The sequence below is a fragment of the Numenius arquata genome, chromosome 2 (genome assembly GCF_964106895.1).
Source record: "Numenius arquata chromosome 2, bNumArq3.hap1.1, whole genome shotgun sequence".
NCBI lineage: Eukaryota > Metazoa > Chordata > Aves > Charadriiformes > Scolopacidae > Numenius > Numenius arquata.
Window position 1 is genome coordinate 47,646,706 of NC_133577.1, and position 60,948 is coordinate 47,707,653.

The window sequence follows — 60,948 nt, forward strand, 5'->3', positions numbered from 1 at the left end:
AACGTAAGGTCTCCTTTTGTGTGTTGCTTTTATTACAGGCCCCCCCAGAGTGCCAGGTGTTGTAATCCTCGAATAGCCGTTACGTAATGGCAAAACAACAATACTTTCCAGCTAGAGAACAGGCTCCCAACAGCAACTGACGTTTCTTTCCAGATCAAAAACCTGTGGAAGGAAATTCCTTGCCAGATAGAGTCCCAAACATCACTTGTAGTGTGCCCACCACCTCCCAATAACCTGTTAGCCACGGCAGACAGCCTGTTCTTGCTAATCTTCTCTGTTCAAAAAGAGGGCAGTAGCAATCTTTGCTGGTTGAACCTTATCACTGGGGTGTGAAATGGCACGTTCAGGTCAGTGGGTATTCATTTTGAGCCCCCCTCACGATGTTTTGCATGCAGAATGTCATTATCTCACTGTTGATCACTTTAACAGAATAATCCAGTCCCCAGGCTTCAGTGGTCATGTCAGGAAGGGGCTGGTGCTGATTAGGACTCCCAAATCCCACAAAAGTAAGTAAGAGTATCCAATACAACCGGTTTGATGAAAATAATACTTATTTAGAGGCAAGTAATTTAATGCACTACAAAATATCTAGTAATTTTGACCTTTTTAAGAGTCACCTAGGAGTCAGGAGAAAAATCCTTCAGGAGAAACTGGAAAGTCCTGAAGATCTGAAGAAAGTATCTCTAAGCACAAGTGAAAGAAACAAGATGTCAGCTGTAGCAACACATTCATTGCAAAAGGATCCAAGTTTTTAATTAATTTTCTTTTTTGAAAGAGCTTGTTTTCCTCAACTTGTAAAATATATTAGAGGGAAAACATCTGTTTTGAAAGAAATGTCCTTTTTTCTTGACCCCAGTGAAACATTGCAAGATCTTGCCTCCTAATGCCTCACAGGAGTGAGTTTGATGATGCCTTCTGACACCCTAAAGCTCCAAGACTCTACAAAGAGGTAGCGAAGGGATTAAATAAATTACTCGGTCACTGTGAAAAATCACAGCCAGGGAGTCAGAGCGCCAGGAGCCTGCGGTTTCTGTGGATATTGTGTGAGACAGACAGCTTCATCTTGTCACCTCTGTAGGATTGCAGTACTATTTTCTTTTCTTCTTTGAACAACCTGGCTCGTGGGCAATGATTTACCCGTCTCGCTTGCTAGAAGTGTGGAAGCCACTCAGTTGCCGCAAAGCCTCAAAGGTAGGCAAAAGCTTTGCAGAAAGTCTCAGCTGTCCCTATTTAGAACAGAGGCTGCTCAATAGCTAAAGAACCGAGCTCTTAGTTATCAAGGGATATAATAAAGTCTTCCATAATCTGCAGACTATTAGAGGACAATTAAAGGCTCTGGCTGGGAAGTTACTGAATGTTCAAGGATTTCCAGTATCCTGTTTCCTCAGTGCCATTAAAAACCCACAACCTTAAATTCTGCAGCAACTCGGCTTCCCCTGTGATACCATTACGTATACATGGCTGGACACAAAAAATGTGCCAGCTCTTACCTGAAAACAAATTGCTACATGCTGTGGCACGTAAATCCATCCCCGTCTGTTGACACGAGTCACCCTTCTTCAGCATCACTTTATTTAAACAACCATACGGTGTTTACCATATGATTTCCTCATGGATGAAACATCCCTGTCTGGGAGCTGGGTGCAGAGACACGGCCGAGCCCTTCCTGCAGCGTGTGCGTTTCCCTCCCAGCGGCTGTGTCCGATGCCAAATTGTTCCTCGTGTTGCTTTAATTGTTCTGTCACCTTTGGTAATGGCCATCCATTTCCTCGCAGAGTGGTGAGCTCACCGCCGCTTCAAACCTGTGTCAGAGAAGTTGTTCGAGCCGCCTCATCTGGTTGTGGAAAACTGAACTGGAATGGCTCACTGGTAAGTATCAGCTCACCAGGCAGCAGGCCCAAGGATGGGAAGGGAAGGGGAGAAGGAAAAGGAAGGGGGAAAGCAGAACGGGAGCAGCCAGGCTCCCCCTTCGTGCTCTGCCACTCGCTGGCTTTTGCACAACTGCGAGCAGGGCGCTCAACCTTGTCATGTTTTAGTAGAACAGACACAGCCCTGGAAAATGTATCATAGAATCATAGAATCGTAGAATCATCCAGGTTGGAAGAGACCCTTGGGATCATCGAGTCCAACCATCTACCCTACACTACAAAGTTCTCCCCTATATCATATCCCCCAACACCACATCTAAACGTCTCTTAAACACATCCAGGGATGGTGACTCAACCACCTCCCTGGGCAGCCTATTCCAAAGCCCGACCACTCTTTCTGTGAAAAATTCTTTCCTAATGTTCAATCTAAACCTACCCAGTTGGAGCTTGAAGCCATTCCCTCTCGTTCTGTCATTAGTTACCTGTGCGAAGAGACCAGCACCAACCTCTCTACAGTGGGAGATCACTCCCACTCAAGGGCCAATCACTCCCACTATCAAGGGCCAATCACTCCCACTATCAAGGGCTTCAACAGAAGGAATTCCACAGAGTGAAAGACGGAGATTAGTCCTAAATGTTCTTTGCTCTTTATAATGTTATGTTATTTTAGAAAAGAATCAGCTTTACTGCAGCATCCGCAGTTTCAGTGCTGTCCTTAGAGACCCAGCTGACACCCCATCTCCAGTGGTACGCAGTCCTAGCACAACTCCACAGTCACTCTCTTCTCTCTGTTCACTCTAGATTAATAGATCATGTTTTCTTAAACAGCCCTGCTTTTAGGGGAACTCTGAACCTGGTTAGTGTGTTTGCAAATATACGTGGCCACATGCAGTTAAGGACAAAAGCAGGTTTCGTATGTTGGGTAATATATTGCTGGACTTAGCCATGCCGTACAGACGAGCTCAGTTTATAACTGTACGTGAACAACATCCAGTGAAACTTCCCAAAGGCAAGGTTTGCTGCTCCTGTCACTATGTAGGGATCGCTAATAGCACACAGTCAAGCGCCAGGTAAAAGTCAGGCTACACTGCAAAGCCAGATAAAATTACCTGTTAAAAAATGGTGTAAAATTACACAGTTTGGCTAACCTTGAATTCCTCCTGGTTTCTGGGGAATTTTATGTCCCAAATTCCTTGAACTATATAATGATTGCTATCTTATTTTATTTTGGTTGTGTGCACGTGAAATAGGGCGGACTGGTAATACACCAGAGACTGTGCAGAGCAGCAGCTGTTACACTTTCAAAGAGCATTACCGAGCTTTTTTTAGTTGGCTGCAGTTGACATCACAGCTAAATAGAGTCTCGCTCTAAAATATATTCCACCCGGCCTATGCAACCTTAAAGCCACGCATTGCTGGGAGGAGAGAGGGTCACAGGAAGCAGTGCGATGCCAGCATGGAAGTAAAAGCCTGGGGATGTGTTTTCTTCTTTTTCACCCCACACCCATTAGGAGAAATGCTCTTGAAAGACTTTCCCAGGAAGAGCAGCTGCCTCTGGAGAAGAACAACAGGGTGAAACCCCTCCTCTTGGGACCCAGCATTCAAACCTGGCCCAGATAAGCAGTGACTGTAGTGGCCCAGCGAGTAGGTAGCTCTCTTAGTGCCTCACAGATGACTGTCCAGACCAAAAGAGGCTAAAATCACAGCTGCTGCTCTTACACTCTTAACCACTGGTGCCACCATGAAGCTGGGTAGAAGTAGCTGTGCAGTAAAAAACAGTGGTGAGGAGCAACACACACCCAAGCCCCTTTATGGACCAGACCAGCAGCTTCCAGAGCTTTCAGGAGAGCGCTTTCCACCACACTCACTATTAAGAAAATAACAAAGCTGGGTTTGGGGAAAGCTTATCCAGAACTCGAGGGTACTGGGGATAATGATCCCCGAGGATGACATCTGCTGCAGCACAGACCTCCTGAATGAAACCTCTGCATTGCCTTAAATCCTCGCAGCCTGGCACACTGCTGCCCTGAGGAGTACAACTTGGGAACAAGTCCCATAAACCTGAAGATGGGGACTCGCCACACAGATTCAGAGCAACTCCTGCCTGTGCTCTGTGATCTCTGTAACCAACACAAGGGGACTGGCAACTAAGGGAAGCAGTTGGGCCAGTACGGCCCTCCATGCTGCAGTGCTCCAGGAACTCACCTGGGCACCTAAAAAGCCACATTCTTCCCCCTCCTGCTGGAGAGATACAGGATGAGCTACATGATGTGCTTCTTCCCTATGCCTGCCTGGCATTTCTGTCCCGCTAGCAATGATGCCAGCCCATGGAGCTGAAATCACACATACTAATCAAGTATTTTCCCCCAAAGTATCCAAATTGTTGCTCGGATTCCTTCCAGGCTCCCTTTTCTCTTTCCATCATCACATCTGTTGGCTGACAACAGATGTCATGCTACAAGAATAGGAGCAGCTGCTGTGACTGCTGTATGTAACTGGTTCTCTTCCACGTGGGATATTCGGAAGACAATTTTGGTTCAATTTCTTTCAAGGGCGCTGCTCAGGGGGCTGCCCATGTGATACGATACAAGGCATGCAAACTAGGATACAGTAAAATAGTGGAGGCTGGAATACTGCCGAATAAAAGTTTAGTGCAGTGATTTCCCCAGTGCTGACTGTAGGATCTCTAGCCCCTAAAACTTCTAAATCCACCCCATATTTGTGTGTGTCTGAATATCTATACCACCGTATTGCTGGACATACTCCATGTTGCCCAGAGAAGTTGAAGTTGTGGCTGCCCCATCCCTGGAGGTGTTCAAGACCAGGTTGGACGGGGCTTTGAGCAACCTGGTCTGGTGGCAGGTGCCCCTGCCCATGGCAGGGGGGTTAGAACTGGATGATCTTTAAGGTCCCTTCCAACCCGAACCATTCTGTGATTCTATGAAAGGCCTGGGGTTCCTGAGGTACCTTTCACAGCTTACCACGCACTGCACCTCCCCTCCGAGTCTGTGACTGAAGATCGTTTGGTTTTCAGCTGTGGTTTCTTCTGAGATCCTAAAAGGCCTCACAGAAAAATACGGATATCTTAGTCTTTCCCTGACCTGCTCTGTTTCATTTTGCAGGGACCCAGCATCCTGGCAAGAAGTCCACTTACAAGGCCGAGCCAGGGATGTCTAGCCTACCTTCACCAGAAGAGGCTGTGAAACATGAGGAGATGGTGCATCATCACAGTCTGAGAGCCTTCCCCAGGCGCTGGTTAGATGGCATGCCAAAAATGTTGTGGGTAAGGAGTTACTGGTACAGCCCCTTTCACAATCTGCCACTGTTTACTGTCCCAAGAGTGTGATGACACAATTTGACCTTAAAACTGCATGGACACGAGCCTCTTCTAGGCTGGAAAACGCATCGTCCTTGTAAGCCAAGTGCATCGGCATGTACCCAGGAATGATCAGCGCTGCCTTGCCCCGTCCAAAATGTCAACTGAATTTCTCCTTCAACATGTGACACCAGCAACCACGCGAGTCTTCTCCAGCCTCACCCTGAGGCTGTTGCTGCCCTCTTTATGCTGTGCTCCCACCTGGCAGGACACGAAGGGACCAGTGGAGAGAGTCACACCATCTCCTCACCAAGGCACACGTAGCTCCTGTACTTCGTGCAGGGCAACCGAGAGCAATGGCCTCCAACGTCCTCACAACATTACCCAGTGCTCCCCCTCCGTTCCTCTTCTGTGCTGCAATAAAAACACAGTTCTAACAGCAAAATCTCTGTTTTAACAAGTACTGCTTATTTTCTTCAGGAAGGACGTGGAAAATAACACTTTGCTACCTAACAAAAGCCACACTGTGAGTGTTTTGGTAATAGAGTCCACCCATAAATAGGCCTGATGGAGGCATTTCCTCACCAAAAAAAGCGCCAGCCAAAGCAGGTACATCCCTGGCTTATTTCTGCTGAGCCTACCAGAGGCACTGCTGGCAAAGGTATTTTCTGCTTAGCTTTCCCCTTCCTATTTATACTGTGCTCAAGGGTCAAGTCCCAAACGGCCTAAACTTCACTCAGAAAAAAAAAAAAAATTGCAAATATCTAAACGACGGCTATTCTGCAAGTGCTCCAAGAGAACTTTATGACTCATTTTTTTCATTATTCATGATTTCTACAGGCCTACATGGAGCAAACCAATAACCTGGATCCACGGAAAGTGGAGGAGTTGCTCTCCTTTTGTTGTGAAGAAAAAAATTAATACGTCTTTCCTACTGTGTGATGTGGTCCACGGTTTCTGCACCTGCTGAAAACACCGGCAAGAGTTTGAGAACTGATGCTAGGAAATGTGGACAGAGAAAAGAGGTCAGGCAGACCTGTGATAACCTGGTCTTCTGCAGCTTTTTGTGAGTACCTACACATTTTAGGTGGTCCTAAGGAAAATTCCCCATCTGAAACCAGCTTTTCCACTTTGGACAGCCCAGACCTGGCTATGCACTGTGGCAACTTGCTGCCGTAGAAAGCTGAAATGCGAAGACCTGTGTGAGATGAAGGAGGTCAGTGCTCACACACATGTTCTGTACACTTTGTTGGGATGAGGAAAGAGCACAACATCCAAGGATTTGCTTGTGTGGGCACCTGTGTGGCTCTTCGTCTCTCACAGCTAGAAATTATCCTGGTTCCTCAAGCAGGAGCCAGTGGAAAGATCACCATCTGTCTGAAGAGATGCAAAATCAAGCTCCCTGGGCAGGGAGGATCTGTCTTTGGTCTGTCAGGATTTTCAGTGTCAGCAGGTTCCCTCTTTCTCCTGGACTCCTCTGTACCTGCCAGGACTCCCGCTGCCTTATCTGCTCAGAAATACAAAACATGGAGGAAGAAAAGTTCAACCAAGAGAGATTAATCAAAGGACACTCTTTATCTTCTCACTTCTCCCCTTTGAAGACCCCAACTTTTTCTATCCTGCCAAGATTTAAGAGAAATACAGCCTTTTTGAAACACTAGAAAATCACAAATAGTGCTATGCTGGCACTGACGGAGACACACATGATGTAAAACGCCCAGGTGATGCTGTGACTGACGTGATATCGTGTCCGGTTTTGCAATTTCCAGCTACTGTCATAAAGACTTTGTCTACAGCCACGCTTCAGGCGGTGACAGTGAGGGTGGAGACAAAAGAGGATAGCAGCAGTGGAACCGGACATAGAAATCCATACTATGATGCTGTTGTATCCCTTTTTTGATCACTCAGCCTTGCAGCAAACTCTCCTCACTCCCTTATACCTTCTCTTACCTCAAAGCCCTTCAGACAGCCCCCCAGATGTGAAGATGCAACAGCAAAAGAGGAGAAATATGGTCTCCTGAAGATATGGGGGATGGCCAAGGTGGCAGTAGAGATCACTGCCACCTGGAGTCACTCTCCAACTGGGATTGCAGTTGTCTCGTTTGGAGTAATAGATGTATTTGCTCTTTGGCGTGTGCCCAGTGGCACAGAGAAACTTCCAGGGGGCGGGGAAAAAAAGCTGTCAAGGAGAGAAGTCTTAAATCCACCCCCCCCAAGTAATCTGTGTAAGACAAGCTTGGTCAAACACTAAAGAGAGGGGAAAGAATCGGGGGGATTAAAAGATAATGGAGAAAGAGATAAAAGTACCAATAAAAGGAAAGAGAGGAAGACTTTTAGACAACAAAGGAGAGATTAGACTAAGGAGGCGACAAGGACGTGCCCCTGACAAACAGGGTCCAAAGTCAAATAGAAAAAGAACCCTGCCAGAAATAAAAGCAGAGAAGCTGAGCTTGAATAACAGGGGAAGGAAAAACAGCTGCCTTATAAAACAGGGATGGGAGAACAAGAGGCATTTTGAAGGTGTGGGGCAAGAGATGCTCAAGGAGGGTAGCCGGGGGAGGGGGCAGGGGGCAGCGGTCCCGAGTGGAGGGCAGGGACGTGTTTGGAGAGAGGAGCAGGAGCGAGGTGACCGTGACCGGCTTATCTGGGATGGTGGAGGCAGGAGGAGGAGTGCTTTTCTATGCAAATGCCTCTGTGTGAGTCAGACACCAGAAAATCGTGCCGTGGGCTTACAAAAATCAGGATAACCCACAGGAATAATGCCTCCTGGGTTTCCTTGCATGGTATTTTTCTTTTTCTTTTCTTCAGTGTGGTCTTAAATAGCAAAGAAAAATGAGTCAATTCCTGCATGGAAGAGAATTACTTCATCAAATGGCATAGTAACCGCTGCGCTCCCCAGCTACGACCACCAGAAAATGCTGATTTAATGATCAGCTGCAAATCCCCAGCTCAGGTGGGAACTTCCCAGCTTCCATCTACACGTTAAAGCTGAAAATCTTCCAAACTATACAGAAGCCTGAATAGCTTTGAAATGAAGGAACTCAGAGAAAAAAACACTAGGGAAAAAAAAACAAAATGGTTTTGTTGCAAATGCCACGATACACGAGAAACCGACAGTCCCTTGTCTCCAAAAGTAACCAGAAAAGAAGATGGGAAACATCTAGTATAAAGGATAAGACTGAAGCCAGAGCATCGGCCTCGGCACATGCCTGAGCAGCAGCAGGGGAGTGCAGGGAAGCCAGTTCCAGTCAACACCAGTCAGAGAGGGAAGATTTGTGGGGTTTAATGGCAGCAGAGCAGCCAGAGGAAGAGAGTGGATCCATGTTCCTATTGTAACAGGCATCCAACCTTACCGGGAAAGTTCTGGTTCTATGCATTGCCTTCTGGTTTTGAACCACTGAAGCAAAATGTCCTTCATGTTTGGATCCTTTCCTCAATAATCTTTAACACATAATCTTTAACACAAAAAAAAAAAAAAAAAAAAAGAAGAAAAAAGTGAAATTCTCATTAAAATCCATTAATTTTTCAGCATCTCACAGATTTCAGCATGAGACAGATATGAAACAAGACAGAAACAGTCTCGTGACTGCCATCGGCTAAGTCGGGGTAGAAGGAAGACCTCACCATGGGCAGGGTTTAGGAGTCTGCCAAGAAAAGGTACAAACAGCGCCTTAACACTGCTTGCTAAGGCCAAGGAGCCTGAAAAAAGGCAGAGAGGGGACTGTTCCGAGCTTTACCTTGTTATTTGGTGCTATTAAAAGAGGATGTGGCCTCTCTGCTATATATCACCCTGCCTTCCCAGGCCAGCCCTGCTGTCTGTGCCTATTTGGGCTCCCTCTCCTAAGTGCTATACGAAAAGGAGAGGAGGTAAACAAGGTCCTGTGTTTTTCCTCAGCTCTTCCATTCTTACCTTCTTCTTTCTTTGGGTTTTTTTTGGCTTTTTTTTTTTTTTGTTCACCTGCAGAGATAGAGGTTTTTTCCTTTGCTTGTACAGTGGATTAATTAAACATTACTGGGAGTTCAGATAACCCAGGAGTTTTATATATACAGCCAGATGCTTATATATAACATATATCACCAGATGCTTATTTATAACAACAGTTGCTGTAAAATTCTTCATTAAGGAAAATATCTCTAAGGATGGGGTATCACCTTGTTCAGAGCATATGAGTAAGCAAAGCAACATGACGAGCTCTATTAAATAGTGGCTTTAGGTTCTCTGGCAGTACCGCAAGCTATGAAATCAGAGAGGGCACAGAGATAAATTGCAAGGAGGAATGGTTTAAGCCCAGGGCTCGCTGCCACAGCAATCGTCGTGGGACTGCCTACACTCTGCAGGAGCCACAGCGAGAGCCAGGTACACGCATCCTGCCATCCTCAGGGGATCTCCAAACTCAAAGGCAGGCTGAGGTTTAACAGTCTCTAAATCTGACCCTAAATATCCCCTGCCCTTTCAACCAGCCTCTCCTGTCTCCAGGCAGCTTCCTCCCCGTTGCCTTTTCCGTTCCCTCTTCCCACCCCCACCGTTTGCTCTTATCTCCCTCCCACTCCCAAATCCTTGATCTCCCTCTCCCTCCCAAGGTAGGGAGCCAGCTGCTGGCCATCAGACTTGCTCTGCTTTTGCCCCTTTGCAACCGCTTGGTCCCCTCTGAGCCTGGGCATCTCTCCACAAATCTGCTCCTGTTGGGATTTAGCAAATGCAGCCCCTTGATCTTTTCATATGCATTTGCGAGGTTCTTACGCCTCCCCCTTCAAGGCTTTCTGTGCTGTCTGAAGCTCTTATCAACTCCTCCGAGAGGAATACACGAATGGCACCACCAGGTCTTGAAGTCCTGTCTCACACCTCTCAGGAAATGGCTTGTCCCGACCAGCTCACATCCCCCTCCTAAGCACAGGGCTGAAGTCACAAGACACTATGAGTTCCTTGTTGCCAAAAACAAAGGGAGACAGCAGTTCAGTTTCCAGATGAAAACAGATCATGCATATATGAATGTAATCAGATCCTTGCCAAGCGAGACCGTCATCCTTCAGAGAGAACACAACTGCACGTCACATCGCCTTTATTTTAACCCCATGGAAGTTCTGTGCACAGAGCTGTGGGGCAGGACTGGCCCTTTACTTTGTGACCTGGTCCTTTACTTTGTGAGCTGGAAGAACCAGTGGCACCGTGGCTGGGCTGGGCTGCACAAGCAGCGTCCTGCGTGGAATGGATGTCATCAGGCTTTGACATCATTACGGTTCTCCAGTGCCATGGGTTCCATCACATATTTCTTACCCTTAGGTACAAAAGCCCTGGAAGGGGTTCAGCCTAGCCCCTTGGTCACAGGTCACACCATTCGGGACACTGTAGAGTGCTGGTCCCTGTCTTCAGGGAGGCTGGGATCTGCTCCGGGACTCCCCTAGGAGCAGAGGGTGATGTGCAGGGTGAGGGAGCGAGGACCTCCTCAGCATCCTGCCAGGGCTCTGGCCAGGAGCTCTCATGTCTCGGGGACACGGCTGAACATCCAAGACGGAGAGGCAGCTCGGGTCTCTCAAGAATACACTTCAAGACACCTGTGAACTATGCCAAAGCAAGCACTACCCGCAGCTCACTTTCTCAAGCTCTTCCTTGTTCTAACCATGAGGGCTAAAAACGCAAACACTATGAAATGGCAACTTCAAATTAAAAACATGACATCACCGTGAGATCGCAGAAGCCACCTAAAAGCCTGGATGCGCCTCAATATATAGATCTCGGTGTAGGTACCTGGAAAGACCTGATAAACCTCTAAAAGCGTTGGGAAGCTGTAAAGAGCTTTGTCACAGCAACTAGAAGCAATCGATGGGAAATTAAGCATTCATTTAAAGATTTCCTCTCAGGCAGAATGAAAATAAAAAAACCCTCAAAACCTAAGCCTAGAGAGCATTAATGGCTTTTGCTATCAGGGCCCTGCTGGAGAAGCTGGAAATTATACAGCATTTTCAATCCAGCAGCAGCTCTGGAGCAAGTGTAGTTCCATTAACATGGATCTGGTCCACAATTAATTTTATTTATCAGATAGTTATACAGGCATCGCTTCTTCTATAGAGCTTAAACCTAAACTAAGTCTAAACAGGAAAAATACGGGTTTGGGTTTATATTTTCTTAAACTTAGTCTCTAAGTTAATGAAAATAGGTTTGAGTGACCACTGTTCCTTTTTTGGTCAGACTCCAAAGGTTTTGGACATGTTGGCCAGTTTCAATTAAAACTGATGAACAAATTGAGATCTGCAAGATACCAAGTCTTTGCGAGTTTAGTCGGGAAGAGAAGAGACCACTAAATTTGCACTACTAAAAGCTTCAGTCGTGGGTTTAGACACCAGAGAATCCACGCTAAATCACCAAAAAGAAAAAAAGTAATAATCTTTGCTGGAATGAAAAAATACTGAGAAAAAAAATACAAGAGCTGCCTCCCTGCGGAGTCCTGGAAGGAGGGAAGCGACGTGACAAGCCAGAGGAGTGTGGACCCAGCAAAGGCTGTAGTAGTGGTGACAAATCACTGCACGGCAAAACCCGTCGTGTCTCATCCCCGGTTTCCCAAGCCTCAGCTTCTTAAGTGACGTAAAGCAGGATCTCTATCCACGCCTTTAAAAGATGCTTCTGAAGTGGGGTGTCACCTCTGTTAGCTACACGAGGAGCCTGCTCTTTCCTTAGTTATCTCCGTTTTAGCCATCTTAATTTCAAAAAGCAAGCGGCTTCTGGGCTTCTGTCAGAGTTTCTGCGCCTTGAGGGAAGAATCAAAATCCCCTTTGTGCTGAGACAGGGAACGTCTGCTCAAAAATCGCCTGCCGAGGGGCAATTCCCATGACTGAGCGTGAACCCTGTTCCCCGGAGCCCGTGGGTGCAATTCCGGGCTGCGTTAAGGGCGCCCACACGATTCAGCCACAGCAGCACAGGTGAACCCGGCCTTTTACAGGGCTGCAAAACACAGGCTTCCTCTTCCGCACGGCAGAACGAGGGTCAAACTGCACCCAAATACAACATCTATCACAATTAAGTTTGGTTTTTCTTCCACTGTAACAAAGCGGACTTTTTTTTTCTTTTTAATGGTCTATAAATGTTCTATCTGTGTCTCTTAATGAAAGCTTTCAGGCCTGGGAACGTCTCCGTTCATTTCCTCTCCAGGGGAAGCACGCGGGCAGCTGTTACGGCATAGCTACCGGAACACCTCCAGCACCGTAAACGCAAGGGAACTGAGAAGAGTTTTGGCCCGAAGGATGTCACAGCCACCGGAGATCAAAGAGTCAGCCCATCTCCAGATTTATGAGTTGGGAATAGGTCTATTAGCCCCCAGTACCGGCTCTTTCCTGAGTAGGTATTCAATACGCATTGATAAAGTCGTCGTCCTACCAGGAAGTCTGACACCGAGAACCACTGCGCTCCTGGGCAGCATGTCCCAGGTTTGTCCTCTTCTGGCTCAGCACCAGACGCAGCCCTGAAAGCACCCCCCGATGGGATCTCCTCATCTCCCTCCTGCTCCAGCCGGCAGCACCCTCGCTCGTAGGGCCGTCCCAGGGGCTGCTGCTGACCCACGGGTGGGGAATCCCAGAGCTGGATGAAAAAAACAAAGCAAAACAAACTGCTGTTACTGTACAGTTAATTTAACTCGGATGAGTTCCCCGATCACACCGTGCGGACCCACATAGGGCTCAGCAACTCACCCAGCTGAAGGGAAAGCGGCAGGAGGGGGGTGAACAGCAGGGGGGCTGCGGTGCCAGCAGCTACTCGAGCCCGGGTGGCTGCTGCTGAAAGAAAAACACATATAAGGGTGTGAAAAACACACATTTCCCTGAAAAAGCTGCTCTCTCTGTCTGGTGTACTTAATCCACCCCAGCTACATCCTCGAAACTAAAGTCAGAACCCCTACAAGGGCGTAATTCAAAGCAGGATTAAATCCTTTGGGAACCTAAAGGATGTCACGTCTCTGTTCTGCCTTACGGAGGAAAGAAACCTCTGCTTACGTTTTTCAGCAAACGTTATTTGATGGAAAACAGAGTAAAATATTCATCATGTAAATGTAATACAGAATAATTTCCTTTTGGTGCCACCTGTGGCATCTTCTGAATCTGCAGAGTAAATTCAACCCTCCCCAAGTCTTCTGTTAAAAACCTAAAATAATGCTGGCACCCACCCGTGCCCTTTCTCACCCCCGTGCCCCCTCGTTACACCGCTAATTGAGAACGCTGTACAAGTCTCATGTTTCTGACAGCCGTCTGCAGACCACAGGCCATGATTTCGGGAACAATCGACCTAGAAACTTTATTAACGAAAGCACCCGGATCGCCACACGTGTAAAAAGCACAAAGGTACAAATACTTCAGGAACAAAACTTTAAAAAAATTGTTTAAAAACTGGTGACAATCAAAGTGCTATTTTTTTGTACAAAGTCCCTATTCACAGATGGTGCTTTAAAGCGAAATGAGGACAAACCCTTTCTAAATCGCCGTGGTGATGACCAGGCAGGGCCTGTCGGAGCGTCGGGGCATGGTGTTGGTGCGAGACCTCTCCAGCTGGGAAAGCGTTCTCGCGGAAGCGCCTGGGCTGGTGTGAGCGGGAGCACGGAGCCATTAGCAACCGGGTGGGAAAGGTGGGGACAGCAGCGCCTGTCTCTGCCCCGTCGGGGCTCTCCGGGTGCGTTTGACCGGCACCTGAAAAAGAAAAGAGATGTTTTTCTCAGCAGTGGGCAAGGCAGGAGGCCGCACGCCGGCAAAGCCCTGCTAACGGAGCAGCCATGGATGAGGGAAGGGATAAATTTTGTTTATTTTGGGTCTCGTACCGTGCAAGATCCAGATCCCTGCCTCGCCAAAGCTGCTGGAAAACACCCACCTCCGCACCAGTAACCACATCAGCCCAGATGTTGTATCAGAATAACCCAGCTGCGGGACTGGGGTGCCAACCTCCCAGTGCCAAGTCCTTCCGCCCGCCGAAGGCGGATGCAAACCCCGCTCCGCTCCCCCCCCCGCCTCCGCTGCCGGCGTTTCCTGGTCGAGGGCCACCGGCCATCACCCACCCGGCCGGAGGTGATGGGGGGGGGACTGCGGTGCCCGGGCCGCCACCGAGGCCGCCGGGCCGGGGACAACCCACCAGCGAACCGGGGCTGCGGGGCACGGCGGGGGGCCCGGACCTCCTCGCCCACCTTCCCCATGGGACCGTGCCGCTCCCCCCACCCCCCAACCCCCGCCCCCGCCGAGCCCCCTCCCCGGCTATAAAGGGCGGCGGGGTGGCCCGGGCCCCCTCCTGGCCCGCTGCCATGTCCGCGCTGCGCTTCGGGGAGCCCCCGGCGGAGCCGCTCGCCTTCCCCGCGGGACGGTGGGCAGGGGGCGGCGAGCCCGGCCCGGCCTCCCCCGGCCTCAGGGTGCTTCCCCCGACGGGTCGGGCCGGGGGGGCGGCGGAGCCGTCGGAGGGGGCGCCGGCGGCAGCGGCTTCGCAGCGTCGGAAACGGACCAGCTTCACGGCAGCGCAGCTGGAGACGCTGGAGCTGGTCTTCCAGGACACCATGTACCCCGACATCTACCTGCGGGAGAAGCTGGCCGACGCCACGCAGATCCCCGAGTCCCGCATCCAGGTGAGGGGCGCCGGGGGAAGCACCGCACCGCACCCCCCGGGGCCGCCCCCGCACGCCCGCCCTCACGGCCGCCCTTCTCTCCCCAGGTCTGGTTCCAGAACCGACGCGCCAAGTCCCGCCGCCAGCGGGGACCCCCCCGCACCGGCCCCGCCGTCCCGCCGCCGCCGGGCTACCCGCGGCCGCCCCGCTTCGCCGCCCCGCGCCCCCCGGAGCGGCCCCGCTGCGCCCTCTCCGGCCTGGCCCCCATCGTCCCCGTTAAGGAGGAGGGCTCGGCCCCCTGCGAGTGGCCGCCGGCCGCCGCCTCCTTCCCCCCCGGCCCCGGCTTCGAGGGCTTCCCGCCGGGCCCGGCCGAAGCCCCCTCCTTGTCGGGGCCGCCCCCTTACCCGCCCGCCCTCGCCTTCTGCGGGCAGTACTCGCCCGTCTCGGACGCCGAGGACACCAGCGGCTACTCGGAGTCGGGCTCGGAGTGGGAGGAGAACGCCCTGGGAGCCTTCCGAGCCCTCTGAGCGCCGCCGGGACCGGGACCCGGACCCGTTCCCCTCCGGGGGCTCCGCGGCTCGGGGCGGGGGGGGCAGTCCCGTACCCGCCACCTCACCCTTTGCTCCGCCGCTGTTGCACTTTATCCGGTAGTAACTGATTTTTACCTATTTATTTAAGAAAAGATACGGGCCAGCTCCATCAGCTGAGGGCATCTTTTTACACTGTATTTAAAGATTTCCATTAGCGCGTTTTTGTATTTCTATTTAACCTCCTTTGGCCAAAAAGTTAACCGAGTCCACTGTGTTTTGGGGGATGGGGGATGGTCTTGAAAAGTAAAAGAGGGGGGCTGGTCTGTCGGGACTTTTTGAGAGGAAAAAAAAATAAAAATAAAGGTTTACGGGTTTTTTTTTGCTCTATTTTGTGTGTGTGCCTGGTGCAGGGACGGGGTTTCTTACCTTAGCTGAAGTGGGGGAGAGCACAGCGGTGGGAGATATCCCAGTGGTTCCTCTTCCCAGGGCCTGGAGAGCCACGGCTGCGGTTTGGGTGCGAGTCAGAGACCTGAAGGACACAAAAACTGCCTTAAACCCCTCTCGGTCTGTACTTGCTTTCAGTCTGCTCTAAACAACCACCCCATATCCCTGAACGAAAACTGCAAATTTATGGCCTAAGAAATAAAACCCCAAACCCTCAAATCGTCGTCTTGCTTAGACCAAAGCCTCAAATCTGCCACTTAAACCAAGGTTAATGTTAAACTACAGAAAATTAGTAATATTTTGTGAACGCTGTAAAGGCACTTTAGCTTTCAATTTGAATAGCAGGGACTACACAGAGGCTGGTTACGTGATGGGTAATGGGCTGAACGGCTCTGCACCGAGAACACCAAAATCAGTAATAACAGAAGCCTCTCCTGTAATGGAGTTTATTAAGGGAGGATATATTATTATATATGTATTTTGAGGATAAGGCCAGTTCTTCCTGCCTACAAAGCTGCACTTCAGAGCAAGCTGTAAGACTGTTAGGGAAGAACACCTGAATGCCATGAGGCTCTGAGGACTCGGCAGCACAGAAGAAAGTGACCCGTGTCCTGGTGGCAGAAATACCCCCTGTGGGGAAATCACGCCCCCAATCCCTCAGTGTCACCCCATAACATACCTGCGCTTGCAGGGTCTGGGACAGCTGAGCCATGGTTGAGCTGCAAGCTCGTAAGGGGAAGAGGCATCACACAGGATTGCTGATCGATATCCTCCCTCCAAAAAACAGCTGTCCTTGGAAAAAAAAACACATGAAGGAAAAACCCAACGAACCGACCAAAATTAGGTACCTCTGCCCAGGTGGAGTGGGTGTCCGAGGGGCTGTTATGTCAGGGGTCAGGAAGGCCCCCCAAGAGAAGGACTTACGGCAGGAGACAGAAAATGAGACAATAATTTCTTGGGGGTGCAGGGTGAATTCAAGTTTAGCGACCACAAGAAACCAAACCGACTTGTTCTGTTCCTGCAGACCAAAGTTACGGTAGTTGTGGTGGCGAGTTCTGCATTAACTCTGACCCAACACACCCCTAATCGAGGGGAAACGCAGCCTCTTGAGAAGCAGCGCGTATATTCCCGTTGCCTACATGCGTTGGCCAAGTGACAAGTCAAAGCACGTGGATACTTTTATCACAAATTACGTACCTTCCTCTTACGTTACGTCACCCCGCCGCAATCAAAAACCCCGCTCCAACACAAAGTGTGTTGGAAAGAGCACGTTTAAGAATCCACAAGGACAGGGGTGAGAGCAAGTATCAAGAAAGTTCCTTTCTCCTGAGTTCACCGTGGATGGTGTTCGTTACTGTCACACCAAACCCCTGAGTCAGGCCTTGGCACCTCCCTCTGCTTAAATTAAAAGGGTGGTGGGAGAGGACCTTTCTGTCTTCTTTAAAATGGATGGTAACACCACAAAATAACGGGTGACGTAATTACAAAAGCAATTGCAGGGACCGCTACAACGTTCTGTGGCGTTACCAGGTGTACGTTTCCCTGGGTAACTCGGCGAAGTCAGTGTTTTGCATCATTTTGTAATATCCCATGTAAAGTTCCTAAATGCATTTTAAAACAGCTACTCACCTCGTCCTCATAACATTGCGTTTTCAGCAATTAAATTAACTTCTGGTAAAAAAACCAATGACCTGAGACCATCTGCAAAAAAGTTTGCGTTTTTGTGAAATATATCAACTCTCATAGGTCAATTTATTCAGAGTTACAAATTTCATTGAGAATAAAAGATTTATGCATTTCTCTTAATTAACAGAACAAGTTTAGCTAAATATAAACTCTGCACTAAAGTTTTGCAGTGGCACAATACCAACACAGAATACAGAAGCATCTTTAAACTATACAAAATTTTAAAATTGAAAATAATCCTGTTTACATATTCTTTATACATTAACATATAAAAGGCCTCATTTAATGAGGCATCTAAAAGAATCAAAAACATCTCTACAGCTATCTCTGAAAATCCGTATCTGGAAACAATCCGTTACACAGAAGCTTTACAAGACTATTTAAACAAACCAATACACACTTTTTACAAGATTAAACATTCCCAAAGGTACTCATAGGCAGGTTGTCACTCTTTATTCTTGCTGTTTACCTCACTGGTTACCTTTAATTATAAAAATCTTCATATTTATATACGTTGGGTATTGTGGGATAACCAGTAATCTAATTCAAAAGTTGTGCAAAACAAACAAAAAATTTGGAAAAACAATACGTTTAATCAGTCATTTATATAAAATACCAACTAAAGCACTTCTTTTGCCCCGCGTGAAGGGAAAAAGCCATAACCAATCTCTCTCTGGAAAGTCACCAGTTACGGTTTTCTATTCCTTCATTAGACTCCTTCTATAAGTTACGATAAATTAAAAGTTCCAACCAGGCATTGACTGATGGATGGACCTGCCCAACATCCTCCAGTTTCCAGCTTCTGTTTGCTGTCCGTATCCTGCTGCCGCTGCTTCAGACGAGAAAGGCTCCGCCTGCGTTGCCACCGCTGCTGTGGGAGGCTGAAAGGGCACCTCTCCATACCCACCCAGTAGCCCGCCTTGACCCAACAAAGACTTGCCCACGTGGCTACTGGGGCACTTCCTCTTCAAATCACTGCTAACGTACCCGCAGAGATGACAGCAGGAGGTGTGCAGAACTCGTCTGAACTTTTAAAAACTAAAGTTCAAATTATACGAAGCTATGTTTTCAAGTTAATTATAATAAATGCAATTACTAAGAGATTACCAGTTAGCAAAACTACTGTGTGTGAATAACAAACAGAGAAATCTAATGTCACGCTGGCCAGTAATGCTGGTTTTCTTAAGAAGCAGATAGAATATATTCTAAGAGGGTCCTTTCTGAGAGGTTTCCTTGTCTTTCGGCAGTTAGGATATTTGGTGAAGCCTATAGAAAGGAAGAGGATTTTCTGGAACTACTTGCTGTACGCTTGGAAGAAAACGTTCAGTCTCTGTTGGTGTTATTGGCTGCAAACGCATGTAAATTCCCCATCTGGCTCAGGCCACTCTGAATATGTGCAACGTGGATCTCGACGTTATTCTGAAAACAGCTACAGGAAAAAAACAAGAAAAAGGAGAAAGCATTAAACACCATATTTAAGAGTCACGCTGGAATGTTTCTTCAGCGAAAGTCAAAGTATGAACATGGCCAATACAGAAATTCAGAGAGTGACACACACCAATGCAATTTGATTATGTGAAAATAGCACTTGCATAAAGAGCTGCAAGAAATCAAGAGTTACTGACTCGGGTACTTTGACATTACCAGAGTTAATGAAATAAAAACATTATGAAGAGATGCGAAAATGCTCAAAATAAGTACAGTGAAATGGAAACACCATCGCCTTCTTTGCAGTGTACATTGACCTTTAGTTGAATCCCTTCCAACATGGAATTTGCAGTATTGATTATAGAGAAGTTTCACTAATGTTTGGGTTTTAATTTTTGTTTCTACAAATGAAAAATAATTATTTTTAAATCAAAAGGCCATCCTACTATCTTTGAAAAATAAAAAGTGTGCAGCCTCCCATTATTATGTAGCAATACGAATATGGAGAGTATAAGGAAATATTAAGCATTTTGGTATATTTTCTAAATGATGCAATTTACCAGCATTATAATTATAAAAAAAAATATCCTGGTCACAAATTGTCAGAAGCTGCAGTGTACTCCAGGCAAATATCACTGTGTTCTCGCCATCACCACATTCTTGCTATTTTTGTAAAGCTTCCTGGGGCACCTGCTGGTGACAACTGTTGAAAAATGGCTCATCTAGATGAGATGGGCCTTTGATCTGGCAAAATGTGGCCGTTCTTCTGGTTCTTGGTTTAAAATATCACCGATGGAAGCTGGTCAGAAGCTGTAATTGTCTCCTATGCCAGCTTTTGATATTTACAGACAAGAGGTTGAGTAACTACACCAAAAAATACTGAAATTGTACTGTTCTGTGGTGTAAAGAACTTATAGTACATTTACTAGTGGGATTTCAAAGTCTGAAAATGCTCTAAAATAACTTACTGGTTGTCATGAATGACTGAAGAGCAAGAAAGTCTAGTTGTTGCTGCCTCAATTTAACACTTCTTTTTTTCCTTTTTAAAAATCAGGTTACTTCATTGATAGGTTCAAACAGAAAACTGCTAATTTCACACTCCCTTTAAGAAGCCCCCTTGTTAAATGGGACCATTCCTATAAGTTACCAGATTAAAACCCATACCCATAAGATATGGTAATACCATAAGAATTGCCTGCTGGCACAAAATGTGTAATTAAGAATTAAATATTCAAAACGTAATACCTGATATTTGAGGAGTCTATTGAATTCTTAATGTCATTTAATGAATCTGTTAGTGATTTAAATTCAAAGGAATTCAGGTCACCTCCTTCCGCTAGACACTGTAGGGGAAGAAAACAAAAAGTGTTCTCAGAGTTTGGCACAAAGGAACTGATGGAACCTTAATACGATGTATTTTATGAGAGAAGCTGTATTTTTGTGAACGTTTTACCTTGATCTGCAGTAATATTGCTGTAAGCCTGGCAATAAGAGTAGTTAAATTTTCACTTTCAACGCAAACCTGTCCTGTTGTTGAGGAATTTGCTTGCCTGACGATCTCCTGAGCCTCCTCCTCACACCGGCGCCTCAGATCTGTGGGTTGATCTGCGGGCTGGAGGCCTTGGTCAGGAGCAAGCTGCAGAGATATCAATACAAGAAATGAAGACCAAAGATCTCCTTTACGTTTGGTGTATGTGTGAAAAGACAAATGATTTCATAGCACATGGGGTTTTTTCTTCATTTATGGACCTGCATAAGTTACTGAATGGTTTAATGATGTTTTTTGTCAGCGTTGGGTTGATGGTTGGACTAGATGATCTGAAAGATCCCTTCCAACCCAGGCAATTCTATGATTCTGTAAATACTTCAAAACCGGTAAAAGAACCAGAGACAGACAGAGGCAGGGACAGAGAAAGAGAGAGAGAGAGAAGGAACCCAATACAGCTGCCACTAGTTTAATTTCAAAGTGACCCCCACCCTATGCCCTATTCCCAGGAACTTCTATATTTTTTTGTCTTTAGGTTAAGCAAAACCAACAAGTACATAGAGATTCCAGCAAAATCTTACCTCGTAACAATATTGTTGAACTTTATGCAAAACTTTATTTAAGTCTTTGTTTAGTTGTTCTAGATCTAGAACAATAGTTGCGTATCTCCTCTGAAACTCAATGCCTATTGGCATGGAATAGGATTTCTGTGGAAAAGACAAAGCACATTAAAGTTAATGCAATGCTGTAACTATATATCTTTTGAACTCAGCAAGAGGAATTTTCACTTGAAAATAACACTGGGATATTTGAAATCCCAGCGTTTAATAAAAAAAATTACAACATGCAAAATGTCAAAACCTACTATTGCTGTTTAAAGCTGACAACCGTGTAGTAACTACCGTGCTTTTATCCTCTTCCTAAAGCCTTAGGATAGTCTGGGGTGGTGAATGCTACAGAAGACAAGAGTAGTCTGACCTGCTTATTCTCTAGTAGCTGGGGATGGCTTCTCTCTACTGTGTGGACAGGTAACTGTCCTGTCAGTTGGAGGACAGTAGGGGACAATATGGCCACGACCACCTTGGCTGCAGAACGGGAGGCACAGCTCTCTAGTAAGTTAGTGGTCACCCGAGGATGACTCAGGGCTATGTCCTTCTGTTACAGCTAACAGTTCTGCCAAAAAACACGGTTACTAAAGCTTATGTTTGGTAATACAAGTATTTAGGGTAAGCACAGTCTCCCACAAAAGAATAAATAACAGAGTACTGTACTTTTTTTCTGTTTTCAGACTGTGTCTTGACACTGTTTGGGTGGCATTTATGACACTGAAACAAAACATACAATATATTGTAAAATATAAAAAATTGTAATTATGAAAAAAAATGAGGCTGAGGGGAGACCTTCTTGCTTTCTACAACATGAGAGGTTGTAGTGAGATGGGGGTCGGTCTCTTCTCCCAAGTAACAGGCAATAGGACAAGAGGAAATGGCCTCAAGTTGCACCAGGGGAGGTTTAGGATGGATATTAGGAAAAATTTCTTCACTGAAAGGGTTGTCAAGCCTTGGAACAGGCTGCCCAGGGAAGTGGTTGAGTCGCCATCCCTGGAGGGATTTAAAAGACGTGTAGACGTGGTGCTGAGGGACATGGTTTAGTGGTAACTTGGCATTGCCAGCTTAATGGTTGGACTTGATGATCTTAAAGGTCTCTTCCAACCAAAATGATTCTGTGACTCTAAACAGCCTCTTGCAAGGTAAGCAAGATATATTTCCACTGCTTCTCAGCCACAAGTTTGAGATACAGGTACCTCATACAATCAAACCTGTAGCCACAGATGTCACACCAAAAGATGAAGCAAATTGCAATGGCAAGAGCCTTCATCAGGAGGATCCAGGTCAAAATCTCAAAATTGAGGTTTCAGTTATCAGTTCAGTTGCAAGTTCCCCATTAAACAATCACTGAAATGATTTCTAGGGATTTACAGGTCTGAATACCAAATTAATAGGGCTTTTAACTAACATCATCAGAGAGGAAAGGCTAAGGGCATTCTATGTCAGTGATGATGAAAGAAATATTTCTCAGCACCAGCACTATTTCTGACCCAGGAGCAACCTGAGATCTGGTAACGCTGTACAAAGAGCTGAACCGGCAGACAAAAGATGGATGGCTTTTAGTAGATGGAAGGAGGTAAACATCTCTGTCCTTGAACATCTACATGTTTCTCTGGATTGATCAGCACCACCTTTACCTTGTCTTTATCACAGGTCAAGTGAAAAAAGGAACTAGTCACCCTTTTTATTGAGATTTGTTTATCCAAATGGGTATCAGAAAAGCTTCACTGTTTTACATACACAATAACTTGCTTATAGCCTGTAACCAAGATTAGTAGTGATGTCAAGATGCTTAACTATTAATAAGCTGTCCTTTCAGAAAAATGAAATAGAAAATATGCAGTTGCATGTATTAATAGCTCCTCTGAAGGAATCCCCTGCCTCACATAATTTTATTATTATTGCCAGATAATAATGGACTACATTCAGTACCAGTTCTGATTTGGGTCAGTTCCATTTATTTCTATATTGGATCAGTCATTAAAAAAAGTCTCCATAAAAGGATTGCTTTAAACCAAAGAGTGGTGTTACTCTAACTATTACCAAATCACAATTCTATGAATCATTATCAAGTCTGACAATTAAGCTATACTTGAATGAACTCAAAGGATTCTATTTCATTCACGTTGAGGTATGTTACTGATATTCAACTGGATTGGTGCCGGAAAGAGATTCTTGTTCAAAGAAAATACATTTAAAGGAGAAACAATATATACTCAGCAGCACAAATGTGGATGGGACAGCGAGGATTAGGAGACAAGGGTAAGAATGAGGCCCAAGAGAAAGATATCATGTCCTCTATTTATATCAGGACAGCCCTGAACAGTAATGGAGGTTGCTCTACAATTGCTGCTTTACAAAGGAAACCGCGCAAGGGAAGAATTTCAAAAGTATCTCAAAGTCCTTATCTAGGCTTAACAACTGAGCTAAAATAGATGAAACAACATTTATTTCTACAGCCTCTTCTGCCCTGTTGCTTTTTCAATTTTATTTTCCTCAATATTATTATTCCACAATACAGTTAATTTATGACTTAGTAGCTGAGTACCATCTTAATATCTGTACTCTTGTCAGAGGAAGGCTACTTTCACTCCTAAGGATTTCCTTATTTATGCAAAAGTACTAATATCTCAGTAAAACCAAGAAGTTTTAGTTTGTTTTAAGAATAGTTGGCAGTTTTTCAATATCAGAGTTACAGGTTGCAGTGGTATTTTTTTTTAATCTTGCTTCTTTTGGCATCTATTTTAATTTTTAATATGCAAAATTAAAAGACAAAACATTTGATACACGGGAAAAAATAATGTAGCAACTGAAATGATAACAAGGTGTACAAGAGCAGCATCTCTTACAGAGACATAGGGGTGGGGAAGTAGGAAGCAGAATAACAGAACATATATGTGCACATCATCACTGAAGGGACAAGGAGGGAAATCTTCCCACAATAAATCAAATCCTTCAACATTCAAATACTTTACATGAAAAAAAAAAATAGTATTTTTAGTTTCAAGAAATAAAAAGGATGACTCTTTCTCTCCACAAACCTCTAGTCCTCTGTCTGAGTGGATGTTAGCAGAAGGTTGAGACTGAGAGCTTTCCACTTTCAAGTTGATTGATAGCAATGGGTGGTAGAAGAGACATTCTTATCATTTTGATTTACTGACTGCTGATTAGATAAAGTCTATCAAGAAAAACTATTCTGCTGCTGCTAATTATGCTGTAGCTGCTCTGGTATTGTAATTTTAAATGCTGGTCAAGAGCACTCAGACCTTTATATAGAAAATCTCTGAACTGAGCTACTGTTTCAGACAGAAAGCTAAAGAAATAAGCACCTACCATCCTCAAAATAAAATGATGATGAATGTCTTACCATATAAACTTGTACTCAAGATTCCCAAAGTACATAGTACTTCCTTACTTTACGTGTCAACTGACATACGCTGTTCCGATGTTAACGTTAATCAGTTTCCAAAGCATAATGCTTTCAAAGGAAAATCATATTTGAAACAACTGACCTGACTTGTCTTTAAAAAAATAAAATTTCGCATTATAGAAAGTGATAAAATATAGATTTTATCTAGACTCTAGTTTTAATTGTGTCTATTTGCATTAGCTGTTAAAGCATATCCTGCTTTAAGAACTGAAAAGAGAACATTCTCACCAGCTTTTCTGCTTCTGTATTCATCTCTCTCAATTGTTTGATGTGTTCCTTCTTGATCATAAGGATTTTTGATAACCTGGTCTAAAACAAAAGAACTATTTTTAGAACGAATGGGTCCTTAAGCAGTTTTGAAACGCCACAGAAATTAGAGATAATAAAATGTGTATTTATTTCATAATTTTAAAATACATTTCTCAGTTGTTCATCAAGTTAAGATGCAGAAATAAAAATTAATTAAATGATGGATTTTCCAGAGATTTTTAAAGCATTTTCAACTGCCCTAGATTGGACAACACTAAAAATCCATCAGCCGAAAATCCCTATAGAAAGACTAATATAATTTATGGCCAGCTACAGCCTGAAGAATCAAGAATCTTCCTTTTTCTGCAGCCTGAAGGAAAACCAAGGGTATCATCATGTACTACAATTAATATCACTCACCTTCCAATACCTTTTTTTCACACAGTTTTCAGCCATGCCCTCGACTGAGCACCAGCCCTTTGTGTACACTCCTGCAGTAAAACCTGGTACAGAGATTGGATCTATTTTATACAGAACAACTCTAGGCTTTCCATTTCCCTCGTTTATAACAGGAATACCCTGTTCCTGCTGCTCTCGGGACCTGGCAGGTTGAAGTGGAAATCACTGGGAGTGCTCTCAACACACACATCACTCCTAAAACTATTCATGCCCTATAGGGCCCCGAGAGAAATCCTGGCTCTGCTACAACCAGCAACAGTTTTATTACTGAGGGAAACAGCACCAAGATTTCAGGTTTTATAAATTGCAAAGGGCTTAACTGCATCCTAGTTGTGGAACACAGGACTGGGAGAAATCCCAGGCCAACATACATCTGCGTATATATAATCCCCTTTGTTGATTTTTCAAGTTCAGCCTTAACACAGCCAGGTTTCTTGCCCTCACAAAACCTAATGGAAAATTGTTCAGCTAATTATGAATCTTCTTGCAATTTCCATGTTAAATGCATTCTTGTTCACTTCATAGTAATTTGTTCTGCTAAAGCTGTTTTTCAGCTCAATATCATAGAGTCATAGAATGGTTAGAGTTGGAAGGGACCTTAAAGATGATCTGGTTCCAACCCCCCTTGCCATGGGCAGGGACACCTCCACTAGAGCAGGTTGCTCAAAGCCTCATCCAGCCTGGCCTTGAACATCTCCAGGGATGGGGCATCCACAACTTCCCTGGGCAACCTGTTCCAGTGCCTCACCACCCTCATAGTAAAGAATTTCTTCCTAATATCTAATCTAAATCTCCCCTCTTCCAATTTAAAACCATTACCCCTTGTCCTGTCACTACATTTCCTGACAAAGAATATAGGCTCTCCCTCCTCATATTTATCCCTGTTTATTCAGAGACAGTAAAAACATCTCTTCCCCACTGCTCTTTCACTAGACCCAAGCCTTTCCACTCTCCTCTCTCATAAAAGCCTCTCCACCTCCTACACTTTTGTGGCCCTTTCTGTATCTTTATTCCATTCGCTGTCATCTCTCCTGACCACAAGCAAAGGGAAGCCTGTACCAGTATTTCAAATGACAGACTTGTAAATTAGACCCATAAAACGGCGTCAAGACTTCTCTCTTTCTATCACAAATACTTTGCCAGATGCATCTTACGAGTGTCCAAGTCCTCCTTCATGAAGCTGGTAAGTCCCCAACTTAATGCAGAATATATTATTTGGCCCCCAGACTCGCAAGGTATTTGGTCCTTAACCTCTACTTCGACATCCAAACATATTCAGGGATGCAGGGCCCTCATTCTCCAGTTCATGAGCTTGGATATTATATTATATTATATTATATTCATCCCATTTCCAGATATACTCCAATGGTCAAGATGATCTGATTCCTTCTACAAGAAACTCTGACCTTTCACTGTATCTGTGATATCAACCAATTTTCTCTCACTGGTACATTTTATTAAATAGACTTCCATTTTAATTTGGCATTTGGATTCTGGCATTTTAATTTGCCAGAATCATCAGTGAATGCTTTAACTTGGTTCACCCCTATTTTCCTTGAGAAATTCTTGCCTAACAGCTCTGTTTTCAGCATAGCTCATCCTATTTACTGTTACAATTTATAGTTCTCATTAAACTGGAAATGAGGTTTTAGCACAATGCTTTTCCACATTAAAAGAGATGAAGGAACAACCCAACCAGTATCTTTAGATTTGTACTTTAGATTTCATTTTTCAGTCAAAAGAATATTTATAAGAACACAAACATTTCAAAGTAAAGTATGAAATAACTTATTACGGAATATTTTCAAAATTTTCATAAGCAGGAAATAGTCAGAAAAATAGTATTAATTTTCATATCTTTTCCTCTGCATTTAAGCTGAGAAGATAATTCCTTCTTCCACAGCAACCAGGAAGACATCAATTCCCTTTTCGGGACATGCTGCATGAACATACTCCCTCCACTGGCCATGGAGCGATCCTGCAAACAAGCTGGTTTGTCCTACATTGTCTCCTTCCCAATCTAATTTTTTTCCCCAAAACATGAAGGGGGGTGGCGGGACCTGTAGCTGAGTGCTTGGAAAAACATCCTCCAAATTTTAATACTGACTAGTATGTAATCTATCAATTTTGACGTGCAGTATAGCCTAGGAAATATTTAAGGGTACATTACATATTGCATGTAAGCATGAAAGACTTTTTTTTTTTTAATTTATTACTTGTTTATTGTTGACTTTATTCTTACTATCATAACATTAATTTTTGAGTCGTTCTTCTCCTAATACGCATGTTTGTCCACAGTAAAAACCAGAAAGCAGTCTCTGATGCCAAAATGTAGACACATAGAAATTAATATAAAGATTTAGAAAAACTAAGACTCACCAGTGTAGAACTATGATTAAAATAGTTGTTACTAGTCCCAATGTTTGCTTACAACTGTAAGTTACAGGTAAAGAGAATATCCCTAACATTTAGTTGTCAGTGTCTGCAGGTGATTCTGGCTGCACTTCCTTTTGCTCCAAATTAATTTCAGGACCCATAAAAGAGAACTAAAGGGTTGGACTGAAACCTTATTGAAGGTCTGCTGCGTTTTTTCTGTTTTATCCAAAATAAAGTTTTTCACCTGAAATTGTTTATTCACAGTATCACAAACAATTGCTAGGTAATAGTTCTCCAGAGAGTTTTCTCTGAATCCAACATTTTCTGATCATTTACTTCCTGAATCACCTTTAAATCAGAGTGAGGGCTTTGACCTTTTTATTGTATCAGTGTGTAAGAAAGGCTAGAACATCTTTAATGGTCACTTATAAAAATACATCTGGACTGGTGAACAACGTGCAATCAATTATTAGTATTCACCAGCCTCACACATTTCACACCACCAAATTTCATTACCATCCTTAAACTTCTAATAAAAAAGTTGATGCCTAAGATGCTAGGCTTAAAAAAAATGCACAGTAGGCCTTCAATAAATGTTTTTTAAGCCCTGCAATTCTTGCTCACATAAACAAATGGCAAAAATCCATGGCTTGATTTTGTTCAGAATCTTTTGTCAATCTTCAAGCAAAAAATACGTATTAATGTGGTATCTTTGTAAAATGCCACCATTTGTAATACAAGCAAGAGGCCTCTACTTTTAAAACTCAAGATTTCCTTATAACAGGTAATAATATATCACCAAACGTGACTGAAAAAAACCCACACATTTTCAGATTTAAAATACAGAAACAGTATCACAAATGGATCAACTTGACGCATTGAATAATTGTAAAGCTCAATGCACCTTAGCTATCTCGTTTCATTGAAGACACTCGGTGACTCAGGCAGGAGGAGAGCTGCAGGTAGAGTTTAGCAGCATAAACAAAGACCATATCTTTTGTGTATTTCAATTTTTAACACAATTAATCTTCTAGCAACTACCTCTATTTTAAATTTTCTGAGCCATCTTTTGAAAAATTAGCTTCATACAGTAAGTTTCCCCTAAAAAACTGAATAGATCTTTCTGTCAAATAAAATTTATTATGTTGAGTAGCCAAAATATTAGTGTCTCGTATGAGCTACTTGATTCTTTTGACCAATTACATACACTTTAAAATTTGAGAAGTGTTTAGCAATATCATTTCTCAGTTCTTAGTATTTTAAACACAGATAATTCCAATCTTCTTTAGCATGTTCAAAACAGCTTTCATTGTTAAACAATTAAATTACAGATCTTAAGGTAATTCAACAGGAGCAATTACAGTCTTCCATCATCCTGAAGAGTAACTTGCTTCGATGAGTTTTGATATTCACTGAATCTCAGCTTTCTACCATTACTTGTCTGTGCTCTTCTGAATTGGTGTACAAAAATCACTGAGGAATTATTTCATAAAGATGAAGAAAAAAAAAAGAGTTTTCTTATGTATACCATGTATGTTTGCTTCCCGGGGAAAAGTGTTTTTTTTCTTCTGTGTACAGTGTATGTAGGATATCATAGAAGATAAAATACAGTATTATACAATATATGATAATGCACATGGGCAAATGTTATCTGTATAATGCAAGTATATTTAAAATTAAAAAAAAAAAGTGTTAACACAGTACAAAGTTTGCAGGTAGAAATAATATCTTTTTTTTTTTTTTGACCAACTGGTAGAGCTGGGAAAAATAAGGCACCCTTTTGGAGACCTAAGTCCCTCCTGCTGTCTGAGGAGCAGCATGTTTCAAAGCTTATGAACAAGTCAGAATATTAAGAAGGCGTGTGGGGGAATAAAAACAAAGATTATTAACGTCTTTTCAAAAGTTATTTTGGATATCACCAGATCTGTCATAAGTCAACAGAAGGTCATTTAACTGCAGAAGGACTGGCAGAATAAACACAAAAGGATAATTCACAACAAAATTAAGAGTTGTAGTTAACACTTACCACTTGAATGAGGAATTCTACTGGAAAGCCTCCTAGTGTTTCAGTATCTGTGCCTGAAATTTTGCTTTTCCATGAAGATTGTCCTAATAAAGGATCACTGTCCTGTACAAGAAAGAATATTTAATTTAATACCTTATTTTTAGAGGGATTTGCTAAATTTTTTATCTTGCTGAATAACCTCAGAAAATTAATCTCAAAAACTGTTTAAGGTAACAGCTTCAACATGTACCAGAAAATATTTCAATTATGAATATTACATGAAAAAAAGTAACTTACTGTAATTGGAGACTGCAGTGAAGGTGTGTAGTGCAATCGGGGAGGGGTCATAAAGAACCTTGAAGGCCGTTGTTTCTGTCCAAAGGCAGCAATTGGCATGGTTTCATGAGGCTCGTTACTCTGCAAGACAGGAAAAGGAAGGATACACTGAGCTGTCAGATTAATTAATTTTACACACCTTTTGGAATACATAATTTATTTCTGGAATCTGGACTAGCCATGGTACAAAAAGGCCAGGAGCTAGGAAATAACCCCAAATTGTTTGACCAAAGCAACATCCCCACAAGTAGCTTCGTTACCGTAAGAAGTTTCAAAATGTGGTTAAACAACCCATAATACTTGCTTGCAACTACCCCAGGCTGTTCCAGACTTTGGCAGATTACAAAGGGCCAGGTTTTCTTGAAAATTTTCTGCAAATCCTGACCGGATCCCATAGCAGAACTGTCTTTGGGATCTTACACTACTCATTATCTTTCTTCACATTAAACTCAGGCTATTATAACAACCTATAATAGTAGGTGTAGTAAATTATTCCAGCCTGAGCTATTATGTTTTTATATAGAGGGTTATCCTGTTCTACAAAACCATGAACAGTAGAAGCTCATTCCCCTGGAATTTCCCATGCATCTGTTATGCTCGTTTCTATTTTATGACAATACCACCTGGATGTAGTATTTTGAATTTTCTTTTTTTTGATTAAAGCATACAATTGCAGATTTTTTTAAATTTAATTTTAAGAATGTGTCATTGATACTTACAAGAACTTCATAATCTGGGACTGTGTGTGTTCCAAGACCTGCCCTGTCAAAAGTCACTCTGTATGTAGCATTAAGGGTGTCTACAGCGTCTATTTGTCCAGTGAATAGTCCATCATGGACACCTCGTAAACGTGCTTTAAAAAAAAAAAAACAACCAAAAAAAAGAAAAAAAAAAGAACAACAAACCAAACATTATAACGTTCTGATACCATTCAGAAAAATAGATTTGATACATCTTTTGCAAGCAACCCCCTATATGTATATTTTAAACCCACAGATTAAATGAAAAAAAAAAAAAAAAAGTTAACCCAGGAAAAGAATTGTATGCAATAGAAATACTACCCAAATTTTTGTCTTTTTGTCAAACTTATCTTTGTGAGTCAAGTATTTCCCAAATCTAATCCTTAACTCTACACTTATGCCTAAATAAAACAGTCTTTAATACCCAATACCTCCAGACTGACACAGTTTGCAAGCAAAAGCCAATTTCTGGCTGATTTTGCATACCCTTTTCTCTTTGATCCCTTCCACTGATGATTGCTTATTTAGCAAAAGATAACGAGGAACGCAGCTCGAGGAGAGGCAGCGTCGTGCACGCCTGCTCTTCAGCAAGAATTAAGGGCAGTGTTGCTGAAGAACACAAAAAGCAACGAACAGCAGTGGCTTGAGTGGGACATACCACACTTAAGTGAATGGAGGAGGAATTCTGGGCTGGAGGAATTCAAGTTTTTACAAAATTAGACAAAACTTGTGGAATATTGTTTTTAACAATATTCCTTTGTCGGTTACGAGTAAGTTTTTTCAGTAATGTAATGTCATGTTTAGTACACACATCCAACTTCACTGCAATATCAATTGTGTCTCTCTTTCAAAACAGACGGTTTTATATTTATGGAATAAAAATAAAGCTCAAGTTTTATATTACGTTAGAATTTAAATTTTCAGACAGCACTCCATTCTTTGCATTTAAGCATCTCTCTCTCCCCCCCAAGATTTATTAGGTATACTAGACATTAAAAATTTTAAAATTCTACAATTTGAACAGCAGAAATAATAAAACATACTAAGTTTGTACCTCAAAACCACATCACTGTTTTATAAATACTAGCTAATCCTCAAAAGCACCTTCTCAATAAGCTAAAAATATAGAGGTTTTGATATTTTACATTTATTTTAACTATGTGCACTAAGTATATTATGGTTTACTAAAATCTTTGCAAAACACTTGGCTGGTTTTTCGTTTGTTTGCTCTTCAGAAGTTACCTGTAACTTTTGTTCCTATTACAAGCGGTAATGGAATTTCTTCTGGAAGATCTTTGAACTGTGAAATATCTGCAACTTTCCGCTGCTGCAAAAGTCTTATTTTCTGCCGTTTCTGTTTTAATGCTGATCTCTCTTCCTCAAAGAATGCAGAGGAACACCTATAATATAATTACGTAAAACTATACTTAAATTCAGCACTGAAAACATACATATGAGAAGACGCATCAAATAAATAGACATAGTTTACAAATCAGCAAGGGAAAATGAAACAGCTTGAGGCGAAGTGTTCAAGAGAAAAGGATTTCATTGAACGGATTTAGACAGTCTTACTCCCCAGAATTATCAATCCTGAAATAACAGTTTATTTAAAAATAACACTCAGGAATGCTAGCTGTGGCATTAGTATATCAGAAGAGTACAACTTTGTTGGTCGTCTTCTGCTTATAGGGATCCACCCGGTGTCACAGCAAAGCTAAAGCAGGTCCCATAACCAGTCTGCTCCGAATACCAGTTTAATCCATGTAAAGAGGTCCCTGGCTGCCATCACTTACTGGTACAAAGTAAATCCCTTTCACATGTGCTCATTAGCTCAATTAAACTAACTTAGGATGAAAGGGCACCAGACTCAGAATATAAAAGGGCACTCCTCTGTCTCATCTCCTCACACCTGTGCGGAGTACAACTCAGCCACAAAATCTCTATTATGCACATGAATTGTTCTGAGATTGATCACAGTAAAAGGACAAATTTGTTTGAACTTGGGCTATTGTGTAAAATCAGATAAACTCCAGCAGTTCCCTTCCGCGTTTTGGTGTGGTGTCTTAAAAGGTAGGGGGGTGGGGGTGTCTTAAAAGGTAACATAAAAGACGGGAGACTTACTCCTAAGGCCATTACTTGGTTTGGTTCATTTTCACTTTTAACCCACTGAATAGGTACGATGCGTGAGGGAGATACTGAAAGCACAAAGACACTAAGGACTCAATCCTATCTCTCTTTGCTTATTAAAAAAACTTTTATCATTCTTATGTCAATGAAAGAAGTCGTTTAAAAAAGGAGTATGGATGCCACTGTAGGTCTGCTTAATTGCAAAAGCAGTTATTTATCAAATAATTTACTACCTTTGTTAATTGCTTTACTGCAGTCAAATGTAATTTAAACATTTTCTGTGGAACTCGTGCAGTTATATATTGATCAGTGATCAATAAAAAGTCCTATTTCACGAGGTTATTTTAGAAGACACTGACAACTCTGCTGCTTCCTCCTTCTACACTGCAAATTATTTTCTGTTTAAAATCCTTCAAGACCTTCCTCAGTACTGAGCAGCCAGCTCCTGTTTCTGAGTCTGCTCCTACTACTCTCTCATTATATGCCAAAATAAACATTCTTATGTTTTTTTCTGGATACCCCTCACTTCGAGCGTTCCACAAAGTCATTTCGCTATTCTCCAAAATTTCTCTTCTTTGCAATGTGCATGAGAGGATGATAAGAACTGAGCTGTCAGGATGCTGGGACCACTTTCTTTCCTATCAACCAGCAGTTCCACACTCGTTTGTACGCATATATCATTTGCCTTTTATCTTATACATGGTTCCTAAATTATATGGGGCATAGACCAGTGTGTATAAGATCTTAGTCCTAAGCAAGACATTCTTAAAAAAAACCAACAATGAACAGGAAGCAATGGTAGTTGTGAGACTTATGCAAAGCTTATTTGGGCAGCCTCATTTAAAGATCCTATTTGCTTCATATTTACTACTGGGGAGGAACACATTTGAAATAATGCTTGCCATGGGCTGGGAATATGAAGTAGCAAAATGCAAGTCAGGGTTTTTCCCTTCCATTGAGGAGAACAGAGTGACAAGACAAAAAAAAAGGCAATACAGACTTTAATATTAGTCCTTCTAATCATGTCATGTCCAGGGCCTTGCATCAGGAACTTCAGATACCATCTGATAGTCTTTGAACCGTGCTCTTAGAAATAGAAATCCAAATGCCGATACACTAATCACTGACCTTGGAGGGCCCTACAACAGCAACTACTGTTTTACTGCTAGCTCAGTTGTTCTTACAAAGTCTCTGTTCCAAATGCTGTAGGTCATGGTTGTAGAAAGCATTTGCAACATATTTCTAGCTTCTGTTAAAGGAAATCTCCAACCCCATGTCCCCCAAGTATATTTAATAAAGGTTATCACATCTTTGTGCTATGCCTATGAAAAAATGAAGTTCAAAACTATGATACAGATCACGTTGCAATCTCCTTAGTTTTCTGTAGAGATGTTTTAAAAGGTTGAACATTCGACTCAGTTTCTACCTTGGTCATAAGAATTTGAACTATCAGAGGAATCATCACCATCATATAGTGGCAGGACAAGCACATCTGAGCTTAATTCAGATCCATTGCTATTTCACAACCCCAATTAAGGTTACACAGAGTACACAAGACTAACTATTACCTCTTCCTTTTCTTGGAGCATATCTTTCCCCACAGTCTACTGGAATCTTACAAGCTTTGCAGGCTCCCATGAAGAATACTGTTGTGCCAATCAACCACACTGTTGATGGTGTGATAGGACATTTAAAGTAGCAGCAGACATAAGAAAATATTACAATATATTTGAAACAAAATTAAAAAAAAAAAGAAGACAACCACGAGCACAGCTATCACACAGAGACACTATTATCCTCTGCCATCAACACTGTGGATGCAAAACACTTTTTTTTTTTTTCTTCCCTAATGGAGAGATTATTAACATGGTATTTAGCTTTCTTGTATATCGTGAGAAGAAATTTCTAACAGAATAGTAATGTAAAAAAAGCCTTTGCTCTAGAGGTAGATGAAAATGACCTTGAAAAATCATTCAAATGATTCAGAAGAATTCAAAATCTTTTAGAACTAAGGCCAAAGACTATGCTGGACATCTTAAAAAAGAATACCTATGAATATTTTTTAAAAAATAGCAAAAAGAAATGCGTATTTTATGTTGATAAAAAGCAAAAAGTTGTGAAGTTTTGGTTAACAAATGAAACAAGACTCTATATCCAGTCAAGAAGGGAATTTTATCAATGGTCCAACAGACTGCTGAATGAAGCAGGCAAGCTGATTTTTCTATAGTGGTACCCACTTTTGACAAAATTCAAATTAATAAGTGCTGATTTAACCTCCAAATACCCCATTTCCCTCTCAGAGGGAAGAATGATGATCGAGGAACAAAAAACTATCTCAGTTAAGCTCACATGATATGAAAACCTTTCCAAAAGGAACTATTTTTAAGCTGTCTCTGCTGCCTTCCCTTGACTGGCAATTTTTAGTTATGTGAAGTTGTTTGTAGGTACAGGAGATGAAATAGTCTCCATCAGACAAAATATAATCTTATTCAGTACAGTGATCTATAAATGGATTTAGTGCTTCTGTGTTTGTATTTTCATAAACAAACCAGTCTTTTATTTCTGCAACGCTACTTATGTATTTTTCTCCTGATCTCACACAATGAGAGGATGGTTAAGTTTGGGAGGGCCCTCTGGAGGCCATCTGCTCCAACCCCTCCAGTGGACTCACCTACAGGAGGCTGCCCAGGACAATGTCCAGGTGGCCTTTGAGTATCTCTAAGGCTGGAAATTCTACCACCTCTCTGGGCAACCTGTGCCAGCGCTCAGTCACCCTCACAGTAAAATGAAGTGTTTCCTTATGTTAAAGGTGAACCTCCTGCGTTTCAGCTTGTGCCCTTTGCCTCATCCTCTCTCCAGAGAGGACAACACTAAAAAACACTGAAACACAACTGAAAAAAGCCTGGCCTCATCTTCTCTACACCATCCCCTCAGATATTTATACACAGAGATGAGATCCTCCCTGCGCCTTCTCTTCTCTAGGCTAAATTGTACAGTTTCTGTGAAAAGGCTGAATTGAATCAGTGGGTTTAAGAATTAAGAATTCTAAATTAGATGAAAAAATCTATGGCCTTAGTTAAATTCTGGCTTCTTCTCCTCAATGTACAATATTTTATGGGTGACTTTCTGCTCTCTCTGTTTTGGCAGCCAAGCCAGGAAAAGTTGAGGATCTATAAAACAGTTTAAAAATAATAAAATAAGTGAGATTAAAATGTGCACTTGTTTTCCCCATGAAGAGCTAGTTATGTTCAGAAGATACAGTAAGAGTTTCAACATATCCTAGCTTGTACATTCAGTTATCTAGAGTGGGGAAAAGCACATTTCAAGTATAGGCTCATAAGGACTACACGGACTGGACACACATAAGGAATAGTGTGGGGGGGGGAGCAGGGTGTGTGCTCAGAGAACACCTTTTCAATAAAATGTTTTTCTACTCTCAGCTGTTACTTTGCTTCACTACTGACACACAAAATTATTTTAGGAGGAACAATTCCAGTAACATCAAAACTACATGTAGTGATTAGTTGAAAAGAAAGAAAGGAAAAAAAATTACCTCCGTGGTTTTCCCATTAATCGTCTGATTTTCCCCCACTCTACTCTTGTCAATTTTCTGGTTTTCAAATTTGGAAAAGATTCTTTCAGGCACACACAGAAGTCATTATCTCCTTCAAATAGCGGTCTGTTGAAACACAATTGGTCCTCTGTTAACTACACCTAGTAAACTTTTGTCACAAATTCCAAAAAACATCCATAATAAGAAATATATCGAAAACAAAAAGTATATATTAGTCACATAAACAAGACACTCATATTCAAAGGAAAAATTTAATCTGAAATAAATTCAGCTGAAAACAAAGACAGAAGGTTTCCAGGACTGTTGTTCTATTTGAGCCTTACTATCAGCGATGTTCAAAAATGTTCCTCTCTCTTGTTACCACAGAGAAACATATGTATTCATCCTGCTTTGTAATGTATATAAAGGCACCAATTGAAACTTCAACAAAGCCAATGCAGTGTCATGAGGATACTGCAACACGCTGAAGGAAACCGTAAAGATCTGATGAGGTATTGAGAATAAAGGAAGGGATAATGTGATCCTGAGAAACAGAAAGTCAGCACTGTTTTCATAAATTCATTCAATTATAACCCAGATATTCGACAGAGGATTCCAAAATACAGGGAATTGAGCCAACTTGTCATTCTCTACAGCTATACATCATGACTCCATGATGAAGCAGAGGATCAGTATTAGAGAAGTGACAGTCCAAGGAACCTCCCTATGCAATTCTTCTGAATTTCTCTTTGATGCTATGACCTGTCTGCATCTCTATGTTTTATGACTGCCTTTTACTTTGTAGTACCACATCCTTCTTGGGCTGAAGTGACAAGGGAGCAGCAATGGATATGCCCATCTAATAGCAGGTTAATCACTGAAGACTATATGCAACTGAAATAGATCTCACCTGGTGAGAACAAAAGAATATCTGCATCCTAGATAAAGCCACTGTTCTCCACTCTCTGCAGGGTGCTAGGGCTTAGAGGGGGAGATCCCCAAGCACAGAACAAAGAGGATCTCGGAAGCAACAACTCAAGTTGAGAGAGGAAAGGTGCATAGAGACATGGAGACTCAGGCAAGAATGGAGGACAATATTTTTGCAGTAGAAGGATCTGCAGCTGCAGCACGAAGTGAAAAGGAAACCACAAAGAATGATGAATGAGGCTCAGGAAACAGACAAGGAAGCGTATAAAAGAGTTTTATTTTATCCAGATTTACTGTTGCTAAGGTAAGTTATCTGTGTAAAGAGGTTTTTTTGGAGAAAGAGAATTTGTATTTGATTGATTGTACTATCATTTGTTCCTAAAGCAGGTAAACTGTAAACCCACAGCATCCACAAGACTGGAAGCTCTGGGGAATGGCGTAAATAAGCTATGGCTGCATCTGGCTCTGAGGGTCTTCAATCACTGTAGTAAGTAGCTCTTTAGAAGTCTCCGCGTGTCAGAAGTCAATGGGATTTTACATAAAACCATCCTCTGCAGCAGCATAGAGAGAATCCAACTGAAACAGCTTCAATAATCTAATAACCACAGATGATAGTTGTGGAGATTAAAATATTTCAAAAGCTTATAGTAGACGTCATTTAAATTGATGATTTCCATTTCAGATGAGACAATTAGATTAAATATTTTGAGATTTGTACTGTGAGCCATATTTTGTCAGGTGACGGTTAGCTCTGTACTTCAAACTCATTAAACCGAGATCATATTACTCAGAACAACATACATCAAAGTTTTTCTTTCAAAAGACATGTAGTTTCTTAGTATACTATGTTATAATATCTTAATGTGATCATATCTTACTAGCATTACAAGCACACATTGATGACTATCAAAGAGGTTTTCAGAACTACCTGCTAAACTCAAATTCTAGGCTACTGATAGACCTCAATTATTTAAGAATAAACTACAAGTTCTTAGGCTGCCGTAAAAGTCATAACTACACATATCACCTATTAAAATTACTAACAGGAATAAGTAGAGTTTGGCTTCTTTGCTTTGTTTTTGTTGGTTTTTTGGGTTTGGGGGTTTTTTTTTCCAAATAAGTGGCGGAAAAGCATGAAAAGACTACTTCTTTCAAAAGGAATTAAATCTAACTAAAACAGACGTAATTTTTGTACTTGTGACGAACATATCCTAAAATGTTTTTCTGTTGCTATGACCGCCTTTTCAGTTCAGGAAAAAAGCCACAGCAATTGTGATTAAAACAGGAAGGAAAAACAGTAATTATTTTGTAATGAATAGATTCTGGAAAAGAATGCTTGTTAACTCTGTGGCCATTTTTTAGAATATTAAATACTAGTGTTTCATCTATTAGTCAATCAGTGTAGGTTTTAAGATTCCATTCATCAATAAGAATTTTTACATTTTAGAATTTTTAGTTTTTCATGATTAGGGACTAAATTAAAATGGTTCTTTTAATCAATTCACACCACCGTGCTAGTGGCGTTAACAGAACAAGTGCCAAAGACTCTGAGGCACAAACTGCAGAAACAGGCCAGGAGACAGATGAGGAGATGTAAGGAGGACACTGATATCTAGACAACAGTCATAACCCAGAGCTCTGTTAGGGAATCACAATAAAAACAGGATTATGGGGAAGAAATATCCAAAAATCAACATTTACACCTTTTAGGGAAGCAGCCCCTTATGAAGGAGCAGATTCCTTCCCATCCCCTGTGAGTAACACAGATCCAAGGGTTCAAAAAAGTTTCAAGTGTTTTTAGAACTTCAAGCTTAAGATACTACAAACATTACGAATAAAAGCTTGTATCTGATAGAGGCAGAGGCGATAAAAAGAAAGTAATTTCCATGAAGGAAGGCTTTCCATAGAAGACTACCCAAGGAACTACCCAAGTAGGTTGCTTATTATAAAAAAGAAAAAAACCAACCCACAACAAAAACAAAACAATGACATCATTTGCAATAACTAATAATTTAAGAATAAACTTTGGAGTATCTAACCAATATATGGAAATTTGCAGCTCAATTTCAGAAAATGGCTTGTTTCTATACTAATAAGAGATAATTATATAAACCAAACATACTTATCTATATTTGAGTAGAACCATTCGTATATGCACCACTTGTGAGCTTTGGGAAGTTTGAGCAGGTTACGAAGCCGTAAACCAATCTTCTGTGATACCTTCTTGTCTGGTGTTGGCATTGTTGTATTAAACTTCTACATAGTAAAATAAAGGAGACAGTTAAACACAGTCTAACATTCTTCAACATTCAAATAATTCAACTAGATTTTCTTGATAAAAGTTTGCACATCATTAATTGTTACATTTTAATCTCACATACTGTTTCATGACAATTTTTTTGTTGCAGATCTGTAACAATCCTCACTGTGTTATATTAGCAATGCAATCAAATATAAGAGATGGCAAACTTTAGCAGCATCGACAAAACAAGTCATCTTTATACAAAGGTATTCTAACAGAAACGTTTTCCAACATTGAAACTACATTATTGGTAACAATAGCACGGCATTAAAGTACAGAGAGACTTCAGAAGTTTGAGGCACCACTGAACATCGTCTCATTTGCACTAGTACTTCTACCCTTGCTAATTCTTTGTAAACTGAGGATGAAGCTAGCACAGGAACGTAATACAGCCAAGGCTATGAGCAGAGGGTTTGCTTTTTAGAAAACTGCAAGAGAAACTGGCACAGACATAAGCAATCAAATTTTAACTACATCTGAATGCCGTTTTATAAATGGCAGAAAAGCCACTGTCTTAGATTGCATGCATGATACACAGACCTGTGTTTAAACAAGACCATAGAAAAATAGTTCCATAATTTTTGTTCCAGGGATGGTTATCTTAACTGACAGAAAGAAAAACTTACTTGCAAAAAAAAAATCAGCTTTTTGTGGATATTAGTTTGACAGGGCCCCCATGCCATGATCGATTGTTATCCTTCCCCAAATGCTCAAAAAGTATTTTGACCTTTAGTAGCAGCAATAATAGGATAAAGCATAAGGTGAGCACCTTGCGGGCTCCTGCTGCGCTTAACCACTACCTTCAAGATACAGGTCCCCTTATTTCCCAGTAGAACTCCATGAAAAAAAGCCTAGCAGGACAGCAAGTTCTACAGCAGCTGTAGTCCCTCACAAATGTCCAACTAGCCATCACTGGACCTCCTCGATCAGACATTTAAGTACAAACCAACCAGGCTTAGAATATTATCCAGGCGTTTTTACTGCTAAGAAATCATGGTAATGGATGGAGAGAAATGTCATGGTCCTCATCTCTGACAAAATGGACCCAATAAAATAGCAACTGCTAAGTCTTCCCCATTCGACACTGCAGTTCATAAGGCAAATAAGACCAGTATTCAAATAGTACTTTTTCAGTGTGGTAAATTCAGGCTCAAAAGGTGCTGGTACAGAGAAGTGTTTTTTGGATGGCAAAGGTACTAGAGAGCCAATTCTTTAAGACTAAGAGATGTTGCCCCATCCAACATCGCCAAAAAAAGGCTGAGAGAAATTACAGCTGCTCTTTCATGCTCTTTCATGCTCTATCAAGGAGTAGACAGTCAAGTGGAGGAGTAGAAAAACAAGCTGTTTGAATTGGAGGACATTATCATACAGGATCAAGACAGTCTAGATGGCCATGAATAAATTTAGGCTACAAATCCAGAGCAAGTTCCTGACTGTTGGAATACATTAAGTTCTACAGTAGCCTTCTAAATGATGTAGTCAACGCAAAGAAACCTAGTCAGTTTTCAACTGAAGCTGAATAAATTTATGCAGACTACAGTATATGAGTTTGTGGGAGCAAGATGGGCAATTAGTCTGGAATCCTTTCTAGCTCTGTATGCTTATGTCCAGGATCAAAAATAAAAGGTATTCCCATAAACAAACTGAGGAATACAGTTGGGAGGAAGGAAAACAAGAAAGTGTTTTGGATTCTGGCTTACTCCTGGCAGCAGCTTTCCTCACAAGAATATTCATAAACTGATAACGCAACTTGAAAAGCAAATGTATTCTAATTTTCAACTAACACAGAAAGGACTTGTTCCCCTTTTTGGTAAAATATCTGCATACGTGTAGGTACCTGTGGAACCATCGCAACCTTCTGATTTCTTTTGGGTGACCTTGTGTTTATTTGTCTGTCATCTTCTTCACAGAAGAGTCGACTCCGTTTTGAATTTCTGAAGGGCTGCATGTATCAAAATTAAGAATGAATTACAAGAAAAAAAAAATCTGATTTCTCCGTTCATGCACAGAATTCACAGTGAGAGAAATGGAATGCCTTGTCTGTTGCCACCTATTGGTTTTAAGGCACATGGTACACAATAAATAGTGCCTCCAACCAGTTCAAGATCTAAGGGCTGAGAGAAGAGAAGGAGGAATTTAAGGTTCCAGGCTTTCCAATGCTAACTATAACCCATTACTATACTGCTGGCCCAGTTCCACGGAAGTATTTAGAACCTAACTCCCACTTGTTTCCAGAGGAGTTAGGTGACTAAACACTTGTGTATCTAAGCTTAAAATAGTCCTCGCTTTGGTTATAAGCACATCTGTTAAACAGTTTGTTATGAATTTTAGGTCAAAAAAAAAAAGTTTATTCCAACAGCATATTTGTTTTGGTACGTTTTCAGTAAAAACATTAGCTGGATATAATTTTTTTTTGCAAGGATTTCTTATAAGTCTAATAAAGTGTAGGTTTATTGTTTTTTTAACTCATTGAAAGTGCCTACCCTGCAAAATGCTAAGAAGCTGAAGTCTGAAGAAACTAAAGCTTGAACAAGTTATATAAAAATATCAGAAAAGAGAAGAATTTATAATTTATGCTAACCGAATTTTACTTGTGTGCTAAGATGTTCTAGTTCAAAGAGAATTAGAAGGCTGACTGAAAGCAAGAAACCATATTGCAAATTCATGTCATGAAAAAAATACCTCATTTAATTATTCCTCAACATGTTACCCTATGACAAAAAACTTGTGCTTTCAATGAGGACAAAAGAGTAGCCTCTGACTGGCTGTTAGTGCTGAGAACAAGCAGCTTTTCCTTCCATGAAGACTTTGTGGCCCAGCACGGGACCCAGACACAACTGAAACGTGTCTCCTTTGCAGAGCCCCAAGACTGCACCCCGTAGCACTCCTTGTGCTTCAGACTATTTACAAAGGTGGTAAGTAAAGGCAGAGCAAATGCAGATCTCACTTCTTTCAGTACAGATGGTGAAAGTGCTACAAATTGATATGGGTATGGAATCTGCAACACCCACAATGTGAAGAACACTGATGACAAAGATGAGCCCTTAACAGGAGTCAGAAACAAACAAACAAACAAAAAAATCTACAAAGTGAAATAAAACTTCACTAATAAGCATTTACACTTAAGAAAGACGTAATAAGTTTGTGAATGATTGAAGTAACTGTTTGAAAAGAGATATTCTCTATTAAATTACTTATTAGTTGCAAAAAATCTGTCTGTTCCATGCCATGAGAACAGCTGAAGCTTTCCCAGGGAAATGTGTCTGCCTTTCTTACTCTAAATCATATATATTTTTATAACTATAACTACACAATTGTATTTAAATAACAGATAACAGCAGTGTCCTGTATGCGCTCAACACCTAAGCACATTCTGCACACAGAAGAAAACAGCCATTCCTTGTAGATGTTACACACCAGGAAAGTGACACGTGCTGAACAGAGCAACTACATATCAACAAGGTAACCAAGTGGTGCCCACATCATATTAACATAGTAATTAATTTATCCTATTAATTGTTTTGGATGTTGCTGTATCTAGGTGAAGAGAGAAAAACGAGCTCTTTTCTTCACAGATTCCAATTCACTAAACCTTAAGAACAATGTTAAAATTCAATTAGAATGTCTTTATGTTCTTCTATAACATCTCTGCCATCCTTGACAAATCATCACCCTAAAAAAGAAAGATCAGAACTATTCTAACTTTTGAGCAAGAAAACAAATCCACAATCCTGTTCCAACAATACAAACCCACATCGCAGAACTCTGGGACTTTCTAATTACAGCATTCTGCCCACAGCATGAAGAGCCAGGTCCCTTACTGAATATCTGCAATTGTATTTTAGTCTTGACATCTGAGATGTTAGTTCCAGAACAACAATTTTTCTCCCAAATGTGTACATGGCTCTTCGTGATTTTATGACACTACACCAGATGAAAAGCATGTGCCAATATCGGAACACAAATGCTAAAACAATCTAGACAAAACTTAATAGTTCCTTCAACCTTATGCTACAATCCAAGTCAAGAGAAATGTTTTACAACCAAGCAGCCAAATTCTATTCCAAGGAACTATCCAAAATGATAAGAGCATTTCATCAGCCTGGATTGCCGGTGCCTCACATGAGAATAAAATAACATGCATCGCAAAGAGGTATCATCCACGTTAGCTAAATAGGTCAGGCATTTTTGGAAAGATTTTTCAACTAACGGTACAACATATCTGCAAAACTTCCAGTGTTGAGAGAACTCAAACCAGTATAGAAGACTACATCACCTCTTAGCAACACAGGCCACCATCAGACTATCCACTGGTCTTTCTCTCAGCTTTCTCCAGAATACTGAGCTACGTTCAAAGTTAGACTCCTTATTTTTAATACCTACAGCCAGCATACCTAAAGAGCAATAAAGTTTTCGTACAAACGTTATGGTTAGTGACCTCAGTTCTTTAGCCCATGCCACTTTCTAAATTACATGAACTCCTGCAGGAATTAAGGGCCATCACAAAGTTCTGGTTACTCTCTGGAACTGCATTTTGTAGACCTTATGTTCTCTAGCATAAACATATAGCAACATGTATGTAGATATATATATCTGTGTGAATCCTACCAAAATAAATACCTTCTCTATGTAAGTTTCTCTCTCCAGGGAGAGGATCACAGAGCAAGCTACTTATGACAGATGTTAGTCACGTTGCTTTATGCACTACTGGATGCTGCTCAGATATTTTGATTATGTGCAGAGCGGGCAAGAGTGATAGTTTTCAAACATAAGATTTCCTTTCCAATAAACTGACAGTTCACAAAAAATAATGATTTGAATAAAAAACAGGTGATAGTTGGCAAGTTGGTCGCAATTACTGTAAAAGGTGGCGGCACCAGAAGGGGATGGGAGAAAGATCTGCCTAGCAACGGAGACATTATTTCATACACTCTCCATGGTGCAGTAAAAAGAGCACACAGTGGTAGACCAATAAGGCACTGGGTGCAATACATCAGGTGCCAAAACCAAACCAAAAATCACATAATTCAGTAAGGCAGAGGAAGCTGAGAATAGTCAAGAAAAGCTTGAATGTGATACATGGAATATTTTAAAAAGAATACATGGAATATTTTAAAAAGAGAAAGGGAAATGGTCAACCCAAACACATGCCCTTGGAGGCTGCAGGTTTGTTACCTTTCATTCCCCACCATCGTTCTTTAACAAAAGGTCTCCTGTGACACATCTCGGAATGCTACACCACCTTCACTGACATTCCTTTATTTTTATTAAAATCTGCCCCCAGAAGGCACAATGATGGACGTGCATTATGACATTTTTCCTTCCTTTTCTTTACGCATCAGTTCTCAGCCATAATTAGAAGTGAGGTATTTCACATGATAAAACAAATGGCTGATCAGAAATGGCGATTCCTAAGTTTGAGGTGGTAGACACAATACAAGTGTGTCACAGCACTTGCTTTGCAAAAAAAGAGAGAAAATGATTAGGAACTATTTTGAACAAGGTCAGCAATTTAATTTTTTTTATTATTCATTTATGAAATATGTTTTCATCTCCTATTCCAACGATGCAGACTGCTTGTGAAGGACAGAGTTTAACATTCGGAAATTATGAAACTATAAATCTCAGCCAAATTTTTTGATCCTTAAATTTCATTCACTTTATGGTATTTTACCAGTCCTGAGGTTGTCTTTTTATTGCTTCTTACCATCTCCACTGCAGAACCAGCATTCTTGCTTTTCCAAATGGGTGTTTTCTGCAGAGAATTATACTTTTCATTCCAGGAACTGGATAAACTTCCCTCTGTTGTGAGAAAATGATGTCATTAATATACATACTTTTTAACATAACTACTATCCAAAAGCTAATGTAACATCATCAACTACTAATATATTTTTGTTACACACACCATCTTCTTTGGATTAAATTACAAATGGATTTTAGATTTCAATATTGTTATTAAATTGTTCTGAACACTAATTAAAAAAACCCTAAAAGATATTTTCAGTACCTGGAGAAACATGAACAAAATATTTTTTACTCCTGTAAACATTTAGATTTCTTGAAACCTCCTTTGCTGGAATCAGTTACTTCCACTGCCAGGTTGACACAGATCTAGACAGCTGTACTGTGGCTGTAACTGAAACCTGGAGAAGGTAAAGCTCTGCAAAACCCGGCCTTCCTCTGGTTCTAAAAAATGATTAAGTGGGTGCAGATCAAGAAGTAAATCAAATTTTATTTAAACAAACCTATACTAGTTACAAAATATTCAACTGACCATGTCTTCTTCCTTATATAATAGAAGCCTTGTAATATATAAAGAAACTTTTATTGTTGGGCAGATTATAAGTATTCAAAGTTTGTATGAATGTTCATAAAGACAATTTCAAAGAAAGACATTAGAAATAGATTTTTGATTTAGCCCACAACTTGCTGACGGAAAACACAATGAGATTGTGAAATGCCTTCCTAATGTAAATTTTGTCACATGTACAGGTCTTGCTAAGAATCCTTCTCCTATCTCATCCTCAAGAGAGGAAAGATTACCTCAATCTTCTCCTCAAACCTGACACTTAGGCAGTACTTAGGAAGCAAAAACGCATTTCAAGAATTTCACCCAGAAAAGCAGTGTCTAAATACACCACAACATACGTAGTTTCAATCACCAAGGATTATTAGTCTGTAGAACTAACAAATATCCACAATAAAACCAACCATATTTCAACAAAAAAACCTTCTTCAGTGTTGTTTTCTTGAACTTTTTGAAGCCAGAAACTAAGTACACCTGAAAGTCAGACTGGGTACAAGTAAATAACACATTAATTTCTTACCTTTCAAGCTCACAAGTGCTTTTGCTGAAGAACCTGCAATATATCAAAAAGTCCACATAAATCATAAGTTATTTCAAACCATACAACCCATGCACAGTCTACTCATTCTTAATTAATTGTCAGGCAGAAAGTGGAATTTAATATTAAATCTTTCACAGCTGAATGAGTGCACTCAGCATGCCCTCCATGGCACTAAGTATTATATGTTTATTACCCAATAAATCTTGAAAGCATATTCATGTTTTGTTTTCTTTTTCCTTTAGTTTCATATCTAAAAAACAGCTTCAGATGCTCAGCAGTTTCCTTTAACACAACAAATTCTGAATAAGCTTTATGTCCAAACTACATACTTCCATGTGGCTGCTTGTTTGATGCAGTTGCAAATACGTTATACAACTGACAAGGAAACTGTAATGAACATCACTTCTTTTTTTTTTTTTTAATGATTTCTACCAATTCAAAATTCTTCAATGCCAGAAATCTCCACGAAAGCAGTCGTTTACGCTCTCTAAGCTTGGTTCACAAGTAGGGAGATGGATAGTTAGTTGCCCCCTGGTGGAACCTCCTTATTGAGAAAGGCAGCAATGCAGATATTATAAATGCACATGGAATCCTTAGTTTGCTCGAACTGTTCAAACTGCGTGCATCCATCAGAATTTCACTGCTCCCCTCCCACCGCATCCATAGGACCTCTGCAGTACTTCTGGACCAGGAAGGACAAAACTGGGCCCGACTACAGCCTTCATGCTGTGGAATTTTCAAATGTCTCTCTAAGAATGAGTTGTTTGAAGCAAGTACCTTAGCAGAGGGGAAAGATATTTCTGCGTGACAATGCTTCCACAGATACATGCTTTTCTCTCAAATCAACTTTATCTTTCCAGTTATGTCCCAGTGTTGCAACCACTCCATCCTGCACTGCATCCACTTCTCCCCCTTACTTTCCCCACTCCCTCCTTCAGCTTCTCTTTGGAACTGCTGTTCCACAAATATTTCTGACTCCAAATGTCTGGAAATTCCTTTTCTTGTGGCTGCCCTGTATCTAGGTCCTAATCCCACTAACTACACAGCACCAGAGATCCTTGCCTCTAAGAGGATACATTCCAGGGAATATCACAGAGCCAAAGAATTAATTACTGTCCCTTCCCAGGGAACAGAACATTTTGGTTTGGGGTGGACTGTTGAAGAGAATGCAGGTGCAGCAATAGTAAACAAGCCCCTACATTCTTTATTTTTTTCATATTATTTTGTTTGCTGACATCTTATTATGCCACATATTTAAAAAAAAATATAAAAAAGTAAAGAAAGTTTCTATTATTTTCAAAAAATTAAAAAACCCCACCAACAGTTTAAGATACGTAGTAGAACTAGTTTTAACTCATTAGTGCTTTAGAGGGCCTCCACCCCAGAATCTCCTAAGTTGTTCAAATCTCCAACAGCTAACACATACGGGATTACATGTCAAAAACAAGGTGACAAACCTGGGCTATACTCTTGCCCTTCTCAAAGATTTCTTTTCTGAGATATCACCTTTGGTGGGTTGGAAACCTAACAGTGACTGTTACAGTAACATGCTTCTATGATGATCTGATTAATAGTGAATTTAGCTCCTGTAACTAAACTGTAAGCTAAAGGTACAGCAGGATTAAAGCTTTTTTTTTTTTTTTAATTTCATACTAATAATCAGATACTGTACACCATGCTTGGATAAATACATGGATATCCTGCTATCAACTAAGAATGCAGCCCTGAACAGTAAGAACAATGAAGAACTAGTGTCACCCCCAAATTAATATAAGGGATAGTGGGAAATGTGTGCAGGGATTAATAAATACATGCAGCTTAAGAACAAGGGGAAAGTAGACATCATCGAGGATGGAGAGGCAGAAGCAGGGTCCTAAGGACTGTCAAACGGAGGAGATGCTGGCTTTTCAGAATGGATCACTATTGTGAAAGATCTCAGGCACTTCATCTGTAAAGACCAAATATATAATAATTTTCCTCTTTTTTTTTTCTTTTTTTTTTTTTTTACCATCTGGCTTATATGAATCAGGTTCAATCAATTCAGTCAAGGGTGAGCATGTCAACAATGGAAATGAAACAACTCGGCAAGAGGTTGCAAATGAGGATGAGGCTTATATGGGGATTGGTGTGAACTTCACAGCTCAAAGTGCCCGAGATCCTTTGCTGACCATCAAACTCAGATGCTTCACCTGTGAGGCTGATGATGGGCCAGTGGAGCAGGGCATTAGATGACCGGCATCAGAAACAACAGGTAGAGAAGTGATGGACAGCAGAATGCTACTGTGCTACCTTCTAGCTTTATAAGATTACCACTCCAAAACAGCATTAGTTGCCAAGGTCTTTTCCACAGGGTATAGTTAATCTTCAACAGATGCATACTAGAATAAGGCTGCTCATTTGTTTTCACTTAACCTGCAACTAAAGTAACATAACCAGAAAAGGGCATCTTTATTTAGGAATACAAGGGTTCAAATAAGAAATTCCTGATCTAGGTAAGTACATCAAAGTTAAACTAAACTATATTAATGTAACAAGTTGCAGAAGATTATTAACACCACCACTTCTGTAGTGTAAAGCATTAGAATACATGTAGGATATCAAAATGACAACGAAGATATCCTTAAAAACCTTTAATTTTACCTTAAAGGCAACAATATGATACACAGCTTTTCTTCTCAGGTTCTTCTACATTGATTTTAGGGGCTACCTGCACTTCAAGGGATACAGTACATCTCCCTGCTTTTTCCATTTAGTGTGGTAGTACCGTACATACTGCCAGGGCCACAAAGCCAGGAACTACGATGGTCTTCTAAGTAATAATGTGTTACAATAAAAAACAACCAACATTTAATAAGATAAAAGCATTTCAGAAACTATAAAAAGTGCAAAGTGATTCAGGATAGATTAAGTTTATTAAAACTATCCAAAAATTCAGCTAAAATAATTATTACATTTATAATATCCCAGCCTCACATTAAATGCCAGTAATTTTGTATGCTCCTGTTTAGAACAACAAATATATAATTATAGGCAGTCTTTTTAACCAGTGTTTTAATTATAAACATAGAGATTAAAGTAGAATATACACATATGCCTGAATGTAAATACCTATTATGACAATGACAGTTTTAATTTCTACAAACATCAAACACTTAACAAAAAAAAAAGGGTGGAAAGGAGGAAATAAGGCCTATGCATCATTTAGGGTATTACAACCAAAATTCAGAGAGGTGACTTTTTTAATAATAAGAATAAAAAAAGCCCCTCAGACTAGGGAGGAAGTACAGCCAGCTCACCACAGCAGTGGCTCAGGAATTGGAAGACCTGCCAAACTGCATGATTGGCTTAGTCTTGTCTTCGAATCCTATTGAGTATTGCTTTGCATATGTTGTTAGTAAATTAATTACTTGAACACAGTGTTCACACTTTGCTAAGTTTGGAAAAATCAGGAAAAAGTTCAGAACAGAGCTAAGAGAAAGACTGGAAGATCTAAAAAACATGCCTTATGGTGAGAAAGTCAAGACACTCCAACCTTGTTCTTCCCAAAGAAGGTCAAGATCTGCACTGATCACAAGTATCTACAAAGGAAGATAATTTAGACAGTAAATAGCTCTGCAGCCTTTTTTTACAAGGCAAGGCATAACTAGATCAATTTGTCGGAAAGTAACATCGGATAAGTTCAGGATAGCAATGAACGCAACGTTTAACAGATCTTATGTAACTATACTAAGAAAGGACATGCCGAGCTCCTTATCACTTAAAATCTTTAAACAAAGTTTACATCTCTTTTTAAAGAGAAAACTACAGCTAAAAAGGAAGCATGGAATTGATACACAGAAATTCCAAACATAAGTATCCTAGCATGCTTAATGAAGAATGTAAGACGATTATAATGGCCTTTTCTAGCCCTAAAAAAAAATAAATCTGTAAATATGTGCACCACAGATGTGCAGTAAAAATAACTGTGTGCTAGATTATGAGGCATTTAATAGTAAGATAACAGGAAGCTCATTAATAACGAAGAGTCAGGAATAGGTGTATTTATGTGTTTTATAACACTTGCAAGAAGTGATTTTCAGGAAGTCCATGTAAAACTGAATTAAAAAAAAAAAATGAATCAACGTTAAAATAACCTCAAGTCCGCCAAGCCTAGCATGTTTTCACACTGGGCTGGCGAGGAACCCAATCAGCTTCAGTGGCTGCCGGTGTGGGTCCAGCAGATGGAGAACTCCCCAAACCCTGGACCAGCCCAGTGGCTACCAGGAATCCTTCCTCTAGCCCCAACTTCCTTCTCCCAGCCCAAGGGAGCACCTACAGAGGATAGCCATGAAGAGAACCTAAAAAACCTCCTCTAACTGCTCCGCAAGCAGTAGGAACAGACTTAAAAAGGGAACTCTGATAGTTTGCCCTCCAAAAAAGTATTTCTGAGACAGATAGGCGTTGAGGTACGAGGAGAAAAATGCAAAAACTTTTTTCCTTTTCAAAAATTAAAGCTGGGTTTGAGTTTAAAAACAAGCATCGATTCCCTCCCTCCGTTTGAAAATACCATTAACTGAACAAAAGAGGTGGAGTCTGACTGCAATTCAATAGGGACAGTGGTGGATGCCCTGATGTGTATTTTCAGTACTAACATGAAGCAAAGCAGTTTACATACAGCTTCACAACAGCTGATCTTAAAATTTAAAACAAACAGACAAGCACATTAGATTTGTGAAAGTGTTTTCAAATTATTTTTTTTAATGAATTTGTAACAGCCGATTACAATTTTGAAAATAAAGGTTACAAGTAACCAAAGGGACATTCCATAGCAACTGATCTTACTGATGTGCGGGCACAAAGGGGCATATCTAAATCAATATAGAAAACTCTAGGATCCAGATAAGCAACTACATACCATAAAACCTTGCCTCTCCAGATCATTACACTATTTTGTCTAAATTCTGTGAGGTGAGCAGTTATTTTAACATTGGTTGCACGACTACCTCAAAAAACTATGTAATTAAACTACAGCACTGGCACTAAAAATGTGTGACAGAGGAAACTCATGGAGAAGAGGGGAAAAAAGACAAGTCTTTATTATAGATTGAGTCATTAACCCTCTGAGAGATCATTTATCTACACAAGCACAGGGCAAGTTGTTTCAGCAGAGGAAGCATCTCAAGCCAATTGGCCACTAAAAGGACAGTTTATTCAGGAAACCTTAGAAAGGAAAAAGCAAGCAGAGGAAAAAGTGGCTTTGGGTAGCTTTTAAGATCCCCCAAAACTTCAGGCTTGTTGAAGAGGTAAATAAATAAATAAATGCACAATAACTTCTAGCTTCAAGCTGAATCAGTATTTCCCTCATGTTATGAGCTCACTAATAAACTGACACTTGTGTATTTCGAAATCCTAATTTAACTACTGGATGGAAGTCAAGTTTTTCAGCCATGTGAATCCTTTTACAGGATTTGTGCAGACGATAACCACAATCCCAAAGCCCTCTTTTTGAAATGCTGCATTTTTATGAGAGACAATACACTGATACCATGGAAACATACAATTTTAAAGGTATGCAGCACAACAATCCCAAAATTCTTAATTGAGGGTTACTATTTAGCAGCCACAGGACTAATCTTGATCCTTCTCTCAAATGCAGAGCAGAGCAACTGGCTGTGCAGGGCCAGGGTGCCTGTGAACCACAGCATAACAGGCAATAGGACAAGAGGAAACAGCCTCAAGTTGCACCAGGGGAGGTTTAGATTGGATATTAGGAAAATTTTTTCCATTGAAAGGGTTATCAAGCATTGGAACAGGCTGCCCAGGGAAGTGGTGGAATCATCATCCCTGGAGGTATTTAGAAGACAGGCAGACGCAGTGCTTAGAGATATGGTTTAGTGATGGCTTTTGTCAGCGTTAGGTAGATGATTGGACTTGATGATCTGAAAGGTCCCCTCCGACCTCGATGATTCTGCAAGGGTGTGCTGGGGTAAAGAATGATTTCTGCACAAAGTGCCGCTCTTACACTGCAGCTTCCATCCATGGGATAAAAGGCCATGCAGAAAGATCCTTGTCCCCTTTCCCTTCTTCTGCCCGTGTCCTAAAACTCAAGCCCCTAGATACAGTACCAGCAGTGCCTCTGACTTTTACAGAGCTGATTCCAGCCACTCTCCACATTTCAGACTCGCTTGTGCAGAAGAACACACCAAGACACAGCTTTGCCCACGCTGTTGCCTGTGGAGCTCTGCCTTTACCAGGACAGTCTTCTAGTCACATTTGCACGTTGCCTGTTGTATTAAAGTCTCACCTCAGCTTTACTGTGTGTACTTTATAACCAAGTAATCCACAAATGACTAGTAGCAAGAGTCAGGACAGCACTATGTACACTCCAATGCAATCAACTGTTTTCCTCTGCTGTGACGGAGAGACAGAGCCATCTGGTTTGCAGCAGGAAAACTGCCCACAACTTACCTCCACTGCAAAATTACCAGGAGATAAGGGGAGGGGAAACGCATTGACTAAAATTACTCACTCGCCGGGCACTAATCCAACAGTCTGCAGAAACAAAATTTTGTCTCCAAAGATATAAATCCAAGTATTAGTATTGGAAGTACTTCTTCAATCAGGACTTCTGGAATTTTTCAGCTAGAGGATTTGCCACAGAATTGTTCTTTCTTCACAGAACTTTTCTCCATCCCAAGTTACTATATCCCTTTCCCTTGGCAGCACTAGTAAGAAAATGCCTCAACTACAAGAAATGCATGTGAACTTATGCACTGCCATCTCCTTCATTTTTTAGGTTGTCACTTGGAACTCTTACCCATTTCAAAAGGACAGAATGGCAGCTTTAGAGAAGAATGGAACCATAATAACTTCAGCAGATTAAATAAGCACATATTATGAGAGACAACTACGTGCATTACATTTATCTCCCTCCTGGGTTAAGGAATATTCACTCCCCAATTCCACTACATAACTCGTCAGAGGGCAAATAGGTGCTATCAGAATACTCTGGGACAAATTCCACTTAATCAGATTTTCATTTTGAAAGTGAAACTGCATAATTTCACTCTTCTTGTCACCGAATATGCTGTGTTTACTTATGATTATTCTTATGTGAAAATGCAGTTATGGCCTAATATTTTACTATAAAACATACTGGAGAAAATTCAGAGAGATTATCCATAAAACTGGAAGTCTGGTAGTCATGAACTATTCTAACTTTTTTAGGAACTTATTTTTATACCACTATGGAAGATTCCAAAAACAATTTTGCAATGCTTACTGTTATTATCCCTTATAAATTAAGTTGCAGACTGAAAGCCGCATAAAGTCAGTGTTAAATCAGTCAGGACTAAGTTTATATCTTCATTTTAAGTACAAGACTGGAAATGAAAAAACTACGTCTGGCAATAGTTACAGTGTAATTTAAAAACACCCAGTGCACCAAAATAGGAAAGGAAGCACAAGGCAAACCCTCTTGGAAACTTTCACATTTCTAGCAGTTCACCAACACGAGAAAAAATTAAGCTCCCTCTCCATTTGATGAAAAAAGCCAAAACATCCCCTACCTGCATCAAACTTAATTAAATACAGACCTGCTGGCAAGGGTCTGCATGATCGGAATGAAACCAAGTCATACGCTCTACTCTGGTATCTGTTGTAAGGGAAGCAACAGACCTGTCAAATCTTCCTGGTGCCACCACAGGCAATATAAAGGCATCCAAGAGACACAATTATTTTTACTTTTTTTTTTTTTTCATACTTTATGTTAACTTCTTGAAACACATGGTGCCCTCTCTGGAAGATGAGTAAGGCAAAAGCAGGAACAGTAACTTAAATGCTGTCCATTCTAGTGAAGAGGGAAAGTAAAACCAATAAGCAATAAAGTGCTGCTAATTATTAATTACAATTGTCTCAAATGGTTCATGACTTATATTAATCAGATTCTAATATGGTACAGTGTACGTGACTGAGCTGCACCAAATTGAGAGTGTCAGTTCTATTGTTAATTTACGATGATCCTTCCTAAATGTGTTTGGTTAAAACAATGACATTGGCCATGTAGGATTATTAACCACTTTTTCTCCTGGCAGTTGTTGGAGCTGTAACAGAAAGCCACACACCATAGTCTGAAGCAGTATTTTAACTTTGAGTCAATTCCCTCTGATAATCTTCTGATACAGAATATTTGGTATGTTCATGAACTTGTACAGTGTCACCAAAAATACGCACATCTACCCGGTTGTATGTACATTTATTGAAATTACTAAATGCCCAATTCTAGCTTGGCACGTCTTTACAGTTTCATCTAAAGTTTTACAATGCTTTACGTAAGCCTGGTTATGCTAGAGCTGTACACAGAACTGCAACAGATAGTAAGTGACAGACTCTGAAAGAAATAGAAAGCTTCCCGGATGTCCCAAAAGCAGTTGTGTTTTGTGGTTTGTTTTGTTTTGTTTTCAAAGCAACAGTCAGAATAACTTTGAGAAAGAAACAGTTATTAGTCTATATATTTTCCTAAATCGCTGAATAATTGGGTGATTACTCAGAGTAATTGTCTATAAGGACTTAAACCCACTAAACTGAAACCATTATCAAAATTCAACTATGTCATGACTACTGACAATATAATCTACAAGGCTACATGGTCAAGCCCTCGAGGGGAAGCCCCCTTCCCCAGTAAATACCCTCTGCATTCTAATCAAGTGAATGACAATGAATTCCACACACAAATCAATACAATAAAATCTCAATGGAAAAATAATAAAATTATTTTTCCCCTCAGAAGAGTAGAGCCCATAGTATTTATAAAGACTAGTGGGGTATTTCTCTACCAGGTCTTATCCTACTCCATAAGTCACTTCCAACAAGAGACATCTGTCTCCAGAGAGCTCTCATGAATTTACAGATGCATATTCACACATTACCTTTGCCTTACTGAAATAACTCTAAATAACCACAGTGAATTCATAGAACCACCAGCTATATACAAGCAGTATCTGCAAGAAGCCATATGCATGACTTAGGCCTGATGTAATTGTACATATATGTTCTAAGCAATACTTCCACACTGGCCCAGTTTTTTCCACCTTGTTCATTATTTCCACCTCGTGCACCATCTCCGTGACAAAAGCCGTCTCAGCCTTCCAAATCACCTCACACAAAACCCACCCTGTCCTCTGTCATCCTCTAGATCTCCTTTACTTAGGATGCTGTCTTCAGCGGTAAGTACCAGAACTTAAAATACAGCAGTGATTACAAGAGCATACAAGAGATATCGGTTGTTGATTTCATGCTGTTCTCTGTCCTGTGGTTTCTCAGACTGAAGATCACTACTGCTGCTTAGTGTATCACTAGAAGCAGAAGGGTAATAAAGGAAAGACAGCAGTACATAAAGGGCTAAATCCATTACTTTTTTTTTCTTTTTCTTTTTTTTAAGATATATCCTCCTGTTCAGCCGCTAATGGTTATCAAGGAACCCTTGCCTTTTTCTTACAGCAAGCAGCTTAGCGTCTTGTGGCACATGGTCATGATTAATCTAGAATCCGCAGCACACAGAAACTGTCCCACCAATTACTTCCAACGCTGACGAAGAGCACAAAGGAAGCGCCTAAGAACACAACCAATTCTCCTTTATGTGCCCCTACTGCTCTTCGCATTTTCTCTTTCTGGTATACCAGCACTTTCAATTATTCACTTGGAAAACTCGGTCTTCGTAAATTCTGTTGCATTCTTTGTTAGAAGACGTGTCAAGGTAGCGTGTAGACACATTTTATATTAAATAATAGCCTCTTCTGTAACACTCAAGTACCTTGTGCATGAATCCATATATACAGCAACACGTGTATCTTTCTCATCTCCACCTAAGTTTTTACCTAATCCTCAAATGCATTGAAAACAACATTCACACAAGCCTATGTAGACATACAGGTCTGTATGCATCTATTTTCATACTGTCTTCCTACACAGCTAGCTTTCACCTACTGACAGACAATGCAGGGTCTCTGAGCTCTTCCCTCTACATTTATCAGTGCCCCCTAGATGCAATGTGCATGCCCTAGCCCCCCTAGTCCTTCAGAGGTGCTCACACTGCACACAGTGCATACTGAGTCCTCCTTTTCCCCTTAGGGCGACAGAAGGGACAGGAGCACAGGGCTGTTCACCCCTTCCCCGGGGCAGGACGCTGCCTCCCCCGCACCGCCCTCACCCCCACAGGCAGGGCAGGCTGTCAGGTGTGCCCCGCACACTCACTCACGCCCTCCCTTCCCCGCCCGGCTCCCTGTTCCCGCACCCCCGCCCCGCACCCCGCCCGCCCGGCAGGTGACGCCCGGCCAGCCCCGCCGCCTCACTGGGGCGGGGCGGGGGGCCCGGCCCCGGCATCCCCTCAGGGCAACTAGGGTCGCACCTTCGGGAGACACCTCCTCGCCCGCCGTCCTCCCCGCCCCACCGGCTGGGCCGGGGCCTCGCCCGGGAGGGACGGCGGCGACGGGGCGACGGCAGCAAGGGGGGGTAGGGAGGGGGGAGCCGGGCCGGCCCGGTTGCCAGGGAGGAGGCTCGGGCTCCGGCCCCGCACAGCGCCCACGACGAGGAGGGAGGGAGGCGGGCCGGCGGCGGGGGCGCGGCACCGGGTGTCCCGCCGGGGGAGGGGAGGCGGGGGCGAGGGGGGGGCGACGGCGGGGGCGGCGGTGCCGGGCGGGCGGCGGGGGCACGGGTGGCTACTCACTCTCGTCAGGCAGCTGATCGAGCTCCGCCATCTTGAACGAGCCGCGCCGCTTTTTCAAAGGCTGCCTGGCGCGGTGCATTCTGGGGGAGGAGACGGGGCCTTGCGCGAGGCGGCGCTGCCGCGCGGGCCGCGCCGGGGCGCGTGCGCGGGGCGTTAACGGGCGCCCCTGAGGAGACGCCGGCTGAGGGGAGGGAAGGGGCGTGCGGGGACGGGGGAGGGATATAGTCAGGTTTTAGCCCCGATCCGCTGCGGTGCGAGGGAGACAGGCACAGCGCCCGTGATAGAAAGGGTACACTGCTCACCCCCCCCACCCCGCGGGACTCCCGAATCCGGGCAGGATGAGGGGGAACAGGCGACTGGTGGTTTAGGGGTGGTAGGTTGTCACTTGGCCCAAAGGGTCACCCTAAAAGCGGGCTAGCTCAGTGTCTTTAAACAATACCTGTATTATATCCATCTTTCTTCATTAAATAGTAATCTTTTGCTAAACTGTACTTCGTTTCCTCGTCTCTGCTCTTCGGTGTTGGCTGTCCCATGCCTAACCAAAATGATTGCACAGGTGAGACTTCAGGAGTAAACGATAAGGATAAAAAAACCCACAGCGTAATCGCTCCCATCCCTGTAGTCGCGGTCAATGGCCCTCTCCCTGAAGAGGCGATCAAAAAGCTCGCCGAGTCCAAGGCCTGAAGGTCAAGGTCTCACTTGTTCTCGCCCAGTGCCAGGGGGGGAGCCAACAACAAACCACTGACGGGGTGGTTGTTGCCTAACAAACTCCTTGTCTTGGGCTGCCCTCTAATGCAGTCCCCCGCCATAGCAGCGGAAAGCTTTCGGCCAGCAGCAGAGATGGTTTCCTTCAGTCTCCGCCCCACAGTGAATTTTAAAGCTTCTGGATCAAGAAATCAAAGCATGGAGATATTGTAAGCACCTTAAATGCTTATGGACCAGACTCTATGTGCATTGGGCTTTGACAACAGCACCTACTGCTACTTATACCACCCAAAACGCCTTTTTTTTTTTTTTTTTCTTAAATATGTGAAAAATGCAAATTGAATTTCAAAATAAATTAACAGTATCTCTTAGTCAAGGCTAAGGCGGTGTCACATCTTAAACATATTGCCAACAGCACCACTGTGTAACGCAAAATGGATGCTACGCCTCTTTGTTCACATCCCTTCAAAAGCATCTAGGGTACAGAATCATTGCTTTCAAAACACCAAAAATATCTATCTTGGGACACGGAATAGAGTTTTTAATTTGTGTTCTTAATTTGCTCATCAACTCTGACGACTAGGCACTCCAGCCGGTTGAGAGGGGCAGGATATATAGGTCATGTTTATTAAACAAATTTAAAAATAAAAAAAAAAAAAAAAAAACTAACACTGCTTTTGTGCTTAAGAGGGAAAAAAAAAAAAAAAGTGAGTTTCTAAGAGAAGAAACAAACTGAGTAAAATCCGTTAGAAATTCCTCCAGGGCTTTCTCTGTACAATGCAGCAGAGCTTAAAAAAAAAAAAAAAAAAAAAAAAAAGGTAAAAAGACAAGACAAAGCCTATCGTACATTTCCACCCTGTTCAAAGGGCCTGCCTTCCCTCAGCCCCCACAGGCACAGAGACACCTCAGCGAGAGCTTTCCGCACTGATAAATGAATAACAAAAAGCAACAAAACAGTAATCTGTGCTATTTCAAAGGCAAAAAATACACGATATTCAACCCTGCTCTATTAACCCCTTTAGTGAAACTCCTCCACCACCTAAAAGGCCTGAGGTGGACCAGACCTTCCAGGCTCCGGTAAACAAGGTAAACAATAATGTGTTAACGACACTAATACTTTGCTTTTTCTGCGTTCCAGCTGCCTCCCCTTGCTCCAAGGGTTGTACCTTAATGCTCAAGGAAGAGCGGTGACACCGAGGTTTCCACAGTTGACAGGAGACACCGGTCACCAGTAAAATTTTTTCACCACTCTGCTTTGCAAACCTTGTCATCAGCTCTCGCTGGGCTGAAAGCGGTGGTTGCCCACTGGCCACCCCGATGCCAGAGCTTTCACCAAGGCAAGGGATTTTTTTTTTTTCAGGGAAGGGAAGAAAAGTTTTCTACACCACAATCACACTTTGCAACACTCCTCGGGACCTGAATTTCTAAGAAGGGAAAGTGAAAAAAAGAAAGAAAGAAACAAACAAACAAAAAACCCCAGTGTGATAAAACTAGAAAACAGATGAAAAAAGCTAACAGAGATTTCCCTCCTGCTGATCATCTTAAAAATTACCAGGCCAGAAGGCAGAATTCAACTCCCAACAGCATGACGCTGGATATTCCTGCATTTCATTCCAACAGCCGCATTTGGAAAATATTCAGCAGAACCCATTGCCATTCACTGTGCTGAAAGGGTAACGACCAACACTGTATGAGGAGGATTCCTGCTGTAACAGGCCTTTTATACCTTGGCCTTTCATGAATATCCTGGCCTGCATTATCTCTATATTCTGGTTTTTCATTTCTCCTGTGGGTGCCATTTCCACATCACAAAAACACAGCTGTCACCAGTGCCATTTGACACTACATGGACAAATACACAATGTTTTCGGCGCATCCTTTCATCATCCTGGGCAAATGCACCGTTTGCACTAGGGTGACGTGGCAATGACACAACTGTTGTGACAGATGGGCACGGTGACCGAGAACAACCTGCCATTACGTCCTGCTGACTCACCTGCCTTGCACTGATGGAGGGAGTTCTTCCAACTGGCCTCACTCACAGAATCACAGAATGATATGGGGCTGGAAAGGACCTCTGGAGATCATCAACCCCCTGCCAGAGCAGGTTGCACAGGAATGTGTCCAGGCAAGCTTTGAATGCCTCCAGAGACGGAGATTCCACCACCTCTCTGGGCAGCTTCTTCCAGTGCTCTGGCACTCTCAAAGGAAAGAAGTTCCTCCTCACGTTTAGGTGGAACTTCCATGGATGGAACTCACGCCATTCGCTTTCCCCGAGGGTCACGTTAGGCAACCACTCTTAACGGTGTGCACCAAAATGCCACAGCAAGTGCTTCCGTGCTCCCACGTCTCCTTAATTACTGCAAATGATATTAAGACGTGGGTTACACCACCTACTAATCCAGGCATTCAGAGTCTTGTCAGCAGAGCGCAGGTAGTTCTATGTCCCGGGGACAGGAGAGGGTAAGGATGTTATTTTCTCACCTCCCCATGGCAGGCACTGGTAGCAGGAGAAAAAGCACAGACACCCAGCAGAAGAGCATGCTCTTCAGTCACTGCAGCATGTTCTTGTGAAGTCTGAGTCCTGCTGCTGCATTAATCATGTTATGAAATTAGAATTTGTAATGAGAGGGTGGGGGGAAGCAGTAGTTTCCCATTTCAGCTGCTGGGAAGCCATTCCTTCTTCTCACCTTCAGACCACACTGGAATGGATGAGAACCAGCAGGTCATCTTGGCTGGAATCTACACCTGCGTTTCTTCTCATAGGTGCCACTGCATCTCCAAAAAAATTGCTTCTGGAGAAGCAGCCTGGCATTTATTTGAAAGTAAAAGGTCACACAAGTTCTTGGTCAGATGCGCTATTTTTTTTTTTTTTTTTTTTTTTTTTTTTTTTACGGGCATAACAGGAGGAGTGAGAGTATAATGGACTAAGTTAGGGGCCTCACCACATACATAAAAGTAATTTAAGCAAAATACTAAGTGGGATATAAATTCGCCACAAAAAACCACTTCAGCAGAACATTATGTCCCCAGAACTCATAGAGGGAGGTCTGTAAGAGTCTTCCAGAAAGCAAGCTGAAGTAAAGACCTCAGCAGTTACAAACACTGCATTGAGAAAGCTTGATGGGCCCAGAGGTCTTTTTCACATATAAATCATTTGAGGCTTCGCCTCCCCGCCCCTTTCCTCTAATTAAAAACAGAAGGGGCAGGGGATGGATTTCATTAAAGGCTGTACCAACTGATTTAAAGATTGTTTT

At 41.8% G+C, this 60,948-nt stretch overlaps 2 protein-coding genes across 5 annotated transcripts; one reads left to right on the forward strand and one right to left on the reverse strand.

Annotated features, from left to right (window-relative positions):
• Positions 1-14,453: 14,453 nt before the first annotated feature.
• Positions 14,454-15,274, forward strand: MIXL1 (Mix paired-like homeobox). Its single transcript, XM_074144221.1, has 2 exons — positions 14,454-14,768; positions 14,855-15,274. The coding sequence occupies exons 1-2, from the start codon at positions 14,454-14,456 to the stop codon at positions 15,272-15,274; spliced, it is 735 nt and encodes a 244-aa protein (XP_074000322.1).
• Positions 15,275-17,436: 2,162 nt separating this feature from the next.
• LIN9 (lin-9 DREAM MuvB core complex component) lies at positions 17,437-57,065 on the reverse strand. 4 transcript variants are annotated; one of them, XM_074167999.1, is made up of 15 exons: positions 56,987-57,065; positions 46,264-46,296; positions 45,141-45,235; positions 41,271-41,375; positions 39,254-39,387; positions 36,205-36,330; positions 31,767-31,924; positions 30,504-30,637; positions 29,746-29,865; positions 29,470-29,571; positions 24,588-24,668; positions 20,903-21,028; positions 20,289-20,471; positions 20,081-20,178; positions 17,437-18,836 (listed from the first exon to the last, which is right to left on the reverse strand). In XM_074167999.1, the coding sequence occupies exons 1-15, from the start codon at positions 57,063-57,065 to the stop codon at positions 18,731-18,733; spliced, it is 1,680 nt and encodes a 559-aa protein (XP_074024100.1). In that variant the 3' UTR covers positions 17,437-18,730. The 4 variants fall into 4 exon arrangements, with proteins under 4 accessions (XP_074024100.1, XP_074024103.1, XP_074024102.1 ...); XM_074168002.1 differs by lacking the exon at positions 41,271-41,375; XM_074168001.1 differs by lacking the exon at positions 29,470-29,571 and having other exon boundaries at positions 17,462-18,836.
• Between the last annotated feature and the right edge of the window lie 3,883 nt (positions 57,066-60,948).

Excerpts from the sequence above, each read along its gene's own strand:
- MIXL1 (XM_074144221.1), top strand. The coding sequence starts at position 14,454 with ATGTCCGCGCTGCGCTTCGGGGAGCCCCCGGCGGAGCCGCTCGCCTTC. Across the intron at positions 14,769-14,854 it reads TCCCCGAGTCCCGCATCCAG|GTCTGGTTCCAGAACCGACG; the intron begins GTGAGGGGCGCC and ends TTCTCTCCCCAG.
- LIN9 (XM_074167999.1), bottom strand. The coding sequence starts at position 57,065 with ATGCACCGCGCCAGGCAGCCTTTGAAAAAGCGGCGCGGCTCGTTCAAG. Across the intron at positions 45,236-46,263 it reads AGCACTTGTGAGCTTGAAAG|AGGGAAGTTTATCCAGTTCC; the intron begins GTAAGAAATTAA and ends TTCTCACAACAG. Across the intron at positions 29,866-30,503 it reads TCCCAGATTATGAAGTTCTT|AGTAACGAGCCTCATGAAAC; the intron begins GTAAGTATCAAT and ends CCTGTCTTGCAG.